The 71,755-nt window shown below is 47.2% G+C and overlaps 1 protein-coding gene across 1 annotated transcript; it reads right to left on the bottom strand.

Annotated features, from left to right (window-relative positions):
* Positions 1 to 15,811: 15,811 nt before the first annotated feature.
* LOC144173686 (putative glutamate receptor) lies at positions 15,812 to 56,448 on the bottom strand. Its single transcript, XM_077702008.1, has 8 exons — positions 56,413 to 56,448; positions 54,446 to 54,549; positions 53,440 to 53,530; positions 42,708 to 42,869; positions 41,321 to 41,474; positions 35,131 to 35,348; positions 18,066 to 18,352; positions 15,812 to 16,391 (listed from the first exon to the last, which is right to left on the bottom strand). Exons 1-8 carry the CDS (start codon positions 56,446 to 56,448, stop codon positions 16,088 to 16,090), a joined length of 1,356 nt encoding a protein of 451 aa, XP_077558134.1. The 3' UTR covers positions 15,812 to 16,087.
* Between the last annotated feature and the right edge of the window lie 15,307 nt (positions 56,449 to 71,755).

The raw sequence follows: 71,755 nt of genomic DNA, 5'->3' as shown, positions 1-71,755 counted from the left end.
TGCTTTTTGCCTCCATCAGAAAAGCGGCCGCCACGGCCAGGAATCGAACCCGCGGCCTCGTGCTCAGCAGCGCAACGCCCTAGCCACTGAGCCACCGCGGAGGGTAAGATGGTGGCTCTCGAGGATGCTGCAAAAATACCCAGCATTGGTCGTCATGGCTGCGTTGTTCATGGCGCTGGTCATGCTGTCTTCACTCTTCACTTTTTCTGGCAGTAGTACAAACTTGGGTTGGAGACCTTGCTGTTGGCGGCTGGAACAAGTCGAGCTTCCTTGGCGACCTGCAGAGGGTTTAGGATGCATGTACCCAGCCCCTCTACCTGCAGATTACGAAATGCATATTCACATGAATGGCCTTACGCGCACAGCACAGAGCTTATTAATAAAGCTTTGTGAACATGAATATCTGCAACCACAAAGGAAACTGTTTTTAAACCAGCAGGTACCCTAGTATCTGTCAAGCTACTAAATACAGCATGATTACCAAGTATATGAAATTACTTACGTGACGCAGTTTTACAGGGCGGGGTATTTGAACCTCACATAAGTTTGCGACGGAAATTCCTTCCGGATTCTTGCCACTGCACAAGCAGGAAGACCTACTCGGTTGTGCCTTCCTCGATGGCCCTATATCCATCTCGCAACCATCCTGTAGGCAACTAGCCGATAAATCCTGCAGGCAAGAAAAGTACGTACTCATTATTCGCACATAAGTCCCACACTCCAGTTTCACAAAACTAGACACCCACTTGTGTTGCTCTGTCCCTTCCTGCTCTACAAAAAAAATCACTGTCCCGCAGCTCGTAAAAAACTGCTCGGAGCAGGGCAGGATTCAGAAAACTTTCAAAGTCCTCATGCTGCGTGATACACGCATCCTCGCTGACTTCCACGGCCTCCGGCACTGCACGGCAGCACTTGTACTCGACAGGCTCCGGTATGGGCTCGCAAAACCCACAGAGGCACCTGCACAAGCAATATTTGGCCGTTGTTACTCGCGATGCATTTTTATCAGCGAAATAGAACGATCTAAAAGGGCGAATCGGTGCACGGCTGAACCAGAAGCAACGAAGAACCGCGAGACAGTGACACGGGCGCCGCTGCTTCGCGTCCGTTCAAAAGGCATCGTGACGACTCTGGAGAATCTCAGATAACGCTGGACGGCACAAAATATTGTCAGGCGGGACATAAAAAGGGAAGCCAGGAATAAAATTACGGGGATCAAGCGCGAAGCAGCAAGCTGTAACTGCACTTTTCTGTGCTGGGACAGTGCACGAAACAAGTAACAAATAAGGGGGTAACTACATGGAGCGATTTTGATGAGCGACACAACAAGCGTAACTCAACGGTTCATAAACTAGTTCGTCGGGACAGCGGGTTCATTGGCCGCCGCCGTCACTTCAGTGCCCTCGGTCGCCTGCCGCTTCGCTCGTAAACTGCGCTTGGCGAGCCCCTCGCCAAAATCGGCCCTGCGGTTACCCTGTTACCCCTCCAGCGTTATTTCACGAACATGTGTAACGGCGCTGCGCGAACTTGAACTTACCTTTCAACTTCGGCGTCGGAGGCTGCTTGCGGGCTGCCTGGATCGGGCGACGAGTCGCCGCTGCTGCCGCTAGGCTCCAGGTCGACGTTCCGAGGCGGGGTGTCGCTGTATGGGTCGAAGCCCATTTCCGCGCTCATTGCAAGGAGACCCTGCTTGAGTGCCGGATCCATCAGTTCAATGATACGGCCGATTGCAAAGACGGGTCCGCAGCGATTGACGCGTGCCTAGGCGCAGGAATGTAGCTAGCGAGAACGGAAGTCGAGCATCGCGATGTCACATGACTATTCCCAGTGTTTCCAGCTTCTTTGAAAGAAGTAGAGAGGGAGGAGGAATCCATTGGCAAGGGGGGAGAGGTGCACTTAATTGCTTCTGGCGCAGCTAATACTGAATGTAGTTCAATAATTCCAACGGCATTGCATCTCTATATTGGTGCTACGCGACAATACAGGCCTTTTGTAACTTTTACAAAAGGCTTTTCTGGGTCCCTTTAATGCCTCGAAGTTTTTTTCAGGTTTTCAATTCATTGCGAAAACGTGTGTTTTTCCCGTTTATTCCTTTGATAGACCAGAATCCATGTACCTTCAGCTCCCGATGATGATTTTATATCTTTATCTTTATCTAATTCTTGAGCATATCGTAGCTAACTACAATCACAAATTTTTACATGACCGTAATTTGCTTTCTTCTGTTCAACATGTTTTTGGAAAAGGTTTCTCTACAGTAACGCAATTAGTATCGGTTGTTCACAGTTTTGTCGCTATTCTTGACAAGTCGGGCAAAGTAGATGGTATTTTTCTAGATTTCTCCAAAGCGTTTGATGTTGTTTCTCATGTTCACCTTATCAATAAATTACAATCAACTGGTCTTCTTGCATTTATAGTTAACTGGATATCTTCGTACCTGAGAAACCGGAAGCAATTCGTTCGCATTGATAATGACTGTTCACAATCCCTCCCCGTGTCATATTGCGTTGCGCAAGGAAGTGTCTTAGGTCCCTTGTTGTTTCTCATATATGTTAACGATATTGTGGATGTAATTACTGGCCCTGTTCAAATAAGGCTGTTTGCAGATGATTGTGTATTATTTAATGAAATAACGTGCCGCGAAGACCAATTAGCATTGCAATCCAATCTTTGTAACATATACGACTGGTGTACTAAGTGGAATATGAATCTAAATGCCGACAAATCAGCTTTCATGAAAATAACCAATAAGAAAAATTCTCTATCCTTCCCTTACAAACTTTCAGGACAACATTTGAACGAAGTTACTGAATATAAGTACCTGGGTCTTACCATACCAAACACCTTACGTTGAAACAAACACATTTCAAACATTGTGCGTCATCTTTTCGTCAACTGAGGCTTTTAAGACATAAGCTCAAACATGCTCCTGCAAGTGTTAGAATGCTAGCCTATACATATTGCCGCGAACCATACATTGGGTTTGTTTATTTGTGTTTTGCTTTTACCGCCCGGCTGCGCCGGTCTGTGTTATCTCTGCGCCAAGGGAAGCGCCTGTTCCATTCTTTCTTTCTGTGCCGCATGTGTTATCTGTTGTGATAGGGAGAGCATTCCGATCTAACGTGAACAGCCCAGAATAATCTTCTTGGATCTACTATGTTCTCGATGCGAATCGACGTTTCGAGAACCACGCGCGCTAAAAGATAAAAAGCCTGCAGTGCGGACGCCGGGGCATTCGATTCGACGACACTCGCCTGTGCAAGTCACATTGTTGACCGCTGCTTCGCCGTCTCTGTATTCTTTTGAGTTGTTAGGGGAGCACAAGTTCGCTCCAATAAACGTGTTTCTCATTCAACACAACTGCATCGTCCTTGTCTTCGTGACAATATATTGTAAGAGCTAAATTGGAGTATGCATGCATAATCTGGGACCCATACACAAAAGCTAACATTCATGCACTTGAGATGGTTCAGCGTAAAGCGGTTCGGTTCGTTTACTCTAAATACCGCTCGAGCGATTCACCAACCCTACTCATGAGAGGCCATAACATCCCAACCTTAGAATTCAGACGTAAAATCCAAAGATAAAAATTTCTTTATCTTCTCAAGAATAATAAATTGTCAATGAGACCAGAACAATATATCCAACCATTCACCGCTCGCAGAACACGACGCCGGCATGCCGACTCCCTAACGCCCTTCAATGCTAGAACTAACATTTTCAAATTCTCCTTTTACCCGCGCCCTCTAACCGAATGGAATCAATTACCAGCATCATTCGTAAATATCACAGACTCAATTGACCATATTGTATCTTGACCTGTGTTGTTAAAGTGTGAAATTTCTTTCTTGTTCATTGTTTGAGTTAGGTCCTTAATCTTCGCGCTTTTCATGTTCTTGATCTTCTGTTGTCCATATTACGAGCTTTGTAATTACGTCCCTCCTGCTTGGGCCCTTCACTGGGCCTGCAGTATTATGTAAATAAAATTTAAAAAATCTAAAATACCATCCACAATAAAAAAACACTGTTCTGCAGGGCACAAGTTGCCGTAATTGGTGGACAATTTAGGCTCAGATGTCAGCTATATTGAACGCATTGTATTCTATGGCTAGCAACACGTAGTGTTGTAGGGCTTCGAACAAATTTTAGTTCACGGTTTTTGTGCCACAGCAGCTTTTTCCAGTGCAAAAAACCACTAATGCCTTGATGGACATTCCATAATAGTTAGACCGAAGACGAAGTACATATAAGCAAAACTCTCCCAACCTACTACCACTGGTAGCGTGGTTCGTGTCAACAGTGCTTAGTATGCTGGCAAGGCGGCCTTGGGCAGACATATAGAAAAATACAAATGCATAAATAAAAGTTAGTTTCCATAAATATGTTCGGTTCGTTTTAATGAAAAAAATAATGCGGGTTAAAAACTACCGAAAAGAGGAGAAACTAAGCGGCACAGGAAAAGACCCTGCCTTGTGCTGTCGTAAAAGGTGCCAAATACAACAAAAATAAAACAGAGATGATGCTGTCCGTGTGGGGAGACGTGAGCCAAAGCAGAGCAAAAATAAGCGATGGGGGTGAACTATTTTCTCATGAGCAGCGCAAACAAACCAAAATGTAAAACTAGTAATGTCGGTCAATGATCAGCTCCACAATGCAAACATACAGCACAAAGGGACAAGAAAACACATGACAGGCTCTGAGGTTACACAACAATAGGCAGCCAATAGACGCACAAAAAAAACAAAATTTAACCCGACGACATCATCGGGCATTATTGGGTTATGTTTCTCGTTTTTTTGTATGCATGCTCGGTATACATTTTGTGTAAATCCAATAAGTTTATTATAGTTGACATTCAGAGCTTCTCCCATGTTTTCTTTTCCCTCTGTCCTGTTGTTTTGTGCTAAAGATATAGACATGCACAACTGCATTTGGTTGGTTTATTCAAGTCAACTCTACGCAGTCTAAAGAAAATAAAAACGCAATGAAGGCGAATAAACTGCGATTGCTACACATTTCGTGAAAGTCCCTAACAAGGAGTTCTGTCCAGAATGTTTTAAATAAGCATTGAACCAAATATTTCAACGCTGGAACTATACAAACAGTTTACTGTGTAACTTTGTACTGTGTAAGTTTGACCAGCAACCGGTACGGATAACGCATGTTGTTATATTTGTAGCATTAATAGCGGCAAAAAAAGACAAATTTTTTTAGCAAATTTTCACGTTTCAAATGTCCCTATCAACGTGCACAGCTATAGATAATAGCCCTCTTCTAGCAATTACAACTAACCAAACTTCGCACGCCTGCAGAATAGTCATCAGCCACAAATATGTCTGTGAAATATTTTCTTTTCTTTACTGTTCATGCTCTTATTGGAGCAGCCAAGCGTACACTGGCATTAAAGATTGAGTACAAAGGGTTCACAATTTACAGTAAAGACAGTCAAATCCCGTCAACCCTAATAAACAGAGCCATAAATCCTTCAATTAAATTTTGCAAAAAGCCATAACTTGCTTGCAAAAGTTTTCTAGCAAAAGAATGTGTTACCAGGCAAATTGCCACTTGCAAAACATGACAAAAGAGCATAAAATGTGGACCTAAGCTAACAATTGCAAAAACACAGGACAAGAACAAGTGCTAATTCTCAGCTGTTCATCAACACAAAGAATGTATATATGCACCAAAATATCGCACCGGTGCCCAAATGCTTCAATATTGCCAGGAATTTCGAGCAGGCAACGCCTCTTTTCCCGACATTCCTATGTGCATCCAAAAGAAAAACAACGTGAGTGTGAGGTTTGAACCAATTTTTATTTTTTCTCCCTGCGTTACACAATGCATTAATGATATAGTCAAGGAAATAGGCATTGACCACTTGGGACCGGCAAAATTGCAATGTGGCCCACTTGCCCCATCTCCTCCTCTTTGTGGGGCGTGCAATCGTGACCAGCAATTCAGTGGGGATATGATTTTAGGGCAAAGCAGACAACAACCAGCCCGGAATGTCAATAAAGCTTTTATGAAGGGATGCTCAGCAGGGCACTATGTTTAGTTGAAACTGTCAGAAGTTTTTTCATGCATGTTTAAGTTTTTTTATCATTACGCACATTGCTTGGGTTGACGACAGGGATGATCTTCCTTTACAAATTCAACTTGTGGGTTCTACGCGTTGACGCTATATCTGGTCTATGAGGGGTGCAGTAGTGAAGTTTTAGATTATTTTAATCCACCCTAGAATTCTCAATAAGCATGAACCGCTGCTCACTGGAGCATTTTGTTTTTTTATTTAATTCCAAAATTGGCTGCCGTGGCTAAAGAACCTCTACGAAATGGTTGGCATCATTCGAGGATCAGCAGCACATTTTCAGTATATACATACATTTACTGTGCAATAAACAAATGAGAGTCAGCTCGTACCTTGTGTTGTTTAGATTGTAAATCTACATCAACCATATGCAGTGCTACGTTGTGTTGGAAAAGATCCAATCGGCACAATTAGTCACCAAAAACGGCACTGGTGTTCGACGGCTTAAACACCTTCTAATGAGTCCCTAGCCATAAAATGCCGAGTTCTGATTACTGAAATTCCGTTGTGCATGTAACAGCAAGACGAGATCCATAAAAACCGTAAAACAAACGTATTCACCCACTTTTGCATAGAATGACAAACAGTCGGTGATGTCCGACAAGGAGACAGCCTCGGTCCTTTAAGTAGGCCGCACAAATAAGTAATTTTGAATGCAAGTTGCACCAGTTAGCAGCCTGAAACATGTAAGTTATTAGCAAACGACAGGCCAGACACCAGAATCATACTCTACCTCAAACCTGCGAAATCCCAAATGGTGCGTTACTCTGATCACCAAGGTGTGTTGCACACTCTAAGCAAGAAAAGTCATTAAGCTAAAAATTCTATAAGTGACAAAAATTTAACAGCCATTTTTCAATATTTTTTACTAGATTCTGAATGGTTAATTTACGTTTGCGACGCTGCCGTAAAAGTACGAAGCGCAGCCAGCGCTGCTCATACGACTGTACCAGTTACGACATGCGTGTAGTTCTGACGTTACAAATAAATTCGGGTTCCATACACGTCGTTCATTCCAACATTTCACGACCAAACTGGGTGTTCCGAAAGATTGAACATTCATCGAAACGCAAAAAAAAGTGTCCGGATGACATTTAAGTCTAATGCTGTGTGCCCGGAAATCACTGGATTTATTATTTTATTCTAATGCTACACGCACGCAATCATTCAATTTATTGTACACGTTTTTTAACCGTATACTATTATGACGAAAAAAAAAACGGCATCGGCATAAGCGAAACAAAAACCAATCGTGCATAATATCACGCTAAAAGGACACGATGTGCGCGTAATGCAAACACGCACTTATATTCGCACTCTCCAGCTTCACTTATTTCATGTCATATCAAATCATTCGGCTAGCAAAACAGGACAGGACACAAACACTTCACCAAATACGGGGATAGAAATTGCGCAGGAATTAATTTTGGTCACAGACGCAGCAGCCAGGTACGTAGGTCTACCGACAAATCTCCGCAACGCACAAAGCGAGTCACTGAAAACGTCAGGGCTAACCGCTTACGCGTACCGAAGTTCGAGAGCAACTCTTCTACGTTAATTACATAAGACAAGAAAACAAGGTTCACTGGCACTCACTTACCTTCACTACTGGGCAGTATTTCTTCGTCCGGTAGGTAAATCCATGGTAGTAAAATCACCGAAACAACGAATGTTGAAGGCGTGCGCACTCCCGTGCCGTCACCGGCCAGTAGCACGCGCATCGATACGGAGTGCAGTTAAAAAAAGTGACGGATGCTCGGACTCGCCGCGCTGACTTTCCCGTCTCATGTTCGTCCGAGGGAAAAACTTGTTTCTGAAATGACACGCACCTTGATGAAAATGCGTTGCGAAATAGATGGTCAAGTTATTGGTAAATATACATATTAGTTGCCAATTATATACGAGAAAAGCTTGAGCGTGGGTTTTTTAACCAGAAGACAGTACTTGTAACGACAATCTAGATTAGGGCATTTGAGACAATTTCAGGGTCTGCGGTAGAAATACAGGTGGCCTGGGGTTGCGGGCGCCGTAATTTTACGGTTTTTTGTGAGGCCGCAACCACATGCAGGGTATTTTCCGCGCTTTCACGCGTGGACATCGCCCCGCCTTGACGGCGTCGGCAAAATGCACGGCGACGTGAGCTGATGCGGGAGCTACGCCGATGTCTATGTTCGCCAAATATCACCGTCGACGCAGCGCCAGAAAGCATCTGAAAGCAGGCGTTATCGTCCGGATTTCATGCCATATCCTGGTTTGGGGTCATTACTTTCGCAGGAAACAATCGATTTCTTTTTAGCCTGCGGTAATCAGGTGCCTTGAGGAAAATTACAAGTTTTTTCTGTTCGAAAGTGCGCATTCCTTCGTGGCTAGCTTGGCCTTCATCGGGGAGATATGGGGTTTGGGATAGCTTTTTGTGAGTTAAATACGGGAGCTCTGGCTACATCGCTTGTAGTGTTAGCATAATGGGCTTGTCTGGAAGATCGGTGCCTAACGAACAGTAGCTTGCACTGGGGGACCGATGATGAACGATAGCTTTTCTTTACTCAAATAAGGTAGTTTTGGTTGCATCACTTAATGTATTAGCATAATTGACCTCGCCTCCGAAATCGCTGCGGAAGAAACAAGCGTTATCACTACCCGAATTTGTCAAATACGCCCCCTGCCCCCCCCCCCCCCCCAAAAAAAAAAAAACCATACAATGCTCGTTGGCAACGTCAACATCGCTTAGTATACCAGGTACTGCAATTGCGTCCTTTCGTGGCCCAGAAGTTCGCTCATCGACTACTGTTTTGAAAATAAATGGTTTGAATCTTGACACAAACTCCCTGTTTTTTTTTTTCGATGATAGTTAGATCACCTTTTTGTTTTACCGGTCCAAACAAAAGTACCAGGACACCTTGCCTTTTAATATACAAGTGAAGTCCGCCTCAAACCTCTGCAGCAAGGCGCAGGGCTGAAAATGTTTTTGCTCACGCTTTGAATTCACGAAGCAGTCCGTACGGTACATCAAGGTCGGATATCAAGTTGTGAGGAAATAAGCTGTTCGAAGTGCGTTTTTTTCATGAAGCTGTGTGGTTTTGTTCACATTTGACTGTGATAGCTTGAAATACATTAAGCAGCATTTCAAAAATGGCCCGCAAGCATTCTTAGCAATGAGTGCAGTAAGGCAAGTGCATTTTGTATGACAAATCTAGAGTGCTAAATACTGAATTTAAACAATCGAAAATAACTGCTCGTGAACGAGCACAAATAAGCAGACGAGTTTATTTGGTAAATGCTGCATTTAAAAAATCGAGAATAACTGCTCGTTAATGATCACAAATAAGCAGACGAGTTTATTGAAACGGGCCCAGCCAACGCTCGTCGACGCAGCAGTTGACGCGTGACCTCGACGGTTCCATGCGTTTGCACGTGGTTGCGGCTTGTCGCCTCTCACTCCTGCGTGATCGTGCGGCGCCGCCGATCAACGCACCCGCTCGCGCGACGCGTGACTCGCGTGTATGTGTGTGTGCGCGCGTGTATAGTATTCCCTGGATGGAAGGACGGCCGCTTGTACACGCATGAGTTGTGATGGCAAACAATACAAGTTCTTGGGAGCTGGCTTATAATTGAGTTAAAGTTCACAGAGTTTCTCTGGAGAAATAACTGTAGAAATTTTATAGTCTTTTTGGAGGCTTTGATGAGTGCAAGCCTAATGAACGTTTATAATGAAGTCACAACAAAAATTCCATCGAGTCTTCATAGAGGCCTTGAGTTGCTGAAGTTCACAGAGCTTCTATGGAGAAGCGACGATAGAAATTCTACAGAATTTTTATAGAGATGTTGAAGAGTTCGCTCTCAATGAACTTTTATGGTGAAGTCACAACAAAAATTTTGCGGAGTCTTTATGGAGGCCTAGAGTTGTTTAAGCTCACAGAACTTCTTTGGAGAAGTGACTGTAGAAATTCTACAGAATATTTATGCAGGTGTTGAAAAGTTAGCTCTTAATGAATTTCTGTGGAGGAGTAGCTATAAATATTTTGTAGAATTTTTATGGGGGCAACTTCATAAGCCTTAGAGTTCCTTATGAGTTTCTGTCTTGTTTCTTGTGACTTCATAAGATCTCCATAAAAACTCCTCAGAAATTCGCAATCCATTTTTGTGAGGGTAAGTTTGTCTATGCACGTGCGAACGTTCAGAGGGAAGGCTCAGATCAATGTAAACGTCCCAACAGTGCCATTCAGTGCACTGCAGCGCCGCCATTCTTGTGGGAGAACATGATGCTCCTCCAACGAAGGGAGCACAAATCGACGGCAACCTTTTTAGCGGCTGCGGCGTTTTCACCATAACATGAAGCGAAGCTTGTAGGATCTACGTCGGGGTGGCTTATAAGCCCAACAAAAGGCAAAGGTGGGGTACGGTAGCCGTCCCCGATCAATGCTTAGAGTGAGAACCACAATTATCGTCGGGGGCATCTTTTTGAGCCCCTGTCATCGCACGGGAGCCATGGCAACCCGGTGAAAACATATTGTCTTTACCGTGCGCCTGCCCGGCTTGCTCACCTGTACGCAACAAGAACCATCGCGTACGATATGCGCACTGAAAGTACGATGCAAAAATGTTCTGGGATCTTTTAGCATATTCTTTCGGGAAAGCGTTTCTTTTGGCTAGTTTTGTCGCCGAGCCACGTGCCCAATTAAGCCGAATATAACCTACCACCTGGGCACCCGTGTCACTTCAAGTGCTTTTTCAAGATTTAGTATTAATGCTGCTGCAACGCGGCCTCCACAGAAGCTGAAGGCGAAGTGATACTGGGCGGGAAATATCAGACGCACGTTCGTTTTTTTTGTAATACTCCTGCTGTGCGTCGTAAGCCAATGGACGTTGACCGCGCGCCAATGATTTCTTCGTTCTTTTTTCTTTCTATTCACTAAATAAAACAGTGCGCACAAAGTGCATCTTTGCGCGCACCGATGCAGCAACTGCAGCGCTAACGTGTCGAGTTGCGCGATTATGCCATCGTCACAGTTGCCATCGTCACAGTGTTTTTCTTTGTGCGTCGTTTTCTTCTCACTGTCACTTACGACTTGGAGGCCTCACGCTCCGCTCTTATAAGCCATGCATATATGCAATCAGCGTAAATGTTCTGTGCTACTCCTGCAATTAGCGAACAGTCGTTTCAGCATGTACAGTCATGGACAAATGAAACGCGATCACGAAAATATCAACCAGAACGAACAAATAACGGGACTTTTTTCTATGCACGTCAGAGTGACGCGTGCCTTAATTGCGATAACAATGTTAGGAAATGTGGCTTTTGAAATGTACCACTAGACCGCAATTATTTTACCTCAACGATGACTATTTTTCAATTTTGCGTGTTGTTTTACATGTACGTGTTCGCATTTAATTTGTGATGACTGCATCATCTGTAGGTATCTCTAACACACATTTCTGAGTTGAAGGCAGGAAGGTGCTTAGTTGGTGCAACTTTAGTCAGCTAGAGGTGTCGAACGAAGGTGCGAATTGAAGGCGAAAGTCAACCAAATATTTTTTTTTATTCTGTTTGCGCAGTCTTTTGTTTGCGCGGCCACCCAAAAAAAAATCAAGAAGGAACATCAGCCCTGCGCACTCGCCGCCAACAATCTCGTCCAAAATAGTTTTTGTGGATGTGAATGCACGCAGCGTACTGAACAATCTCGACTCGATAGAATCAGTACTTCTAGCTGTCGACCCTGACTTCTTGGCTCTGACAAATACGTGACTTTCAAACGAGGTTGGAGACACGGAAATAGTGGATCCAAACTACGGCATTGTGAGAAAGGACTGAGCAACACGCGGCGGTGTTGTAACCATTCTTGTTAACAAATGTATTCGATTCATACAGATGCCTGTTGTTGAAGGTGCTGAAGCTGTGTTCTGGAAATTATTGTTCGGCTCATTTGCAATCGTAGTTGTTTGTGTATACCACAGTCCAGGGTCAAGCCGTATCGCTATGCAATCACTATACGCATACATGCAGCGTGTAAAAGGCAAAAGGTTGATTCTTTAGGAGACTTTATTCTGCCCGACATAAACTGGCAGACCGTACAGCACGAGTGGTTAAGCTCAGAAACCCTTTTTGACACAATCCTATCTTTTACCCTCAACCCGATAATATTAGAACCAACACGGGTGCAGGCAGAGAGCACCAACATAATTGACCTGGTATTCTTCAGCGACTATTTTCCATCGGACCACAAGCTAATCGTGTGCAGCGCATCAATTTATGCGAAAAAATGTCACTCTCACCTGTAAAAAAAGTTAGATTTTTAGAACGCGGATGATGCCAGCGTAACTGATAACCTATCAACAGTATAAGCACCATTTGAAGAAGCTTCACAGCGCGAATTTATAAGTGTCGATGAACTGTGGCTAAAATTTAAACATATCGTAACACGCTGCATGGAAATATATGTGCCAAATAAAACAAACATAACAAGGAAATATAATCCCGGGATCAATCCGATGTCATTCACGCAAAACGAAAATTCAAAAGTTAGAAATCCCTAAAAATAAGTAATAACAAATGTAAGACTGCTCTCACGACTGCAATCACGGACATGAAATTAAAAATAAAAGCTGCAAGAACGAACTATTTCACCAACACCCTTCCTACTTTCAGCAAGAATCCTCCGTAAAAATTTTGGGGCTTCCTTAAAAATTCGAACACCAGCGAAAACGCTAGTCATTCGCAAATTGCCTCATCACTCCTTCGCTCAATGAGCACTTCTAACCACTTTTCACGACCGACGACGGCAACAAAGCACCAATCGACATTTCCAACAATGAACCACTGGAACTGCCCCTGATACCCCAACAAGGTACCTTTAATCTGCTCTTCCAACTTCACGTAAAAAAGGTCCAAGGACCAGACATCATTCCAAATTTGTTTTTTTACAGATATGCGGAGTGGATGGAAAATATCTGGGCACGCTTTTTAAAAAATCCTTAGCAACTTGTACCATACCGGATGAATGGAAAAAAGTGAAAGTTAAACCGATACACAAATCAGGCCCTAAAGATGGCGTAAATAACTTCAGGCCTATATCTCTTATTCGCACTGCCAGAAAACTTCTTGAACACATTATCTTCAAGCGTATCAATATATACCTTGAGCGCGCACGAATCATTTCGCCTTCTTAACATGGTTCCAGCAGGGGACCTTCTACAGTCACGCAATAGAATAGAACTAATCATGCAATAGAACATCTGTTGGGCAAGTTGGTGCATTATGATTGAAAAAAAATAGAGCGCGACTTAGACAATGACAGTAAAGAAGGACGACGGGACAAGCACTTCTTTGTTCAGCTCTTTGTGGAGCGCTTGTCCCGTCGTCCTTCTTCACTGTCGTTGTCTAAGTCGCGCTCTATTTTTTTCAATCATAATGCACCAACTTGCCCAACAGATGTGTTTAATCAACTTTTTCCTATTAGAATTTGCGAAAGCTTTTGAGGTTTCGCATAAGAAACTGATACAATAGTTAGAATGCACCTCAGGCAATGGCTCCGTGACGCAATGAATTAAAAACTACCTTACTGGTCGCACACAATTTGTTAGTTTCAATGGCCAGGTGCAGGTATCCAGAATTCCCGTAACATCCGGTGTTCCCCAGGGTTGTGTTCTTGCTCCCACATTATTCCTAATTTTTATGAATGATTTACCCTCTCAAATTTTCGCAGTGTCAGACTTTTCGCGGATGATTGTATAATTTATCACGAAATAAACTACCCAGAAGATCATGTTGCCCTATACAAAGCCTTAGTATCAAACTGGTATCAAAGTGGTGTTCTGATTGGCAAATGTTATTGAATGTAAAAAAAACAGCAATAATGACAGTAACAAGACAAAGGGAATGGTCAGAGTTCTCATGTACCCTTAATAGCATCCCACGTCCTAGAGCAAGTCACCACAAGTACCTTGGCCTCACCTGTACCCGTGGTCTCAGATGGGATGCCCACGTTTCTAACGTTATATCAACCGCGTTCAAATGACTTTTTATTCTGAGGCGATGCCTCCGGCTATACTCGGTGACAACTTAAGAACGGCACAGGAAGTTGCCGCTGTGCCTTATCCCCGTAGCCGGATGTTTCTCCGCGCGGCGCAAGTAGAGCGTTACGGGGAATATTTTGAACATAACGTGAGCCGTTCCCGTGATTTTGTGGACTTAATATGCTTATAAACGACTCCAGTGACGACAAACAAACTGCGTGAGGCAAGGCAGACGATATCACGCATTCATAGCAAACCCCTTTCAAAACGCGCGCGCACTGACGTCCTGGGTCCGGCGCTTTGGCGGAGTGGTACACTACATGAGGTGGTGCCGTTCTTGAGTTGTAACCGAGTATAGTACCTTCTGAAATTAAATTGCTAGCCTACAACATGTACTTGACACCTATTTGTGAATATGGGAACATTGTCTCGGTCCCGCACACAAAAAATGAAATATTTGCAAAACTAGAAGGCATTCAGAGGAAAGCTATGCGATTCATTTTGAACAAGTTGAGACAAACGGACTCACCAACCGAAATGATAAAAAAAATTACACCACCTTCCCACGTGGGAAACCTGAAGGGATGCAAAGCCGTGCAATCTGGATCAGCTACTCGCCGCTGGCATTTCAAAGCGGCTTCTCGTTCTCGAAGCGAGGAATCCGCTGCTCGACGCCGCCGTTTACGTTCGGCGTCGCGAGCTCTCCTGTGTGCAGCCTTGTCTTCGGAGGTGCTCGCGGTTCTGACAGTGTGCTGGCTGGCGCTAGTTGAAGGTGTGCCAGCTAGTTCGCTGACGGAATCGTTGGCGTCCATTTCCAGTCTCGGACGGCGCAGTACCGAAGAAGCAACTGAGCGGAGCGCGGACTGGGTTCATTTGCAGAGCAGAGGGAGTGGACAGGAGGAGCAGCGCGCATGCGCGTGATTGGACAGTTGGTGTGGAGAGGGGAGAGGAGAAACAGAGCGCGTAGCGCACGGGAGGTGTGGAGAGGTGGAGGGGAGAGAGTGCTCTTATCACAGGTGGTGTGGAGAGGAGGAGAAGTGCGGACGCCGGACGACGGAGGGTCGTCTAAGAGATGCTTTGCATCTAAAAGCAGGCATGCTAACGCTGCATAAACGAGCAAGACTAGCACGCCCACGATTTATGTACCTGCTACACCATAAGCAAACCACCATCGACGCCTCTAAATACATTACAGTCAAACAATTCACGACCCATATGTAAACAGCACCCCAAAATGCTGCAAGAATAGTCTTTCCACATGGAACGTTTCAAACATTCATTCTTCGCAGCAACAATAAGGGAATGCAACAGCCTAGCAGCCATGCTTACAAGCAGCAATTCTTTAAATATATGTTTTTCCCTTGATGAAGAACATCTGCGTTCAGAACACTAACACCTGCTATTGCAGTCATCTTCGGAAAAATCGATTGTTTTAACTGTTTTATTCTTTTGACTCTTTCACACTCGAATCATTTAGATGTAGTACAATGATTGTGTTAGAATTTAGTTGTTAGAACTTGGGTAGAACTTGTCAGAATGTGGTTCTTAGAAATGGTCAGAACCCTGTGAGCAACAATGTAGCGCGTGTCCCAAACGATCTATAACTTACGGATGTTTTTATTGTGTTTTCCCATGGTTGTTACAAATTGTTAGAACTTGATAAGCAGCAATATAACGCGTATCCTAAACGATGTATAACTTACGGATGTTTCTATTGTGCGTTTTCCTGTGTCCTTCCTGCGAACATCCCGACAAGGGGTTGGCAGTATTGTTAAATAACTAAAATAAATCTGTTTTTTTTGTAGAATCCGTAGTCACCCCGACGCCGAATTTTTGTGTTCGGGCAGCTAATTCATTCGCATTAAAAGTGACCTTTTCAGCGTTTGGGTAGCGCTCTACATAAAAGTGCACTCCGTTGTGACACGTGTTCGCTGAACAAATAACAACGCCTTCGACTTTCTGGTCGACTTTGGCTCCGGGAACGGTGACTCAGTACGCATTCCTCAAGCGGCGAATGCCCCTTCTATGCCACCTGGGGCGCCCTCTATCTGCCGCCTTGTGTACGTGTTTATTAGGCGTCTTCTCGGCGCATTGTGTGCACGCCTCGGCGATGAAGGCCAGGCAGGAGATACCGACGCAAGCCAGCCACAGCACGAAGACGCTGAAGACATCCCCCAGGGCGAGTGGCGATGCCTGCTCGGTTTCCGCAGACGAACCTCCGCAGCGGGTCACGTCGCCCTTGGCACGCTCCAGCCAGAAGTTGACCAACCCGGCTTCCACTAGCCGCCGAATACTGTGGACAAAACGAAATCCTTTACACAACACTCACCTAATATATTCAGCTCTGAGTGTTAGATTTATAATATGAATTATAAAGTACAACTAAGGAATGTACAGTAAAAGCTCGTTAATTTGAACTTCCAGTTAATTCTAACTGACGTTGTGCTCCTGACACAGCCCTGTATATTTGAATGGGGGAAAACTTCCGAATTCGAACTCGGCGGTATCCAGAACGGTTAATTCGAACTGGGATCCCTTGGTTTCCATCGTTCCTCTCGCAGAAGACGTCGGCCCAGAGTAATTGCAATCTGTTTCAGATCCAAAACAAACCAAATTTACTAGAGATGCAACACAACAAAGCAGAAAAGCAACACAATGGTGCGCTCGCTACGCTGCTACGGTAGCTTATTTCGCTGCAACGGTGCATGCCGTAGCAGGTTTTCTTGTGCCGAGGTCGCTGGTCTGGGTCGGCGATCACCAACAAACGTGTAGTAGCGCCTACGTGGAGATCACGAGTCCAGAGGTGACTTTATTGTGTTCTTCCCGCTGTGTGTGGCGCGATGTCCATTCATTCTAGCGCCCGCCCGCTGATTTGAACACCGCTTAATTAGGACAATTGTACGCTCCCCATCGAGTTCGAATTAACGAGCTTTTACTGTAACAGATTACGGGAATAACAGAGGCAAGAAGTAGTATGGAGCCAATCAGTGCTTGATATATCAGAAGGTTTGAATTACTGCTGCACATAGGAGAAGACGTCAAAGCTTACGTTTTGAACAGTATATACCAAAATATTTAGCGAAGCCGTTCCGGTTACCACGGAAGATGGCTTCAGAAGCGGTCGATGGGGCAATACGAACAGTGTCTGACGCACTAGCTGTTCACATAGCTACACACGTACGCCAACATACACTATTTTACACTGAAATTACACTCCTGTATCATACAGACTTGTTTGGCCGTTTTCAACAAATCTCACGGTCTATTTCGTGCGCCCGACAGGAAAGGTGCACGTATTTTAGATTTGTCGTTTGAGCTACAGACGTCAACTGCAATTCAAGCAGTACAATACAGACTATACTCAGTTACCTTCTCTGGATTTTATTTGTAAACGTGCTTTCGCTTTGGTTCGTTCGATAAAATTGCTGTCTATAAAATGGCCTGATTACGGCTCGTTTATATATTTTATTCTGTATTGATCATTGACATACACTAAAACCTACTTTTAATGCGGCAGCCTCCTTTCTCTAATAATTCTCCGATTGTTGCAAGATTGTAGCCGCCGTTTCGCACTTACCGGCGTCAGCGTAGGCCATAATTTTATTTTGTAGAACTCTGGGTAACATTTTGGGATTAGATATCAGCTAAATTTTTACCTATCGTCTTGCTTTTCAATTTGTTGATTCACTGATGCCCCTGTAACTCACCCCCCTCTGAAATGGCTCTACCCTTGACTGTGTGAATAAATAGATCAAAAATACACAAAACACGACTGTAAAACAGACGAAATTGGGTATTTTAAGTATCTACATACTAACGCCAACAGGAAACGAACTCGTGGCTAATGTTTGTTGAAATTACCCTCAAAGGCCGGAGGTACAAGTTTAGAAAAGGAGACCATGCGGACGACTGTTAGGGACATCGTTTTTTGTTGTTATTTCTGACGCGTGCGGCTTGGCAAACGTACACTCTGTTGATATCTCCCAAGATGAGCGGGTCAATGTCCTTGCGAGCGAAGCTGTTCAGGGGGTGTGACACGACACCTTCTCGAGCAAAGTAGAACTCTGCCCCGACGAAGCCCCGACACACGGAGGTGACCTGGAAGGTGAGCGACGTGCCGTCGCTGATGATGGCAGCGTCGCCTTGGGTCACCCGCCGAAGAAGGCGTTCACCGTACAGCACGGACACCGGAACAGCCGTGCGTCGTTCGCGAACCACACGGCCGATCTGGCGCAGGTGAGGGTTGGTGGAGTCCTGCGGAAAGGGCAGGGAGTACGAAAAGGAGGACATATCACCCTGTGGCGAGAGGTAGGTATGCCTAGGTCTTTTTGTTGCCAAGTTCTTAACTTTTGAAGGTGGACTTGAGGCGGGGGCAAAGGGTAAAATGTCGGCATCTTTGAAAAGTTGCTGAGCTGAGCAGAATTGGGTTTTTATTAGCATCCCAAGTACAGTTGATTTATGTCCAGAAAAATTGTAACGACTGTGAAAGCTCGTTAATTTGGGTCTGTAGGCAGTAAAAACATGTATGAATTATTCATATGTCGAATTATCGAAGGAAGGACAAGAACAGCACATTTGCTAATCTTTTATATGCGCGCTTCTAGTTTGTGAAGTAATCAGTCATGCTAGTTTGCCTTTCGGCGGATTGCTGGGAGGAAAGAACAAGTTTCGCGTGCAACAATTTGCGGAGAGCACGAGTATTGCATGAAGCATCACATCGGAATTATTTCAAAACAGCACGAGCATACGCAGCTTCGAGGTGGTAAACAGCCGGGCTCCCCCACTGGCCACGATGTACGCTCGCATATTGCCCACGGCTATAGAGGGAGAAACTCGGCGGGCGAAGGACGACGCGTTATGGGTAATGTTTCGAGAAGGTCTTGGTACGAATTAGGCGCCCCGCGGGTGAATTTGCGCCGAAATAACGAATCTGCGGCCTTAAAGCACTGTACATTCTTGAAGGGAAGGAGCAGGCGCGGCGAACCATCCGAAAATACCAATACGGGGGGCGGAATTAACGAGGTTATACTGTATTAATATACCAATCGTAGCTCTTATGGTTGTAAAAGCTTTAATACGGACCTAGGCACGCAATAGGTGGTTAGGGCGCGCAAAGTTTTGAATCGCGCTCGATCACTGTGTTTATGAAAGATCTGTATTCGTGCGACCACAGAAAACCGTGTATTTTTATACTTAAGAAGTGCGTCAGTGGGAAAGTGGTTGTCTCTAAAACGAGGCCGCCTATTGCCTTTTCTAGTTATTATGGCAGTTCTCTTGAAACGCGCGCCGCCGGAACTTTCTTCACAGAATGCTTCTGTTTGGTGGAATGGAAGCAGAATAAATTCGTGATTATAAAATCAATTACTGTGGTGAAATGTCTGATGTTGATTCGAAATTGCTGCTCGATTTTGGCTCTTCAGCACGGAACGAGACAGCCAAAATATTATTTCAGAGAGCAGACCATTTTCGGATCAAAAATACGCTAATGAGCCATAGAGGTAGGGACGAGATCGTGTTTAACCGGAATGCTGTAAAGGTTGTGTCTGGAATGGGGACGGTGTTATTCCTCAGACAATTTTCCCGTAGAGGGGTATCTGTTAAACAAATGTTTACGTGTTGTGTGCGACAACGCGAACCCCGAGCAGCCACGTCTAGGCATGCATGGCAGCTCCGTATTCGGGGAAAAGATGATCCTGGTGGTTGAGCCGATGCCGAGTGCTTCGGCATTTAAGACCCTTTGGCGAAGGCAACACACCACTTTGACCTGGGCTTCCTGTAGACGGCACCTCTGGTCTGACCCGCCCGCGGGGAATCGTCAGTCGCCTTTTCTAAAGACGATAGTATTTCTTGGGTTACTTAAACCCAGAAATTTTGGTCTGTCTTTTTTTCTTTATTGCCTTCTTTGACAGGATGAGAAAACAAAGACACGCGTAACTTATATTCTGTACACTCAATACTCAATACAAACACTAGCACTGCAGCCCTTCTTGGGCAAACGGGGTGATTTCAATATTATTTCATTACCAACAATGCCTCAATTGTGGGTAGCCACTCGGGTTTAGAGGACTGAAGTTTCAGTATCTGCACAAAAGAACCTATTGAATCTTTAAAGTAGTGTCTGATGAGCCTGGCATCTGGGTCGGAGTAGCGTACCGCCATCCTGTTTCTCCAGATGCTATGTAGTCCATACAGCATAATTGTGTCAAGCGGCACACCGTCCTCATTTTCAACGTTCAAAAACCTAATAACGTAAGCATCAACAGGTAAATCTTTTTTGAGTGTTCGCTGTAGGATGTGCCAAAAAAACGCCGCTCCCCAACAGTCCAAGAACACGTGCTCAATTGTTTCTGGCTTTCGACACAGAAAACAGTGCATACCCCATGGAACAAACCATCCCTTTTCCTCCATCCAGGTCTTTACTTCCAGTGTTCCAGTACGGAGGCTAAAAAAGAAAGATTTCGCTCCACCTGGGACCGTCATTCTTTTCACTCGCTTAAGTACATCTCTCTCAGGCCTTAGATTACACTTTCTGCGGCCCCGCAGGGGGCATCTGCGCAAGCAGATGTTTGGTGTATGTGCGACACCACGGACCCCGAGCACCCACGTCTAGCCGTGCGTGGCAGAGCCGTGTCCGGGGAAAAGGGGAACCTGTTGGTTGAGCCAATGCCGAGTGTTTGGACCTTTAAGGCCCCTCGGCAAAGGCAACACACCACTTTGGCCCACGCTTCACGTAGACGGCACCTCCGGCCTGACCCGACCGGAGGGAATCGGCAGTCGCCTCTTCCTGTCCTCCTCTACATCTTTTACTTTCCTATCCTCTTTCTAACAATTTTCCTGTCACCTTCTCTCTTCTTGGTTCTTCTCCTTTCCTTGGCGGCTAGGGTTAACCTGGTGTGGCTAACAACCCTGTGTTACGCCATATCTGGTTATAGCCGTGGTGTAAATCTGGCGCAGGCAGGCCTTGCTTGCAAGTACCTGTCGCGTCCCCTTGTTGGGCCCCGGGGTGGGCGGATGCACCACGGCCGAATAGAATTTATTAATTCATGGCTTCTCCAAAACCCCCCTCCAAACACGATCGGTCCCTGAAAAGGGGCCGCACCGAAGTTTCCTTCCCACCACTCCCTGCAATCGCGGCCCCTAAACCGGACAACTACCCCCGCTTCCTAATAATCGAATCAACAGAAAAAGAAAACCCCATCACTTACAAATCTGTATTTCTGATCTCGAAATTCCTTGAAAACATTGTGGGCAAATCTTATAAGGCTAAAAAACAAAGAACTGGTGAACTCCTAGTAGAACTTAATAATCAGCAACAGGCAACAAGTCTTCTCAACCAAACCTGCATGGCCGATCTAGATGTCAGGATCACACCACACCGCAGCCTCAACAGCTCGCAGGGTGTGATCTCTGAGACGGATCTCCTAAACGAGACAGACATCGACCTTCTCGAGGGCCTCAAAGATCAAGGATCACCATCCGGAGAGACAACAAAGAAATAGCCACGAAGCACATCATCCTAACATTCGACCGATCCACACTTCCAGAACACATAAATGCAGGATTCATCCGTTGCCCAGTCCGTCCATACATTCCGAACCCGCGCCGCTGCTTCAAGTGCCAGCGGTTCGGTCACAGCACTAACGCTTGTAGCGGAAGACTAACCTGCGCCAAATGCGCCCAGAACGATCACCCCACTGATAATTGCAACACACAGGTCTTCACCTGTGCCAACTGCCAGGGACCCCACCCAGCATACTCCCGCACCTGCGAAAAATTCCAAGTAGAAAAGAAAATCGTAAACATAAAAGTAACCGAGAACATTTCCTTCCCGGAGGCGCGAAAGAGGGTCGCCTCTTTCCCCCTGGGGAGGTACGCAGACGCAGCTCGCCGGGGGGCGGAGCGGCGTTCTGCTTCGGCAGGGACACAGTACTGCGACGCAGACTGTGCCCGGCCCGAGCCCCCCGCTGAGTTGCTGTTGGCAGCTCAATCCGTCACCGTGCCGCAGGGGGAACCTTCAGCGGTTGCGGTGGCAACCAACACGGTTGGGAGTGGTGCCGCTCCTTCCGGTTCCACTCCTCTGGCCCCCAGTTCACCTGATGGCACGGAGGAAATGGACGCGGAGGGACCGGCAGGTGCTTCCACTTCCGCCCCACCGCCTGTGCCACCCTTGGCACCCCTGGCGGTCGTGGCCCCAGAAAAGGGCCCCCGAAAGGGTCCACAGTCCAAGGAGCCCGACAAGTCGGCAACTCCGAGGACATCTGAAGAGAAAATGGACGTCAATCCGTTCGTCGCTGCTGCGCAGCGGAAGGGACGGGATCGGACGTCACAATCCCAAGAAAGAAAGAAGCCGCCCAGAGTAATCGCCCCGAACGACACATAACCACACATTCCAGTCGCTCCTAACATAAAATAATGGGAAAAGAAAATTTAATACAATGGAACTGTAGAGGCCTGTTTAAGAACCTGGATGATGTATGCGAGTTACTGCACTCCAATCAGTCATGTGTCTCCAGGAAACACACTTGAATAAAAAACACACAAATTTCTTAAATAGTTACCTGGTGTTCCGAAAGGACAGAGACGGCTGCACATACTCTTCTGGTGGTGTGGCCATCGTTGCCCGCAAATCCTTGGCATGTCACACCATCCAGCTGAACACTGTCCTAGAGGCTGTTGCAATCCGAGTAATAAGTTTTAATAGGCTAATCACGGTGTGCTCCCTCTACATCCCACCAGACCATCACTTGTTGAGCTCCGAGTTCGAGGCTCTTGTGGATCAGTTACCTGAACCCTTCATTTTAATGGGTGACCTCAATGCACATAATCCTCTGTGGGGGTCTTCTAGAACAGATGCCCGAGATCGCCTCATCGAAAAGTTCTTAACATCATCGGGAGCATGCCTGTTTAACAAGCAACAGCCTACATACTATAATATAGCGCACAACACCTACTCACACTTTGACCTTGCTATTGGCTCTGCAGTACTCTTTCCATTTCTTGAATGGGGAGTGGACACAAACCCCTATGGTAGTGACCACTTCCCAACATCCTTAACATATATAGGGAAAGGGCCAAACAGTTCTCTTTCCCATAGTAGGTTCAACGAAGCTAGAGCGAACTGGAACACATTCACAGAAACATCTCAACTGCACTACACAGACATTAGACACCTACACGTAGAGGAGGCAACCGAGCTCGTCACGGCGCACATCCTCGACGCCGCCGAAAAGTCCATTCCCCAGTCCTCCGGAGCCGTGCGGCACCCAAGGAGGCCCTGGTGGAATGACGAATGTCGGCGGGCGCGAGAGGCCCAGAACAAAACTTGGGGTATCCTTCGCCGGTACCCCACATCAGAAAACATGATTTCTTTTAAACGGGCAAAGGCTTTCGGGAAGCGTGCGCGCCGTGAGGCAAAACGAGAGAGTTGGCGCGCTTTTCTTACATCAATAAACTCCTACACAGACACACGTAAAGTATGGACAAGGATACGTAAACTGAAAGGACAAAATACACATAGCCTGCCCCTGGTCAGCACAACCGGGGACACACTGGAAGACCAGGCTAATGCACTTGCACAACACTTCGAACACGTCTCCAGTTCATCACACTACACAGACACTTTCATGAAACACAAAACATCTGCCGAAAAGAACTCTCTACGTGACAAGAACAGATCAACTACGTCTTACAACTCTGAGTTCTCACTTTTTGAGCTGAGGGCCGCTCTCAACACTTGTAAGCCTTCAGCTCCAGGCGCAGACAACATCACATACACTATGATACAACACTTACACCGAGACACTTTAGAAACACTTCTACACCTATACAATAGAATATGGATTTCGGGGCGGTTACCTAGGTCTTGGAGGGAGGCCATAGTAGTGGCCTTCCTCAAGGAGGGGAAGGAGCCCACCTCCCCTGCAAGTTATCGTCCCATAGCCCTGACAAGCTGCCTCTGCAAGCTTCTCGAGAAGATGATAAACAAGAGACTTGTATATTTCCTGGAATACAACGGTCTTCTCGAGAGCTGCCAGGCAGGCGTCCGGGCAGGGCGATCCACAAATGATCAACTCGTTGGCTTAGAATTATATATAAAGGATGCATTCGTTCATAAGCAGTACTGCATTACACTGTTTTTTGATCTTGAAAAATTCTACGACACCGCTTGGCGCTACGGCATCGTCAGCGATCTGAAGTCGTTAGGTTTGTCGGGCAACTTGCTAAACACACTTGGCAGTTACATGTCCAAGCGAACCTTTTGTGTGAGAGTTGGGTCTGCACTCTCTAGGCGTGCCTCAAGGTGGAGTTTTGAGCTGCACATTGTTTATAGTGAAGATGAACTCGCTTGGAAAGGCATTGCCACCAACAATTTCCTGTTTTATGTATGTAGATGATGTTCAAATATCTTTTAAATCATGTAACATGTCTATCTGTGAACCGCAGATTCAGCTTGGTGCCAATAAACTAGCTAGCTGGGCAGACCGAAATGGGTTTAAACTTAATCCAGCTAAAAGCACCTGTGTTGTGTTTTCTAAATTGCGCGCGATCCGGCCTGATCCTGAGATCAAGCTGAACGGCCTATCAATTCCTGTTAAAAAGGAACACAAGTTTTTAGGAGTAGTGTTTGACAAAAAACTAACATTTATATCTCACATTAAACAACTTAAACATAAATGCCTAAAAACAATGAACATTTTAAAGGTCCTCTCACACCAAGCATACGGTGCAGACAAACAACTCCTGCTGCGTGTATTTACCAGTGTGATGCAGGTTGTTTTTACGATAAGGAGGTGTTAATCTGATCAGGCGGAGAAGGACGAGGCTGTTGGCTGCGGACAAGGACAACGTGTATTTACGGGACAAATCACTGAAAAAATAGATAAATGAGCATTAACATAATCAAGTCACGAGGGGTAATGTCCTACGCAACAAAGTTCGCGCCCCAAAATAGTTCGCGCTCACGTGTGGAAGTTGTTGACGTCTGTGAGCTGGGTAGGTGCACTTGGCTCGGTGCGCTGGTCAGTATGCTTGAGCGGTGTGCTGACGCGAGGCCCTAGTCGGTAGCGCTGCTGCTGGTCGATGAAAAGAGCTTCTTGCTTGAAGGATTTCAGAGCCTTTCTGACGCTGCTACTCGGTGGCTCGAAGAGACCTGGTGTAGCTCGGCGCGGAGATCTCCTGGGCGTTCACACCCAGCAGAGAGTCTCCAAGAGAAAGGCGCGGCTCGGGGCGGAGGTTCCCCGAACGTTAGCGTCCGGCAGGTCGCTCCCCGAACCTCGTTCTTCCTGCTTCTCCGGGGCACCACCGTCCTCTTCCTCCTCCTCCTTCCCTCTCCCGCCCTTCTTCCGCCTCCGCACACCTCGTCTTCCTCGATTCGACCTGCCGACCCCTGTCCGGTGAGCAGCGCCTCCTCACAACCAGCTTAATAGGTTCAAGATTGGACTACGGGAGTGTGGTGTATGGGTCAGCAACAAAAACCACATTGAAAATGCTAGACCCATTGCTGCACTTCGGGCTTCGACTCGCGTCAGGTGCGTTTCGCACTAGCCCGGGCCAGAGCATGTACGCTGAGTGTGATAAATGGTGCCTAGAACATCAGCGAATCTACATAGACTTATTATATGCTTTTAAAATTTCATCAATTAGTAACCATCCTTTTAAACCAGTATTTAACGATACTTCCTCATTGCAACTGTTTTTAAATCGTCCGTCTGTTTCTGTACCTTTCTCCCTTAGAGCGAGGGAGGAAGCTTCTGACTTTGACTTCTCGTTTTTAGACTTATACAATTCATCTTTTACGGACCTTTTACCACCGTGGCATCTCCACCCAGTTTCTTGTGATACATCTTTTACACAAATCCAGAAGAACCGGGTTCCACAAAGTGCGATTCTGCAGCACTTTTTGTCCCTACAGCAAAAGTATCAGTGTTTAGAATTTTATAGCGATGCCTCAAAGACTGCTTCCGCTGTGTGCTTAAGCGTCTCTAAGACTATGAATTTACTTAGTAGTATCTTCACGGCAGAGGCGTATGGCGTGCTCCTCATTCTGAATCACATCCTTCAACATAAAATACCCAAATCCATCGTTTACACAGATTCTTTGAGTGTTGTGCGCGCGCTATCACCTGGAAAGTCGTCTAAAAATTATGTGATCAATCTTCTTTTTAAGACCATTATGTCCGCGTACGCCTCAAATCTCGAAGTGATTGTGTGCTGGGTTCCGAGCCACTGTGGGATACGCGGAAATGAGCTGGCGGATGAAAGTGCCGCCGCTGCTGCACTGACGAACACAGTGGACATAACAACACTACCTTACACAGACCTCAAGCCACACATCAGACAACAACTTCGTAAAACATGACAAACACAGTGGAGCGAACTGACAGACAACAAACTACACCTAATAAAACCACACTTGGGACGATACACAACAGACACACACAACAGATTCAACGAAGTTACACTAGCCAGATTACGGATAGGCCACACACATGCTACGCACTCCCACCTGCTCACTGGATCCCCAAGACCTCTGTGTAGCAGGTGTGGAGAACACCTATCCGTAATCCACACCCTAATTCAATGTAACGCACTCACCACAACTCGACGCAAACACTTTCCACAACTATACAGACAACACATCCCACTCCACCCCTCACATTTTTTAGCCGACAATGCTACAATTCCTTTTAAGTATGTTTCGAAGTTTTTAAAAGAGATTAATTTTTTACAGCTCATTTCATACTGCACGTAATCACAACCTGGCCCTCTACACCAGCCATCTCATTTGTTTTTAAACAGCTTCTGCTTCACTTTAGTTTACAATTGTAATTTTAATTCTCATCGCTTTTATTAAATCACAATTGTTTCTGGCGCTCTTTGGCCTCGTCGGCCTTGCGCCATAAAAAGACAATCATCATCATCATACACTTGCTGCGGTATATTGGCACTGGCAATACACTCTCGACGATATCTTTGTACAGTTTCTTCCGACTCACCCCGCTTAAGTACTCTAAAGAAAAACGCACTGAAAGAAAACGGTATGACCACACCACCTCCTTAAAAAATCCACGTACAGTTCCCCTCATGTACTCAGAGCTCACAAAAAATTCAGGCAAAAGTCTTCCAAGTCGCAGCTGACAAACCGTCCTAAGAAACGCGTCTTCAACATCACAAAGCAACAGAAATCTCTGGACCACTTGCCTTAAAAATAAGTGCGATAAACCAAGTCCGCCTTCACGCACTTTCCGAAAGAGGTTCGTTCTGTTCGTTCTTTCCCATGATGAACTCCAGATAAACACGGCGAACACACGATGAAATTTCTGAATATTAGCCCTTGAACAATGCAAAACTTGCATTACATACCACAGCTTGATTATAAAAAACAAATTGCAAACTGTGGCTCTCGCAAACATTGATAAACCGCACCCTTTCCACTTCTCTGGCTTTTCTCGAAGTTCCTTGAGTTGCTTAGCCCAGTAAGGGTCACTGTCTTGATAACTATCTAGTGGCACCCCCAGGTGCTTAACAGGACTCGTGACCCGCTGGATGTTGGCGAAAACGCTTGGCGTGGACTGCCATTCGCCATGCCAAAAGCCTAAGCATTTAGACTAGTTTACTGCACTACCGCTAGCCAAGCAAAAGTGTTTCACGGTCTGTACTACCTCGAGAATGCTTTCTTTAGTAGTGCAGAATACTGCAATGTCATCCGCGTACGCTAGTAGTCGAACTTCCGTCATTTGCAACCGACAACATTGAATGTTTTTGCTTTTAATGACACTTAGGCAAAACGTCTGAATATATATGCAGAAAAGGAATAGGGATATCGGGCATCCTTTCCTCAGCGATCGCTGCACCTGAACTCTTTTTCCAACTGCCTTACTAACTATAAGACGGGTTGTGCATTTACTGTACGCCATACGCACTCCATTGTCTGTATGTCTGTTTGTCTGTCTGTCTGTCTGTGACCCGATTCAGCCACCCGGCCAAAGTAAAACAAGGCCTGCGCACTAATCGTATATAGTCACAGCTAAATCTGCCCTGCCAAGTCCGGTGTAATGTTCATACTTGTCAACATTGTTCAACAAGGACAAGACATTACGAAATATAGGACAACAAAATAATACACAAGTGATATTTGCAGTGTTCTTTTATAAAAAAATCATAGATGCTTGATTTTTACGAAATGAAGTACTACATCCACTTCAGAAAAAAAATCACTCCGGCGTCGCCTTTGTCGCCCGCGCCACTATAGCTTCTGTCGGCATTTTAAGAAATAGAGCGGCAAGTTACGAACGCTTCCAGTAGATAGTTTCCACGTTCTGCTTGGAACGCACGTGGACTAGGGAAACGCGGTACTATAAGCATTGAAGTACGGCGCCTCAATTCACGCGCGTCTCCGCCGTACGGCAGCGTTGGCAACGAGGCACCCGGCCTTGAGGAGTGGAACGCGGTAAATTTAAATTTCTTTGAGCAAAAGTTTAGCGAGTTTACCTTGAGAGGAGCGCGACGGAAGAGGAACAGCATGAGAGATGAGCGGGAAAGCGAAGGCAGGCATTCACTTAGCAAATGCCGACAAAGACTATCATCTTTTGCCGACATTTGCAACGAAAGGAGCAGATACGCGGCCAATTTTTTGTCCTCCCCTTCATCTTCCGCTTTCCTGGCTGCTAGGGTTACCCTTGTGTGGCCAACAACTCTGAGTCCCGCCATATTTAGTTATAGTCGTGGTGTATACGCCTCGAGCGTGGCCTGTGAGGGCGCCACTGAAATCCCCCTAGCGGCCCGTTTCGAAAGCAGCCGCGGGAGTCCGCGTCCCGCTCCCCACTGTCGCCTCTGGTTTTGCAGCACGTTCACGACCGAGATTTACCGTTTGCAGGGGTTGAAAATCCATGTTTATGTGGAGCAGTCACTCTGTTCGCAAATGGGGTGTGTTTACGAGAGTGTAAATGTTTCTGACGCGACCTTAGTGTGGTACATTCGGCCTGCATAGGCGTCAGGTGTGTTTCGCAGGGCAGCGTCGCGAAACCGGCGTATGATGAAACCGATTGTAGTTACACAGCCCTGAATGTACTAGCAGTGTCTCCGTAACCACCGGTTCCTCAGATGTTCACGCTACGGCTATACACTACAGTTTTGTGCGCTTTTTTTAAATGCAGAGCATTTTAGTAACTCACGATGTCACCCGCGTTGGCGTCCGTAGTCCGCGTCCGCATCGCTCCCCCTACACTATATAAATACTTGCCAGCGCCAGGTTTCGATCCCACGACTCTGCGGGCGGAACGCAAGGTGCACGGTGCTCTACCAACTGAGCCACAAAGCCGACACAGAACGGAAGGTTACGAACGTGCCTTATATCCTTGACTCATTCAACCGTCGGCCAGAGGTGCGCCCTCTCCCCCGCGTCCTCCCCGCCTTCTCTCCGCTCGCAACGCCCTCTCTCGCCGCGTTCGGTTCGGGCGCACAACAGGTGGGGACGTGCGCAACACCCTCTCTCGCCGCGTTAGGTTCGCGCGCAAGAACAGGTGGGGCGCTCGCATCGCGCTCTCTCGCCGCGGTCGGTTCGCGCTTAAACCACATATGTCGTTCGCGCGCGCTGCGGTAGCTAACATCTGTGGCGTGATCGTGACGTCAGCATCACGCGTTCGCGTGGTGGCGATTTCGGCGCTATAACACTCTCTCGCGAGGGGCATTGGATTGGATTCGATTGGATTGGCTTGGATTGGCTTGGATTTGGATTGGATTTGATTAAAGTGGATTGTGTTGGATTGTCTTGCGTCATAGCCGCGCCACGTTGCGTCATAGCCGCGGCAGGGGGTTCACGGCACGTTTCACCATCGACTTCATCGACAATGTCTACGCTGGAAGACAACAATTACAACAACAACAACCAATACGTAATCCATACGACTTGCAGGCGCGCCCCCCCCCCCCCGCAGAAATGATCTGCATTTGATCGTGCCCCTCGCGAGGGGGATGTTTCTTTTTTACATAATCAGCGGAGCGCTCATACCCGACAGCACGCCAGGTACGCCTGCCAACATTATACCTAAGATATTGATCACCACCATTTACAAGCCAGTCTGCGTTAATCTTGGGAACATTCAACAAAAGTACGATGGTCAATGCATAATTATACTCGGGGATCAGCACACGACAGGGTCGTCTCGTCGTGATGTGGTCTAGACGTGGCTGCTAGACAAAAGCCCGACAAAGAAACAAAGACTGCCAACATGTGGTGGCACAATGGAATCATACAACAGTTAATTACACTCCAAGAACTAATAGACCTCTGTTGGTGGGTAAGCAGACCGGGCACAGGCCAGATGATCACATTACGAAAAGCTCGCACATCTTTCAGGTTCTTCTGTAGAAGCACTTTGAAGTTTTCTGCACAAAATTTGGTTACTGGGAAAACTGCCGGAAGCTTGGAAAAAGCATTTGCTGTAGCATCCTTAAAACTCGGAATGCCGCCAAGCTCTTCAAGTCGTTATAGACCCACAGCCCATGCCAGCTGTCTAGAAAAGCGTATGAACTTGTCGGGAACACCAAATTAAGCTTTGTTTTCCAATCCATAGAACTACTGGATGTTCACCAGTGCGGTTTCAAAAAAGCGTTCTCAACAATGCACCATTTTGTCCACCTCGAAAATACCGTACGAGAAGCGCTCATACACAAACAGCACTGCCTTGCAGTATTCTTCAACCTAGAGACAGCTTACGACACCACATGAAGGTTTGAAATTATGGGTGATCTAGTGAAATTAGGCATCCGCGGAAGAATGCCGAATTGCCTGAACGACTTCATCGCAAACCGTTCATGTAAAGTGCGTCTAGATTCAGCCCTCTCGAGGATATTTGTACCGGAGAATGGGGTGACTCAGGTCTATATTCTAAGCAGAACACTCTTCGTCGTAAAAACGAACTCCATATCAGAAATAATTCCACAGTCTATTATGTATTCGGTCTATGTTGATCTTTAAATCGCTTGCACGTCTCCAATGTAGCGATATGTGCGAGACAAGTGCCGTTGGCTGTAAACAGACTAACAACATGGGCAGACAGAAATGGTTTCAGGTTTTCGCCACACAAAACAGTGGCTATTTTCTCTCTCAAACAAGGCTTACACACCGACCCCACCCTACACCTAATGGAAATAAATTTACCCATACAGAACGAACACAAATTTCTCAGCGTAACATTTTTCAGGAAACTCACTTTCCTGCCTCACATCAATATCCTGAAAAAGAAAGCATCGCGAGTTCGTAACATAGAGGTTCCCAGAGGGTTTGCCTTTTACAAATTCACCGCTTGGTTGTGCGCTACTGCATGGGCTATGGTTGCATTCAGTGTAGCTCAGCGAGGCAGTGCTCCTTGAAAGGACTGTACCTAGCACACAATTCAGGTTTGCGTCTCGTGTTTGGGGAGTACAGGACATACCCGCAAACAGTATTTACATTGAATGCGATGAACCCCTTCTTGCAGACAGAGGAACCATGCTGCCATTCTCATACATCTTCAATTCGGTCACTGTCAATACATCTGTGTTATCCCATAGTTACAAAATGCCCGTACAGGACATTGTTTATTAGCAAATATCAAGCCTCTCCGTTTTGAAGAAAAACATTTGAAGAAAAACTATGCTTGACATCTGCCTGAATTTGCCCAGACATGACCGGCTACCACCTTCGTATACTATTCCTTCTATATGCTACTTTGCATTAACACTTTCAAAAAATGAAGTGGCCCTAAACGCAAATGTGAAAACGAAAAGGCTTTTTACCCCGACGATTCCACAACATATCACTCTGTTGCGGCTGCAGTAGCGCAATGGAATTGGGAAAAGGTGATCAGGCTACGTCAGTGCGCCTCGGTTTACACAGCGCAATGTTACGCTATTGCGGTGACAGTAGAAAGATTAATTTTAAAAATTTCAAAGACAGCTTTATCTACACAGACTGTCCAGCGCTATCACAGCACTGCGTTCGAACAATGCGGCCCAGCGCATAGTAGGAGACATAATGCCCAATGTAGACAACAGCCAAAAAGCTCAAAGATACAAAATTAAACACTGCTGGGTTGCTAGCCATGTAGCAAAAAATTGAAATAAGAAAGCCGATGCAGTGCCGGACGGGCTAGTACCGCAACCATAAAGCAAGTACGAAGTCCTTACATTGATTGCATGATATTTAGACGCAGTAAACAAAACAGATTGCTAAATGGCAGTCCTCGTGGGATAATTGAAACTAACAGCAAATTTCACATGGCTAAACTCACTAGTATACCATAACGGGAATCGACTGATTGATTATGAGGTTTAACACGCGAACGTTACAGAAGTGATGAGGTAGGCCGTAGTTGAGGGCTCCGGATTAATTTTGACCACACACGGGCGTTTTCACTTTTCGCCTCCGTCAGAAAAGCGGTAGCCGCGGCAGGGAATCGATCTCGCGTCCTTGAGCTCAGCAGTAGAACGCCTTAGCCACTTACACGACGGCTAGAGTGGGGATCAAGCAGACCCGAAGAAAGCCTCACAGAACTAATTTTATGCTGCCCCCGTATAGACCATACACATCTGACCCATAACGTTCTGCCGATAAAACAAGGTAAACCGAGATGTGAAGAACGTGATTAAGAGCTGACAGTAAACCACATCTTACTCTCATGTGCGAAGATCCAGATCGTGAGAACAAACACAATAGGCTGTTCTACAACGAACACATTTGCATTTCACCCCACTCTACTCCTAAGAGAACATTTACTGGTTAATATTTCCACCGTTTTTAGTTTTCTAAAAGACGGAACACTCGTAATCAAGCTATAACGCGTTAAAGCAATGAGTCATTATGCGCAAAAAAAACCCTATGTGGCGCATGATAGCCTTTGTTGCTTATGTACCATGAAGCCCAACACAACACAACACTCCTGGGACAATTTGGTTTTAAGTGAAATCGAAGGATACAAATAATACCTAAAAAAGAGCGAATAACGTGGTTAAAAAATAGTACATGAAACTACTGACGCCCTGCACCTTGAATAAAAAGGACAAAACCTTGATGACTGGTCAAACACTGCTGTTCGAAATGGCAAGTTATTTTTCACATTATAATGCAAGCAGCAGCTTGAGCTTGTTGTGAATGAATAACCGAAGTTCTACAGCCGTTCCAGTGACTCACCCTCTGAGGTTGTGCACAACGAATTCGAGTACGCGGATTAAACTTTTACGATAGCCGCGAAAATAAACAAAAACATCAGTTTACGAAGATTTTGGGGGCATGGTATAGACCCCAGGGTGGTTTTAATTCTCTCGTAGCCGTCTACTACAGTCCGCGACGCAGAAGGCTGCAGCTTTGGGCGCGACTGACTCCCATTTCAACGCCGGTAGTAGTTGCAAGCCCAGGGTACTGCTGTGCGTTTCCGTGGTGCCTCCAGTTTACATGTGTACACCATTTCATTGGCATCATCATTCAGCTGGCGTTACAAGCCAGTTTCTTCTCTGCGCCGCGTCCATTTCTTGTACGACGAAAATATAGTATATAAGCGTCACTGTTTGGAAAATCAATGCTTGACGCGAATATATCTATTCTTTGTAACAAGCTGTCTTTACGAGTTGCTCAAAGTGTTTTCATTTAGTGTGGTTAAATAACTACTGTGGAAATTTCTGGGCTGTGGTAAGGGCGCCGCCACCGATACAATAGGCCGCGTAAAAGCTCGTTCATTCGAACTGCAAGGAGAAGTTATCTCAGTTCTAATTAGGGAAAGTTTGAGCTAATGAAAATGAAGTATAACGACAAGTACACTGCATGTGAACAATTTTATTTTTATAAATTGCCCATGATTGCACTCTGCCTTTTGTTTTTAAAGACGATAGCCAACTCTTTTTGCTATAACGAGCGAATGTAGCGGCAGCCCTCCTCTCCGCCTTGGAAACTACACAAAATACGGCCGGCAGTTTATGCGGCATCACTTCTTTCTTTGTATTTTAATATTTTTTTTAAACGAAAAGTGGAGCAGAGCCCTAAGACTTGATGCCTGACTTTTGTGCGATGGAACAGGTGCTTCGCCCTCTTCGTCCTCGTCGTCGCTGGGCGAAAGGTTCTGCGCTTCTGGCCTGAGAGATAGATAGGATAAGCTATTTATTTTTCTCTGAACACTACAAAAGATGTGTCCTTATCCGTCAATCTGTCACACACCACTGCAATCACGTCCACATTGACGTAGTACGCAACGAATACTACTCCAATAGCGTGCACTGCGGGGGTTTCAGGTTTCAGTTTGTTTTTTCAGGTTTCACCTTCTATCCTTTCTTTCCTCCGTTTCTGGCACGGTGATGTCTGTGTGTAAGGAGCGGGTGCATTTATCTGGCTGTTTGTCAGGCGCCACACTTCCGGTGCGGTGGCGTGCAGTTTGATTTACCCTTAGCGGACCTGACTTACGTCACTCACGTTCTAATAAACGGCTATTGTATAAGAACGCTACTATGGAGGCTTAGCGGTACCAAATCGTCCAGTTATAATTGTCCAGAACATCAAATTATTGGCGTCAGAATTAACGAGCTTTCACTGTGTCGGCGTGCCGTCACTATTCAGTGCCCGCAATAAAGTACACTATATTGGGTGACATCCGGGCAGTGCGTTTACGGGCTACATAAGACGGCCCACCGGTTTTGCTACGACCTTGCTTAGCTTCGTCTTCTCCTCAATTTGTCTTCTCAATTGTCGCGTCCGGTAGTGCGCTGCCCTAATAACAGTAGAAGGTAACGACGGAAGTTGTGAGGACGGGTGTGTTTAAGCGGATGGGCGTGTGACCCGCCAAGATGAACACGGAGATGTTTAGAAACAGTCCGCTGACAGTCGCCTCAAAAGCTGGTGGGAACAATAAAATGGACGTATTTTCGCGCGTGGGATCTCCAAACGTTTGCCATTTACTGCCCGTCGGATGGGCCGACAGCATTACTACCTGTATCGGCGGAGTCATGGGCTCTAGTTTATTTTACTGCAGGGTACCAAACTATAAACGTATCTGTGTAGTACTCACTGCTACCATGGCCACGTACGACGTCCCGAGCCACATGTGGGGCACGGTCTGCGGCCTGCGCACGAGGTGACGAGCGCTCTCGATTTTCTCCACTTCAGACTTGATCATGAGACAGGCCCGCATGTGGCCGCAGAAAGCGTTCATCAGGACCACCACTGCCAGCCACCAAACGGCGCTCAGGAGACGTGGGCCCGCTCGCTTCGGCACACGCGCTGACGCTGTGAAATGCCAAGGGAGAAAAGGAAATGGTTAGGCAGTTAGGTGATAATGTTGTGTCGGACAGACTGCTGGTCTGTACACAGCACTCCGAGGTGAACTACTTCGGGAAGCTGTAGACAGCTCGACTGTCCTGGCCGCTTTTCATATGCCCTTCGCTTCTTCTTTAGGGAAGTATAATTGGTGCGATGGTGGTAGAAGTTAAAAGGCAACTGTAGGCCCCTTGAAGGCATTGGGATGCTGAGCCCAAGGACGCGGGTCAAATGCCCACCGCGGGGGTCGTCTTTCAGATCGAGGGGAAAAAGCCCGTGTGTGGAGGTTTAGGCGCACGTTAAACATCCCCGGGTGGTCAAAATTAATCCGGAGCCTCCCCTCAAGATTTTGCCTTATAATTCAGGTGTAGCTTCGATGCTTTAAATTAAATGCCACAATTTCAGGGTCCTCTTGTTGAAATTTTTGCTCGAGCAATTCTCCCATTTTTTGGCGATCTCTCGCGTTTTGTCTCCATGTTATACTCAATATTAGTCTTATAGGGTTTTTTAACAGGCGATTTGGTCCTTTAAAATCCACACACAGAGCTTTGAAAGTGCTCGAAGAGCATTGACTTTTTATCATATAAACCAGCATGAGTGCTGGGCACTGCCGACTTGAGATAAGAGTGTATGAGCTTTGCGCATTAAATGGTATGGCTAAATCAGTGATACCCGGTCCCTCCATCGTATAATCGGCTTTCTGACTAACCTGCAGGACTTTTCTTTATACAAAATACGAGGCGGGTTTATTCTTAAGACAAAAAACCAGCCACATTTTGAACACCGAAGTCTATAGGCAACCTTGGGTTATCTTGAAAAAATGCTTCGTCGTTATCATCACTTTCTGTGTTCGTGATGCGGCTGCAGATAGCTCTTGTGTGGTACATAACTACTTTTGGTGGGTGCTTGGCGCTGGCTTACCTCGCTGGTTCCAATGCTAACTCCGCTGCCAATTGGATTCCTTACAATTGCCCTTGAGGGGTGCGTATGATAACACGGAGTGTGGCGTCATGTCCTCTTTCAAGCGGCGGCAGAGGTTTGCGACAGAAACTGCAACTCCGCTGTCGACAACGCCATGAACGGCAATAACAATAACGTTTGCCGGAGGAGCAGGTTTCCGGCAGAGCGATGGAGATGCAGTTCTTGCTTCCGACACTGCAGCGCCTAGTTTTTCACTTCCGGAGTAACCGGACGATGACACATGGTGGTCACAGAACGGTGCCGTGGATAGTGTTCTAGAACTTGTGGAATTGCTGTTACTTGTGAAATTGCTGTTGTTGGTTTCAAATCAGCTGTTGTTTGGATTGTAGTTTATGTCGGAATTGCTCAACTTGCTGCCGAAGAGCGATGTCTTATTCACCGGCCATAGCGATGTGATAATTTCGGTTTCCGGGTCACCAGATGGCGTAAACATGGGTTTGTTTCTTTCACTCCAAGCGACGTGTAGCAATTGTTCCTCTCCATCCGCGGAATGCTCGCCTTGCGTGGCTACGCGCTTAAAGGGGCACTGAAGTGATTTCTCAACATTGCGCGATTACTGGCGGAACTTGTAATCTGAAGACTCCAGGCCATCTTTCGACCACTTCGCTGCGTTTACACGACTTTTGACAGTAGGAAAATCAATTAGAAAATTCTGTACTCCTCCCACATCCTCCTTGCCGATTTCCTATGACGTTTCGTATGACGTCCGAACAAGATGGTTTGGCTTGACTGCGCTACTGCACTGTTCGCGGACCCTCCCACGGAGTCAGTCGGCCCAGCGTTCAGCAGTCATCGCAATTCTTTTTCTCAGTTGAAACTAAGCCACGACACGTTTGTGCACGGAAGAATGTGCCTTTTGTTTGCTAGTTTGTAGACTGTATCAAGCTCCAAGTCCAAGTCACTGCACACAAGCTCACATGCGACGCTTCGCTGACTGGTACGCTAGCAGAAAAATCTAAGGCCACTTGAAGGCGGAGAAGAGTCAGCGAAGCTAATACAGGTACTAAGAAATTAATATCAAGCGAAAAGTTTATGCATGCAGCCGCTAGACACGAGGTATAGGGGAAATTCGGGGGACGCTTACTGCACTAGCTCTATTCAAGAAATAGGCATCTAAACTGCTTGAAATACTATAACTAAATAAAAATGTAAAATGGCTGTACGTCATATGCTGCATATTTCCGCCCGTCGCGGCGCTGGCTTACGGCCGAGCTAGCTCGAGCTCTAGGTGCGTTGTTTTGCAATTCGCAAGTTCCAATGCCCGATAGCGCCTGTTTTTTTTTATTTCTTTGTGTTTGGGCAATGTTTTAAACTGAATTCATCATTTTTCTGCTGTAACGTTCACTGCTCCATATGCGAGTATGCAAAACGCGTGCAGACCGACACGGACGCGCTGTGCGAGTTCTTGTTGGCGTAGTGTTGCCATAAACGCCGACTGCTTGTGGGCACAGTCCCGAAACAGCCGACACTTGGTCTGGTGCGAACACGCCTCTTATTATATAGGCACTAGCCAGGCCCACTCCAAAGGTGTGGGAAAAGCGCTTCTGAGCGTCTCCTTTGACGCGGAGGGCGTTCATCCATACCGTTACGCCTCGGCTAGTGATTGCTACGATTCCAAGTCGTGCTGGTAGGCTTATCTCACGCATTTCACAGTCGACAACATGGCAGAAACGCCGTATGCTGATTACTGAGATATCGAGAATGCCCAGCTAACAATAATATCGGATACCAAGCATGTTCAAGTACGTAGTAGCTGTCTTCGTCATTACACATTGATTACATCTGCAAAAAAGCAATAAAAAAGTTAGGTTACCTCCGCCGTACACTAAAAACACTCCTGAGGACACTAAATAACGTTATATAAGACCCTCATGCGAGGAATTCTCGAATATGCCTCTCCAGTTTGGAGCCCTTACAAGAAAAGTGAAATTAACCAAATTGAGGGGATTTAGAAGAAAGCTGTACGATTCATTTGCCACCGCTACGACCGTGATTTCCGCCGTCCTCAACACTGTGTTCTTTGAATTTGACACCACTCTCTGAGCGCAGGCGCATTGAGGCTCTGAAATTTCTTCACTGCATCGTAAATGGCTCCCGTCGCCTTTCACATGATTCCCTTACAACGTTTTCCGAACCACGCACCACTAGAAGCCAGTCCAAGGTAAACCTGACCCCCTACTTCGCCCGCACCGACACTTTCAAATAGTTTTTTTCCACGTGTTGTAGAGCAATGGAACTTACTTGCTGACTCCACCCGCACTCTTTCTTTGTCTGCATTTCTATCCGCTGTTCTTTGTACGCACCACTATATTCATGCCGTCACTATTTGTGTTCATTATAGTGTGTATTTGGAGTGTTCGTCATTTTTCCTTTTGTGTGGCTTTGTTCAACGGTTTCAATGTACGTTGTACGGGTGATGTATGCTTTGTATTCCCCACTCCTGCGATAGCCCCATGGGGCTGCAGTATGTAGAAATAAATAAATAAAATAAAATGCTTCACAAAATCGAAACCGAAACTGGTTTGAATTCTAATATTGTACATCGCCCAATCACGTAGCACATTGTTTTGACGTCACTGCTTTTGGTGAGGCCGCCGCTGACCGCGGATGGTAGTTGTTCATCTTTTGGGCTTTACAAAATAAATACCGGCTTATCGACCGGACAAACGATGAAAAACGTGTTTATTTGGGCCAGTCTACACAGTGCAAGCAAAAACATGAGCTTGACAAATTTAACATTTTAGAGGAGGGGTCAGTACTGGGAATCTGGCGCCCGCTCACCAACTCTGCATGCGTACCATTGAAAGGATATTGCTTTTTGTACGAACTTGCTGCGGAGTGGGGCCTGGGTCGTCGTGATGGTTGCAACTACCCCCGTTACACGAGTAGAAGGGAAAGAAAGCGTCAAGAAGGCTTTGGTGACTGGCGAGCAAAGACAGCCGAGAAATGCGCAAAGCTTCACAAGGGGGCAGATTGCAGAACCGATCGAGGCACGCAGAACTGCGTTCAGCTTAAGAAGTAGGTTCGCCCTCGCGTCGCCCTTTTGGCAGAGCATCGGAACGAAATGCTTTTCGTTCCGGCGTCTGTTTGTTTCGTAAGTCAAAGTTTCGTTGCGATTCGTCTCCCGAACGAAAAGAGTAATGGTTTGTGTCGGTTCATAACCGTTCGTGCGTGCGCGGAAGAAAACTTAAAATTTTAAATTTGTCTGAAAAACATTGACAAATATTTAATTAAGGTAAAACATTAGGCAATGTTATAAACTTTTTTTGAAGATGCCCGTCAAATAGCTCAGCTGCACACAGAAGATTCGGAGGATACCTAAGCCTCCCTTGTCGTATACCACTTGATGGCGCAGCTGCAAATGGTGCCCGGAGGTTTCAACCTGGTCCCCAGAAACTGCATCTTTCTCTATGACCATGCATGCCAGGAGTCCTCAAACTAGTTCCCAGGTTTTATTGAGATGCTGTTGTATACATTAAGAATCCCTGAGCGCTATTTGTATTGGGGCGCCCCATTGGGGTTAAGTATTTAGGTGCGAACACGAGCATCCACAAAACCAGCGTGCGGCACGCCTACATTTAATTCTTGAATAATCCGCCTTGCTGTGGGACCCGAGTGCTAAAACGTCTCAATAAATTTCAGGCAATTCAAAATCCTTCTGTACGCTTTGTTACTAACTCGTGTAGTTATGATAATTATCGTTAAAATATTAAAGCGTTTTGTCTTGTGGGCACTCTAAAACTCCGGCGCACATTTTCTCAGTGTTTAATGTAGAAGACATTGTACGAGAGGTGGTAGCAACGGATAAACATCAGTACCTTCAGCCCCCCACGTATACATCCAGGCGCTGAGTAAAACGGCAAATAATTGGCAAATATTAATGGCGCACTTTCGAATTCCAAGTGTCTTATTCTAAAAATACACGAATGGTTTCCCGGTGCTGTTCTTTCCGCCCGCTACGAAATGTTTTCAAATGGACTTCTCAAGCGTTTGCGTACCGGTAACGTGAGTTGTAGTGGTTTCCATTGAGAGTGTGGCTGTAATCTGCTGTTTTCGCTGCTAATTGCGTACGCTGCTTTCTTCTTTTTTGGTATGTCGTGTTTCAAAATATTCGTGTAAATTTATTAAACACTCACCCACAACAATGCCGTAGTGGGAATGTAAAGATTTGAATGCGTAAATGAACACACAAATAAATAAATAAGGCCACTACGTCTGCACCACGGCAAGATGCGCGCAGTGATCGCGATGTCAGCTAAGCACAGACCATTGAGACAGACAGAGCGAGTATGGAAGCAGGCAGCAAGCCTTTAGAAGAAGGGATGGCGCCAGCAAGATGAAAAGCAATGTTATACCAACGAACCGATGGCAATCTCTCACCTTGCTGCACGGAAGTTGGAATGAACACTCAAACCGAAAAACTTTACGATATTTTTTTCCGGTTTCGCTCCTGAACCAAATAATAAATAACGTGTCGTTATTGTTTTCGCTCCGGCTAAAAATATCATTTTTTGTCGTTTTTCCGTTGCGGTTTCCGTGTCGTTCCAATACCCTGTTTTTCGGTAAAGGATGAGGAGAAGTTCTGCCAGACCGAGTGCACGAGACACGAGTGCACGAGACCGAGTGCGCGAGACACGAAGTAGCTCATTACGATGTCGTTTTTTTCTGCGTTTCTTTATTACTGACTAGCACGTGGCTGAGGTGAGTTTGGCTTCTGGGAATCATTTGCAAAATCCAATTCGTTAGAATTCCGTCATCAAAGCTAGAGCTATATGCCTTTTCCTTCACGAACATCCCCCCAATTTGTCCACGCGCCTAAAATCAGAAACGCTGTCGTGCCATTATTTGACTAGGTGGAAAAATCAAGCTGTTTCTTGTAGATGAACAAAATCCGCATTTAGGTGCTACCCAGCATGGGCTCCTCCCACATAACGCGGACGTGAAAGGGACCGAAACGTTACCTTCCAAGAAGAGGTTCTCCACGTACATCCACAGGGCGTCCCCGATGTTTTGCACGAATGAGGATCGGTACCCCGCCGTCGCAGCATGCAGTGACGTGAACAACGCCGTCACGACGCCTACTGTTACGAGGGCAAAGCTGAGAAACATCCACACCTGCGGTGGGTATAAGCAAAAAAGTATAGGATGGATTTTTTGGGAGTTGCGACTTCGCGGTGACAGACCCGAGTATGGTTCTTCCCAGTAGTTTGAAATTTGTTCTCCTTGAAGCGTGCGAACAGCCATATAAATTAATTGAAATTTTTATACTCAAGAACCTACATCATTTAAAAGAAGTGGTAAAATGTGATTACGTTCAAATTATATTATAGGCGCGAGATAAGTACGTCGTCATCTTTAACTAGCCGCAGAAGCATAATTAGGATTTTGCAACTAATCATAGTGAATGAAAACGTTGTACCTCATTACGGATCGAGGATGACAAAAAGTGGGGAAATCAGGCACGAAGTACTCCCGAAATGCAATTTAAATCACAGGGTAGACATGTGGCGATGTTACAAACAAAAATTTCAAAGAAAACGTTTCTATTAACACTTAGTGATGATTGGGTAGGTAAAACGGTACGTTATCACGGTTATATTATTGCACGACCTTTTATGACTTCAAAAGGTGAATCGTAAATTACTTTAAGGAAGTAAGTCGAACGCTTACTCAAATTTAACCACATTGACTGTCATACAAAGCGCACAGTACTGAACCGGTGTGTGCCGCTATATTTAAGTCAAACAAGTCCAAGGAAAATAAGTAGGGTATAGCAAGATACATTTCCGCCCAGATTGCTGAAAAGGAAAAAAATCGCTGCCACAATTTAGAAGTATTTAGTCTCTTTCGTACAGCAATCTAATTAGATGAAAAAAAACAAGAAGAATCAGGTTAGTGAAGATAAGGTGACACCCTTTCCCTATCAAGCCAGATTGGCAGGCGCGGCATACCACAGAAGGAGTACACGGTAGCTGCGTTTGAAACATCTGAAGTGGGCGCGGAAACCCGCTGCTACTAAATAAAACTAATCTCAAGAAATTGTTCGTGATAGCATGCATAAAATTGGCTTATCTTCTGACGACAATATTTTATCCTCACATGATCAGTGGTATTGTTACAGTGTTTGAATTTTATTTCCACGGGCGACGTTCTTTCTGTGCGTGGAATCCCCGAATTCGGTTTCCGAAATTCTCTACCCAGATATCCAAATTCAACATCGTGTTTTCGAATATGAGCATCTAGCTTTCGACTCTAGCGACTTAGTTTTGCAAATGCCCTATGCACTTTTTCAAAATTTAGTTTCGAAACTTTCCGAAACAAGCTCCCCTATAGGTTCTCGACACTCACCATCCAGTCGAAGGCCAGTATGTACCCGAAGACGCTTGTCTCCTGCGATGCGGTGCGACCAGCCAGAATTCGCAACTCGTCGACGTACAGCACGGTGGACGGTAGAGCGATCTCCAGCCGTTCGCTGGCTGGGAAAAAGGGACCCATGGCCAGGTCGCTTTCCTGCAGTGCACCACGCAAAGCACGCAGTTGAAACCCGAACGTGGAAACAGATACGCTCTGTAACGGTGTACTGTTGTTCCGATTTGGGCGTTTGCATGGTGATATGGTAACTATATCATTAGATACAAGCAACAAAAAAAAACAGCACTAGAATTCATTTTTTTTGCGATCCCGTCCAAATTAAGGGGGCTATGAAGAAAAAATACCACCTTGTTAAATTTGAGAGAGCTAGCCTTTCTTAACTCAGCTCTATTCCAACCACGAAAGACGTTTTTAAAACGCAAATTCAAAAACCCAGTACATATTGAAGAACGTTCAGATGCTGTGCACTACAAGGAGGGAATTTGGGCAGGAGCGGTGCAGCACAGGCCAGGGGCAGAATTCCGAGTTGTGTCCGCTTCACAAATGTTCATACGGGTCCATTTGAATAGTGACGTAGTTGCTCTTGCAAGTCCTCTGGCCAATGACATACACAGAAACAGAAGCTCACCTTGCTTGTGCTGTGCCACATTCGTGTCGTCTGATTTCGGCCTATCAGGACTCGCCGAGTATGGCCACATTTAAACGGATATGAAACGGTGAACGCCAAGGATACGCCCATAATTAAAACAGAGTTATAAGTGTGTTAACCGCCCGTTAGCGGCACAGGGATGCGATCAAACGTACCTACTGACCCCACTACAATCGCAACAAAGAACTTGTTATTGTCTTCGCAGCCTCTTAAACTACATAACGGGCAATATCCATGAGTGTTATTGAGAAATCTCACAAGTGCGGGACGTCTGCTAGTCTGCAAAAGTTTTTTAAGGCAATAGTCTTTGCTGGGCTACTCGGTGGTATGAACGTTTATTGTCCCTAGATGGGTGAGAGAGTAGGAAGATGGTGCTCGATGACCATGACGGGATCATTCCCAGCGATTCGCGACTCTCGTACGGGTTGCCATGGCTTGCCGCAACACGAATGGCCCGAGTCATAAGGCCACACTAATTCTCGAGGCCCGCACTGAAGGGCCTCCCACTGCCTTGGTGGTGATTCCTGGGTTTCTGGGAGAGAGAGAGAGAAATCACTTTATTTCCAAGCAAGTTGGCTAGGAACGCGTGGTGGCTGCCGGCCGAAGGCTGGCGGCGACGGTGGCAGCTCGGTCAACCAGAAGTAGCTGCACCCCCGGTTGCGAGCTGCCCAGCGCGTCCTCCCACTGCTCGACGCTGGAGATGGGGGGGAGTGGGTTAAGAGGGCAGGCCCACATGGCGTGGGTTAGAGTGTCCAGGGAGTCACATAGGGGACAGTTGGGTGAAGGGAACTCAGAGGGATAGATCTTGTGGAGGAGGGACCGACTGGCGAGGGAGTTTGTCTGAAGGAGTCGCCATAGGCGCTCCTGATCGTTGGTGAGGGATGTGTGGGCAGGGGGATAGCGGCGGCGGGAGAGGCGGTAATGCTCCGTGACCTCTTGGTACGAGAGCAGTCGATCGCGGGCCGACCGAGCACCATGGTAGGGAGCAGGAGCGAGCCCAGCACGGCTGGTGAGTTCTCGTGCTGCTTTGTGGGCCGCCTCGTTGCCTCCCACTCCAGTGTGGGCCGGAGTCCAGACGATGTCGACTGGTTGATGAGGGGGATTTTGGAGGATAATTTTGAGTGCCGTAGCCGAAATGCTACCGCGAATGAAGTTTTGAACGGCCGTCTTCGAATCAGTGATTATAATGTGTGGTTGCGGCCTAGTGATAAGGGCCAGGGCTATTGCCGCCTCTTCCGCCGTTGCGGGGTAAGGTGTCCGTACGGTAAGGGAGGTGACTGGGGGAGAGTTGGGGTGAGTGACCACTGCGAGAGCAAATCCTTCCGCGTGTCGGTACTCCGCGGCGTCTACATACATGGTGGTGGGGGAGATGGGGTATTTATCTGAAAGGGCACGGGCGCGCTGGCACCTGCGCTCCGCGTGATGCACTGGGTGCATGTTGCGCGGCAGTGGACGTATGCAGAGGCAGTCTCGGATGTCTCGAGGCAACGAAGCTTCGTTCTCCACCGCTGCCGGGATGCCAATTCGTAAGCGGTGAAGAATGTGCCGCCCTGTGTAAGTGGTAGAGAGGCGGCGTAACTGATTAATACGATGGGCCTCTAGTAGCTCGTGGGCAGTATTGTATACTCCCAACGAGGCGAGTCTGGCAGTGGACGAGTAGAGGGGGATTTGTAATGCTGCCTTGTATGCCTTTCGGATGAGGAAGTCAATTTTGTCTATGTCGGAGGTGGTAAGCTTAAGGTAGGGGAGAGAGTACGTGATCCGACTGATGATGAAAGCCTGAACTAGACGGATTCGTTCTCTCTCCTTGAGCCGGTGGTGACGGCTAGTGATTCGTCGAATAAGGCCAATTGTTTGATTTACTTGAGAGTTAAGTAGGGATAGGAATTTAGCGTTACCTCGATTGCGTTGTATAATTAGGCCTAGCACCTTAAGGGTTTGCACCTCTGGGATTATTCGGTTGCCGAGGGAAACTTGTATGTTCGGCGAATCACGACAAGACCGGGCAGGGAGAATGAGCAGGGCAGATTTTTCTGGAGAACAGGATAACCCAGCGAATTGCGCCTCTGTCTCCACGATATGGGCACCCTGTTGAAGGATGGTTTCTATCTGAGCGTCGCTACCTCCAGGTACCCACATCGTAATGTCGTCGGCATATAAACTGTATCGGAGGCCAGGTACCGAACCTAACTTTTTGGGGATGTTCAAGATTGCCAAATTGAACAAAAGAGGGGACAATACTGAACCCTGGGGTGTACCTATGGAAGGAAGTCGGATGCGATCGGAATGGAGCTCGCCTACCTGGAGTGCGGCGGTGCGTGCGGTGAGAAAATCGCGTACGTAGTTGTAAGTGCTCTCTCCTGGGTGGATAGACTCTAGGCCTCTGAGGATTGCACTATGGGAGACTCTGTCGAATGCTTTTGTCAAATCAAGCGCAAGGATCGCCGCTGCGTCGCGTTTAGGTGGTTGGGAGATTATCTCTTGGTGTAACTGCAGGAGGACATCCTGGGTGGACAGTTTAGGTCTAAACCCTAGGACTGTGGGGGGAAAGGCCTCCGTGCTCGTGATGTGAGCGGTTAGTCTGTTAAGGATTACATGTTCTAGCACCTTGCCCATACACGAAGTGAGAGATATGGGTCGAAGGTGTTCGATAGTAAGTGGTTTGCCTGGCTTAGGAATTAATGTTATGGAAGCATGTTTCCATGCTGGGGGAAGGGTGCCTTGAGTCCAGTAATAATTAAAGTAAGCAGTTAGAGCCGTAATAGAAGGGTCGTCTAGGTTGCGAAGAAGTTTGTTGGTCACGCCATCTGCACCTGGTGCGGATCCTGGCCGAATCAGTAGGAGGGCGCTTCTCACTTCTGCTTCCGTGATGGGTGCGTCCAGTGTTTCGTTAGGCGAGCCGCGGTATGACGCGAGTGGAATCGAGGGACCGGTGGGGATGTAATGCGTGCTCAATGTGCGCAGGAGCTGTTCCCCGAGAATTTATGTAATATGACTGTGAGGCGGTTGCGTTGTTCCGTCTTAGAGCCCGTCGGATCTAGAAGGTGCCTTAAGAGGGACCAGGTACGTTTCATTCCTAAGGTGCCTTTAATGCCGTCACAGATCTCAAACCATTGGTTACGGGTAACCTCAGCCGAGTATCTGAGAATTTCCGCTTCGAGTCGAGTTACCCTAACCCGAAGTTTCCTATTATGTTTTTGCTTCCGCCATCGGCGCTGTATGCCGCAGTACGCTGCCCAAAGATGCTGTAGGTGTGGGTCGACCGTTTGCGCCGGTATGCATGGATCAAGGGGAGTACTGGTTTCTCGGACATCAGCTACCATTTGCTGGACCCAGCGCTCGAGACCTAGCGGTGAGATTTCTGGGTCGTCATGACCACGGCGCACCTCTCGGAATTTGTCCCAGTTCGGTAAGTGGGTCCTGCGGAGACGAGTATGAGAATGTTTGCTTAAGGACAGCGTGGTTTGAATGATGAAATGATCGCTGCCTAGTGTGTGAGTCAGGTTGGCCCAGGCTGTCTGAGGAGCGTTTAACGTGAGCGTGAGGTCCGGGGAGGAGTCCCTCTGAACGCTGTTACCCACACGCGTTGGGGTCTGCGGATCCGATTCAATCACAAAGCGGAGTGTCTGTATGTGATCTCAGAGGCGCTGTCCTTTGCGGGTGCTGTGATGATACCCCCAGGCGGTATGTGGCGCATTGAAATCCCCCGTGACAAGGAGTGCGTGGGGACCGGCCTCGCGTTTTGCTAAGGAAAGTAATTGGTCGAATGAGTGGTTGACTGATCTGGGAGAGCTATAAAGGTTTAGTACGTACAGTTTGATGTCACCACGTTGCGGAGGGTATACCACCACTAAATCATGCGGGATCGCGATGCTGTCAAATTGTATACGTTCTGCCGACACGTTGCGATGCACCAAAACGGCAGTGGTTAGATCGCGCGTTCCTTGATAGGCCTTGTAGCCGGCAAGCGAGACTTTTGTAGCTGCTTCCTGAAGAGTGATTACAATGGGGGGAGTTTCTTGGGCCTGTAAGAAGGTCTGTAAGGCGCATCGCTTGTTACGATACCCCCTACAGTTCCACTGCCAGACCCGGAGAGTATCCGTTTTACATTTCGTGGGTGAGTGCATCGCAATCCGGGAGAGGTGTCCGAGAGGGAGTTAGAGCGTTTACTGCGGCGAATAGTTCGCGGACGGTTGACTGCATTTCCGCGCGCCATGACTCAATGTTGCCTTGAATAGTGCCTATATTGGCGAGGAGGTTCTGGTGGAGGCAGATGTATTCAGCCTGTTGCGCCGCAAGGGCTTGAGTACATTTGCTCTCGACTTGAGCGATCTGGTCTTTCAATGCAGCGTCATGTTGGTGAACGGCCTCGAGGGCGGATGGGGCATCAGAGACTGCCTTCCGTTTAACGGGAGTAGGGGGAGGAGGGGAGGGGTCATCACGCGAGGGGGAAGCATGTGTTTTGAGCATGTGATTCTCCTGGCGGAGAGCTTCATTTTCTTTTTTGAGGGAGACTATTTCGGCTTTGATGGCCGCAAGCTCCTTGAGGACATCCGCGTATGCGACCGAGGGGGAAGAGGAGAATGGCCCGGAGCAGTGGGTAGACGGCGCTGAGCAGCTCACCTGGGGGGTCAAGAGATTGCTGGCTTGGTAGGTCGTCCCTGCTGCGCTCTGCAGGGGTGGCCAGGTTGCAGCCCCGGCTTGGGATCGATGGGACAGGTCCGGTCCACGCCCGGTTTGTCTGGAGGAACCGGGCCCGGGAGAGTGACGTCTGGGGTCCTCTTTTCCATGGCCAGGTGGGGTAGTAGCGAACTGGGAAAGGTGCTGCGATGCGATCTGGGCGTAGCTGGGTGTTCGGCGCTTGGGTTGATATCTCTTGGGGCAGTCCGTTGAGCCGGTGAGATGGGCGCCACCACACACAATGCATTGGGCGTGACATGGGTGTTGCTCCGTGGGGTTAACTTGGCCGCACCGGGGGCAACGGGGGGGCAACTTGGTGCGGGGGCAGACGTCCGGCCTGTGGCCTGAAGACCAGCACAGGGGGCAAGCTTCGGTTTTTCGTCGAAATGGGCGGCAACGGTACGTCGTTGAGCGATATCGTATCCAGAAAGGTACCCTTGTTCCGTGGAAAAGTATCTGGGCCATGTTCGACGTGTTCAGTCTTTTAGCGTCCAAAATTGGAAGGTCAGGGTTGAACTCGCAAATACTCTTGTAGACTTGCTCTTCGGTGTCGTCCTCTGGGATATTAAATATTACTCCCGTGACCGTGTTGGACGGAGCGGCCACATGGGCCGAGACCGGGAAAGCCTGGTTCTTGATTTGAAGGGACGTTATCGCCGCGTATGTTTTTGCGCGTTCTTCGGAGGGTGTGCTCACCAGGATATAATTGGCGATCCTGTGCGGTCGTATTTGGTCGGCGTGGCTGAGGGGGAGATTGGCCTGAGTCAGCACTGCGTCGGCAATCGTAGCGGGTGGTAGCGCGGAGACATCGAGACCACCGCGCGGCCTGAGAACGATCTTGACATCCTCGGAGGGCAGAGGGATTAGTGGAGGCGCCCTCGCTGCAGGGCGTCGATGGCGTAATGGCGAAGGCTGCTCCTTGCCGGCATTAGGCTTGGTGGCCGGAGGAAGGTCAGCCTGGCGATGGCTTGTTTGGAGTGAACGTTGGCGGCGGCGGACGTCCGTCCAGTCAGGGTGATTGAACTCTTCGGGGTCCACATCCACCCCCTCGACGAGATTCTCCATGGCGACGCCTCCGACGGGCGTCCGTGGTGGAGAGACCGCGCCGGTTGAGGCGGCGAGCACGTCGGGGCCGAGCTAGGCCTAGTAGGCCTAGCTTTTGGAACACCGTGGTGAAACCTTCAGGCGCCGATGATTTAAAGGACTGAGGTCGAAATCACCAGAAATTGGTGTCGGGTGAACACTCACGTTGTCGGGGACTCGATGGTATGCCACTCAACGCGGTTGAAGGCAGTAGGTACGGTCTGGGAAGAGGTTTTGCCGGAGCCGACGTGGATTGCGTTACCATTCCTCGGCCCCCTAGCGGACCGAATTTCTGGGTTTCTGGGAGCTTCTTAATGGCCTCAAATACCCGTACCACGTGGTACAGGGCTAGTTACATAAGAACAGTTTGGTCTGCCTGTCTGTCTGCCGGTCTCTTGGTTCAGCGGCACCGTCAATAGCTGAAAGAATTCTTGGAGGAAGATGTGCACACACTAAAAAATTTGTAAACCACTACATTTGACACAATACTGAAGTATTATATAAAAGTGTTGTATGAAATACTGCTATTGTATCAAATAAGCAAAATAAACCATTAGGCGCATTTGAGTCAAAGCATCACTGCATAACCGGTGATGGCAGTTCTGTTTCAAATAAATATGGACGCGGGCGTAATTTTTGCGATAACAAACAAAAAGGCGTGCAAAGTAATGTTTAACCACAAAATAAAAATAAATAACTCGCTTTGAGGCATGAGGCTCATGGCCTCAAGGCCAAGTAAAAGCAACAAAGGTCCCACAAGATGGCGCGTCAGAGTTGGAACGCACGAAGGTTTAACTAAGTTCAGCAAACTTGCATTGCGTTTACCATGGAAGGACCGAGAATGGGGGAGGTGAGGCAGCGTGAGTTGTGGGCGGAAGTGAGAGAAGAGGCGGTTACGTGGCATAGGTGGCAGAATAATATCTGCTCTCGGCGACATTTGCAGCATAGCGAGCAGGTAAGCGGCCACGCTTTTAAGCGAATGTCTCGTGTTTCTGTTTAGCCGAAAGCCTCCAGCGAAGTAATAAAAAAGTATGACTTAGTAACTCAATTTCAGTCTGGTCCAGTGTTTTTCCCTTCGTTTTCAATTAAGTAAATTATCAGCCTGGTTCTTTTTAGGGCAAATCACTGGTTTACGTTGATACATTTCTGCATCCCGCGAATATCATCGTAGTAAATACATTTAGCAGTGTTACATAAACAAATAACTCAAAATGTTTCGAATAAATTTACATGTTTTTTTCTTTATAGTGTTTGTGTGTGTTTTCTCAGATGACTGGTTTGCGTCGAAGTGGAAAGCCTCATGTTTCATATCACACTCAATCTTTACATAGCATGTATTTTACGCGGTAGGTGTCACGCCTTCTTATAGCTGGCATAATTACGCTGGCGCGAGAAAGCTTTCTGCCATGTGTAAAGAAACTAATCACATATTCGTCAGCTCGTCGCTTCAATGCGAGTTATAAACACGGTGTGCAATTACGAGTTGTTATTTTTACTTCAAAACAAAACAGGCTACCACGACTCGTTCTGCGAAGTTAAGACGCTAAAACCAAATTTAGTATTTTACATCACAATTTAACTTATTAAATCAGAAAATCTTAATTTTTGGCCACTACCACTTAACATTACGATTAAGCGTTATTTCATCGAAAGTGGTAGCTTTGTCTTGAATTAGGCCTCCGTTGACACCTATAGTTTCACGGATGTATTTTACTCGTCTACCTTTCGTCTAGTTACACTAGAATCTCGTTAAGGCGAACTCGGTTAAGGCGAATTACATGATTAAGACAAAGAACACTTTTGCTCTCTCGTAACGTACGCAATGCATAAAATCGGCCGCTTAAGGCGAATTTCCTATAATACGAACACATTTTGCACGGTTACTTTGAGTTTGACTTAACGGGAGTTTACTGTACTTTGGACTAGTGTCATTGGGCGTTACCTTAGCCTGTAACCGCGCACAAAATTTTCGTTTAAAGATTGGACGAATGCTCTTTTTTATAGTTTGCTGTGGCACCTTGCTGACGTATATTCGTGTTTTAATGTGTGCATAGTGGGCGTCTTATGGCGAGCTTACGTTTTTAACAGCGAAACTGTTCAGCAAATCGTAATTTTTCTTGTTCGCAGCTCAAAATACCAAGAAATTGCAGAGCTCGCACACGTGGGAACGGGACTCGCGGCGACCGCCCGGGAGTTAAAAAAACAAAGAGGAATCCACCGTTCGTGTGCGCATGCCTCGCGACGACCGTTCGGCGTCCCCTGCTCACATTTGTCAAGCCAAGCATACCCACTTAGGGGGATTGGCCAAGATTGCAGCGACCGCCCGGCAGTTAAAAAAATGGCTGCGTATCTGCTCCCTTCGTTGCAAATGTTGACGGAAGACGATAGTGGACTGGCGCCCCTGCCAAGTAAATGCTTCCCTTCTCTTTCTCGCTCGCCTCTCATGCTGTTCCTCTCCCATCTCGTTCCTTCCAAGATAACACGCTGGAGGCTTCCCTAAGTTAATTTAAATTTACCGCGTTACACTGGTACAAGTCGGGTGCCTGGATGCCAGCGCTGTCTTATGACGGAGACACCCGTGAATGAAGGCACCCTACTACAACGTTTGTAGAACCACGTTGCCCTTCCACGAGTGTTCCAAGCGGAACGTCGAACCTATCTAGTGGAGCCTTTTGTTGCTGTTGCGGTATGATTTTTTTAAATGCCACCAAGAGCGCCGGCAATAGCCGGCGACTGTTTTCTGCAGTTGATGTAGTATTTTATTTGTTATCGCAAAAACCAAGCACCAATACTTTTTTTTATTAACGGAACACTGCAAATATCACTTATGCATTAATCTTCTGCCTCATGTTTTCGTAATGTCTTGTTCTTGTTCAACAATCGGGAGAAGTATGAACCTTGACTACGCACTTAGACGTTTAGATTTGGCGGGGGGGTTTATCAGACTATTGCGCAGCTTCTGTTTCACTTTAGCCGGCTGGCTGAATCGAGTCACAGACAGACAGACAGACAGACAGACAGACAGACAGACAGACAGACAGACAGACAGACAGACAGACAGACCAAAATTTCTGCTTTTAAGTATCTCAAGAAAGACTATCATCTTTAAAAGGACAAGAAAATACCGAGCGCCCATGTGTGAGTGCCTTGCGGCGACCGCAGCCGCCCGGCGCAGTTTGTAAATCCCAAAACTGTCTAATTAGGGAGATTGGTTAATATTGGCCAGAAAAAACTCCACCGTTGACCGTAATCGTGGCAGCACTTGCTCGGAAGGAGAAAGACTTCAGCGTTCCCCGTGCTCGTGGGAACTTTTCCTCGGAACGAGGAAGACACGTCATAGCGTACGCCTGTCCAAGATGATGTGATTATCACTTCAAAAAAAAAAAAAGAAGCTTACACATATAGCCAGAATGATGGTCATTGCGGCAGTGAAGAAGAAGCAAATAGGCTCAAATCTTGGGCTTAAACCTTGTTGGTGGCCGCCAGGTTTCGTACAGCTTTGCTACCATCAATTCTTACTTCTTAGTGTGAGCTTCCTTTACTTTTCAGATTCGGTTGTAGTTTGTTTCCCCTTTGCGCCTCAAAACACGTCCTATCCCGCTTCGCAATTTAAAACAATGAGTACATAAACGAACAAATGCACAAATATTTCAATGTATTTTGACGAACCCACCCGCGATGCCCCAACAATGACTGGTTTTAATCTCCGCCGCTAAAATATTGCCGCGAAATCTCTCATTTTACAAAGCCGCAGTGTTCGGGAACATTTTTCTTTCTTCTGGCGGAACTTTTCGATTCCGGTACTCGTTGCTTAGAATATTTTCATATTTTCGGAGTACACCTTTCAAAGCATTTTGTGTTTAATGCCAGTTTCACCCGCAATCCTCGGAAAAAAATGCGAATCTTGGCACATGGAGTTGGGAACGTTGTTTTAATCTGTATTTTTGTTCATGTTGTAAGATATATTTAAGTGGTCTCCTTGTAGTAAAGATATTGCGCGAACTGTAGTGGCCACCTTCTCTTGTTAAACTAAAGTAGTCTTTTTATAGGATCAACTCTTTAAAATCTGTATTGATCGGTTCAGCAACGTTACTGATACTTTTTTTGGGAGAAATTGCCTCCTTCCTCGGTGTAGTGCCACGGACAGAATCTAATTGTGAAACGCCCCCGGCTAAACTGAAGAAGGTCGTATGTCAGCGCAAGGCGGTTCAGTCTACGGGTGTAGGAAGAGCACTCGCAACACTTTCCTATTAGGGAACATGCACTAGGCGTTGCCCAAAAGTAGGCGACACTCACATTGCGATGCAGCATGCCCATGCAGCCTGTCCAAGAGCCGTCAGGCTGCGGGCTGCCTGTGGTCACCTCTCGGGGTAAGTCAATGCTGTAACTGTTTCAAAAAGATACATTTCGCATCAAACTAAAGCTTCGATCCGGACAAACTACTTCCTAGGCACTTTTTGTTTGCAGCACACGGCTGCTAAAACCTTGTGTAAGAATCCTCAGTAACTGCGACCGAAGCAGCTACTTCTACTTTTATACCATAACTCCGCGTATATACAGTGAATATCTAGAAACCATTAACGTATAGGCTACAAACGCAGATGGCAAAATTCCTCCTTACTTCTTAAATTAAGCAATTATGCTTACGCAGCAGTACGACGGTACTTGACCGCGTCTGGCAGGAAATGCAAGTAATTTAATCACTTTTGCTCATGCGTGAGTTCAGGAACTTTATTCCTCGGTATTACTCAAATGCATGTACCTACAACTCAATAAATCAGTAAGGGTAATCGCTGTGTTTATTTTATGGACAATACGTGGGGAAATACAAGCTCACCCTCCCCGCCAGTAACCATTCCTCTTTGCTTCACCAAATGAGTGGAAATGAAAAACAAAGAGGGCTGCTTGCCACATTACGAAACGAGGCAGATAGAACCAACTTCACGTTTTTTTTAGAACTGTTTTAGAACCAACTTCACGTATTTTGAGCTTCTGTTTAATACACATTCGCATGTTTGTGAAGTGAGATGCGAAAAGCGTTTCAATTACAATAGTTGTAAACAAAGGATGCCTTCATTACCACATAAGGAAGGCGGGAAAGTTAACCTGGCTAGAGCCTAGTTTGGTATTCTTTCCCACGTGCAGGATAGCAAACTAGGCTCTAGCCAGGTTAACTTTCCTGCCTTCCTTATACACCCTTCCTCCTTTATTTCTTGCTTATCTGATGGCTCAGAATCACCCAATAATGGGCGACTTTGTTCGCGATGGCACCAGTCGTGACAAAATACGTCAGTGTACTCACTTAAAGCGCAACGCTTGGACCAGGGCGTTAAAAATGTTTCCGACCGGTCCAGACAGTATGTATTTGCCGTGAGGTCCACGTTCCACCGTTGTAGTCGGCTTGTACTGCACAAACAAATAAAATGCGAAGTCCTCCCGGCTAGTAGTGCATGCTTAACCCTTGAAGAGTAGTATAGGGGTGCAGGACCTAGGACCAGCATAGGTGTGCAAACCGTCCCATTACACTAATTGCTATTGCACTTAAATCCTTGGTTTTTGAAATCCGCGCAACAATAAAATGTTCCAACTTGTTTCGTCGATTGCTCAGGCTGCTCAAAGTGCAGCCTGTAGAACTAGAATCAAGCGAAGCAGCGTGTCAACTCGCTGTCTGGATTGAAACTTGGAATTCGGAAAGTGTTCCCAAATTAGCTCGGCTCAGTGAGGCTGGTAACCAGGCATTGTTAGCACTGAACTTCTTTACTGCTCGGATGGCAGCAGATGTGTTGTTAATATCAAGACCCCTGGTCTGATCCCACAAGCACCATGTACAATTCTTGGAATCGCGTGAATGCCAGAATCGTGGTTATCCACGCTAAATTTCATTCGCCGTAGATATATTTCTACCAGGCAATTCATTCATAATTATCCGTAATATTAGAGCATGTATACACCTTTTAGGGCTGTTGAAATGCGGATCTCCTGAAAAGCGCCTAGCTAACAAGGAGTCAATGTTGCCGGTTATATTCTCGTGAAGAGAATAATTACTGCTTTTCTGTTGCCACCGTTTCAATTGCCAGAAGTCGAAAGACAAGACCTTTCCAGTTGTAGTTTAAAAGACTGAATCTTTTTTAGTTCAGCATTTTCAACGTGCAAAAATGCAGGGAACAACGGATGAAGCATTGTGATGTGACAGCTCTAGTTTTCATCAGCGATTCACTGTGGCGTTTAGTTTACCCGCGGTATTTTTTACGCAATGTCAACTTCTCGACCTGGTCGGGCATGCCTAACCTTTGTGCGTAGTTATGGCGTAAACATGTGGGCTCAAGTTCCCTCTAATCTCTACATAAACACGTCAGCATTAATTCAGACACTTCGCGCACTTCAACCCTCGCTGAGGGATCGTCGTTGGGTAATAGGAGTACGATGATGACATCTATAGTCACAGAGGTAAGCTTTCCTCATGGGCATACTTGTATGCCTCTGGTTCTATTTTTTCTATTCTCTCTGTTCTTGTTGAGGTCTGCCATCAGCGTCGCGTCCTATTTACGGTCACTGGGGATACAGTGAACTGACTCCGCTGGTCGTGGAGGCACTCTCATTCACTTAAAATTTGTCGGTGCAGACGTTTGGTCATAATGGTTCGCACTGACAGACGTGGACCGGTTCCCAGAAATAATGTTTGGAACACTTGGACCCGCCTACGCGACACAGCGCCCCCCCCCCCCCCCCCCCCCGCCCCGCCCTGGTCTTTCTTAAATCCCCACGTCCACACACATCACGATTCAAGGGAAGCCGTATACATCCCTGAGCACGAGGTGGAAAGCAAGCGTTTAACTTTTTCGCTATGTCAACGCGGCGCCACACACGCAAAATATACGCTCAGCAAACAGCCTCAGATATCTATAAATGTTTCGGAACCTGGTAAAAAAATTTCGACGCCTCCCGAACAGTGGAAATGATGTGCATATTTTTTGCGGCCTTGTTACCTGTTGTTAATTAAAACGAAGTATGGTACGATGGTTGTTCGTACGCGAACATTGTGCGAAAGCAGCGCTAGAGGACAGTGGAAACGAAAAGAACACGGGTGTTCATGCGTAAGAAAGTGCGTTAGACGTCGTTAAAGAACCGTTCGCAGACAAGCGGAAGCAACATTCGAGAATTTAGGCCAATAATATTTCTGAAAACAAGACAGGCTACGACATTTGTTTTTAGAGGAAATGGATTGTAATCCTGACTTAGTACAGGCACGGTAAACATGTATATACTCACGGGCAAGATAGATACTCTCAAGGATTTCTCATACATGGTTAGAATTGTGTGCTGAAAACCCCGGAAGAGAGGACCGCGCAAAGAAATCTTTTGGTAGGCTATTCTTGAATGCACTTTTCAAATGGCCCCATTTAAGCAACACGTCAAGGGTAGATTGACTGTCTGAAAACTTCCTGGCTATGCGTCACGCAATAACGTAGCTTAAGGCGACGCAAAGGTCCTGCGTTACAGGCATCCTGTTGGCCCTCCCTTTATAGGACCGCCTCTGGCGAACCGGGAGGCGAAGACTAAGCACGTGACTGCTGCGTCTCTCTCCGTCAGTCGTGCGGCGTATCCAAATCGATCACTAGGGGTGGTCGCATGTGGGACAATGTGTTTTCATAGGCAGGAGGAGCACGAGCAAAAGCTGGTGAGACGCTAATTGTGAGCGACGCTGGCGTCTATGTGGCGTTGAAAACGAGGGTAAGTAAAGCCAGTCCTCTAAAAGGGGCATCATCGTAAGCCTTGGTTTTTTGGTTTGACGGGACATGTTCTTCACCGCACTGATACGGACAATTAGATCCCGCTTTTTTCAAGATCGATGGCACTGGTTCCAAGTAACACTCCTTGACGCACAGACATGAAGAAAACAAGAGGCATACTGTAATAAAGAGTTGCCCGTCGAAACCGGTTATATGAGCCGGTGACGCAGTGTTTCGAAAAGGCCCACCAGTGAATACGTATGTTGTCAGAAGAGACAACTAGCTCGAAATGAGCGACCGTCCGTTGGAAGATACTATATCGCGACCATAAGACCTCCGTTACCCATATATTTATGTTGGCCGATGCTGTGACAATTGCGCCTAATGAAACAAGAAAACAAAAAACTAGGCTTTGCGTGGAGCCTGGGCACCTATCTCAATGTCGGGCCTGTCACCACTCGCTTGCCTTAGTTTACTTTCGGCGCCGTTATTACTTATGCCGTACGATTTCAGGCTGCGCCTGATGTCGGTGAATCCAGATACATTCGTATGCATGACAAGGCAGTGGCGTACCAACAACGATTAGGAAGGAAGAAGAAATAACTGAATGGCCGGGAGGTTAACCACGTGTAGAGCCAGGTTTGCTACCCTGCACTGGGGAATGGGGTTGATTAAAAACATGATCTAGTAGCAGGGTAAACCTCGGATAAGCCAAAGGCGCTTTTTAGGAAGGCTCTATAACCGATTTCTCAATGACGGCGTCTTTCTGCGGCGAGCAATGACGACAACAATATGAATCTGGGAAGCAAATTTCTTGCAGGCGCAAGCAAAGCATTCGGTACTGTGCTGGAATTGTTGCTTGAACGTAGCATACGCCATTATTAATCTGCCAGAGACCGCAATTACTCAAGCAGGAAGGCAGATGTTAATAGCCTGGTCAATACGGCTTGTCTCATCGGCTGTCTTATCGCCCGTGAGGGCTGGGAACGAAGCGCAATTTATCGGCTCCTTTGGAGGGGTTGTTATTTAAGCAGTCAAAGTCGATCACCTAGACGGCCACATCAATACGTTCCGTAATCGACGGCAAAGTGGCAGCGCCTTGGTGGCATTATAACAAAATCCTCGCGTTCTTACGTGTGCTATCAGGAACTTCGTTTGAGTTACCTTAGTACGCGTACCAGAGAGCTTGAGACTGGGTGGAAAATAAAAACAATTTATCTTCTCACCCCAGAATAGTTGCTAAGGTTGAGGCTTGCACGTTGATTCATAAATGAAAAAATAAAAGAGATACGCGCGAAACGGACAAAGAAAGTTGAAAGTGCGCCAGCTTTCGCTAGAAGTGCGGTTAATCGAGCGTCAAATCTTCAAAGACCCAAATAGCGAACCGAGAACGAACCCATGGGACATTTTTTTGGGCAATACGTAAACGCACCTACGAACGATCTAAATATATATCGATACGTGTTTTATGACATAAAAGTATACTATTGTGCTCCTTTTTTGTGATCGATGTTTATTGTGTTAATTAGAACCGCTCGTTTTTTGGCAATTTTCAAGTAACCATGTTGACACTATGGAAGCTAGGTTTCACGCATGCGCCGTGTGTACAGAGACACTATCAGAGCTTTTCGGTCGAGCAATCGGTCTGTCCGGAAATGCATTAGTTTTCTGCAAGAGCGCCATCGGTCTCGAATTCACTCTTTGAAGGGACTAACACTGGTGCTGCTTTGGTGACCCCGCAGGCGCAGACAGTAGAAGCGCTAGTGGGAGGGCTAGTGGTTGCCCTATTTCTTAGTGTTGTATGTCCCATTCTGATTCGCTTTTCTGACTCGCCGGTCTTTGACAAAGACCGGCCCCTGGTCGAAACGTTAGAATAAATAGTTTTATATTTTTTTATATTTTTCATTGTGACATCTCTATCGTAAATATATATATATATATATATATATATATATATATATATATATGTGTATATATATATATATATATATATATATATATATATATATATATATATATATATATATATATATATATGTATATATATATAACTGGCATGCTGGCGATGGGGCCGAAGGCGTGGTGAACACAAAGAAACCTCGGTAACAGCAACAGCGGAGGGTTTACTTCGACGTTTCGACTTCGAGACAAGTCTTCTACAGGAAGACTTGTAGAAGATCCTGTAGAAGACTTGTCTCGAAGTCGAAACGTCGAAATAAACCCTCCGCTGTTGCTGTTACCGAGGTTTCTTACTTTATATATATATATGTATATATATATATATATATATATATATATATATATATATATATATATATATATATATATATATATATATATATAGGGGGATGCGGCTCGTCCCCTCTGCGCCGCTCGGTCCAGCTCGGGGCCTGTCTTTGACCCCGATGGGCCGCGCTGGGTAGGACTATTCGACGGCCCACGTGCAGCCTCAGCCGTCTTCAGCATGTTGGCCACGTTGGTACTGTGTTGTTCGTAGCCCTTTCGCGGCGATCAATATGCACAGTACCACCCGGCCAATAAATATTCTGGAACCGCTTGCTCAAATAAAAGTGCTTATTGGCAGTCTTATTGGCAGTGTAGTCTCATTCACGGACTTCAATAAGCCAGCGAACAAGCTTCAGACTACTGCGCTTTCTCGAAAGTGCACAGGTACAGAGTTCTAGAACTATGGACAGTGTGACGCCTTGGGGGAAGCGCGGGCACCCTGACGAATCCGGCCGGCGCGAGAGGGCGGCACCGGCCGGAGGAGTGCCGTCACGCCGATGCGGCCAGCCTTACTACAGTGAACTATGAGACTAGCCTTTCGATCCGTACTTGTATTTGGGAAATTTGTCGGCCATCAAGTACCGGCTAGCCTGCAATGATGCTTAACTAAATTCTGCTTAATCCACCGGTTTTTCGCCGAGTACAAAAACTTCATTTTGATTCAAGTGACGATGGCATCTCGTTCCTCCACTCGCGGTACACGATTTTTGCTACTCCTTTTTTGCTAGTTCTTTTTGTTTTTGCGAGAATTTTGCTGGTCAGTTGCGCCATGGTCTAGCGGGTAACACCGTTCGCGTTTATCGCGCAGGTGTTTCCTGCAATCAGCCTTGTCGAAGCCTGGGGCAATGCGACAAGCGCTTTGCCCAATTCAAACACCGGCAATCCAGGAGCCAACGCGCATGCGCCGTCCACCGGATGCTCACTCTACCTCGGAGCATAAGACCGTAGAGCTGGACCGAAAGATGGCGCCGTCATAATTTCTTCGGAGGGACTCTTCGAACATCAGCTTCATCCGGATCATCAACATCAACCTTTCCATCGCCTCTAAAGGACCACACCCGGCAACCAGTGCTTTGTGGGCTCGTCAGTTGCGCCATGTTCCAGGGGGTAACACCGCTCGTGTTTATCGCGCACGTACGCCATTACGATTCTCTTTTTGCTTAGAAGACTAGCAGTCGTTACCTGGTGCAGCCTTCGAGCCCCCGCTGCCTTATGTTGTTGTGTAGATGTGTGAATATTGCCTATGAGCTGTGGTTGCTATCAGGCGACATAGAGGAAAAACCCTGGTCCAACCACACGTAGCTCCACTAGCCAAACTGACCAGACTGTCCATGCTTTGCTAAAAAAATAAAAGCCGGCCAAGCCACCATCCTGGCTGAGTTAAAGGTCATCAATACATGACTGAATAGCACAGAACAGACCCTTGCCAATTTGGTTGCGCGCATCGCGAAGACGGAAGTCCAGTGCAAATTGCTACCCGATACGCGGTCCGATGTAGACGTTCTTCTCAGCTCATCCACCCAGACATCAGATTGTATCGCCGGCGTTGAGGAAAGGTTGAATGACGCTGAGGAAAGGTCACGTCGCTGCAACCTTGTCTTCTATGGCATGAGTGAAGCCGAGTCCGAATTATGGTGCGATAGCGAAAACCTAGTCACAGATATTTGCAACGAAAACTTGGAGATAGCACTTGAACCTAAGGATATTCAGAGAGCACATCGTATCGGTAAAATTGCTCGTGACAAAAATTGCCCCATTATTGTTAATGCCACTTCTTTCAAGACCATGGACGGTATTTTATCTAAGGCCTTTAAGCTCCAGAGCACAACAGTCAGTATATCTGAGGATTTCTGTGCCGCCACTCGTTCAATCCATCGCGAGCTCGTTCGTTTCGCTCGAGAACAGAAGGCTCCTTTGAAGCTCCGGCACAAAAACTTATATTCGGCAAGAAAACGTACTACTACGACACTGCTGATAAGTTGGTTAAAGAAAGAGCAGCGCGGGCGAGCTAGCAACAAAAAAATATAATCGAACCTTGTCTTTCCAAACCAAACCCCCATAACACACCTAAACGTGCGTCCCTACTTACTGATGACGTCACATATTCGACTCTTAGCACTAACAGTCGCAGCGTAATTCCGAAGCGTGAAGTATCTGCCGTCATCCAACCACGTGATTGTGATATTGTCGTTCTTACCGAAACATGGCTTTCACCGCATATCACTGACGTTGAACTTGATCCGTACATGCCCGGTTTTGCCGTCTACCGCTGCGATCGCTTTCTAAACGAAGGCGGTGGGGTTGTTATTAAAATTAAGAATTCGATTAGTCGTTTTAAACTAGTACACGAGAGCCCCCTAGAGATAATGTACGTGGCATGTCGAACGCAATCAGTCATTACCATAATGGAGCATGCTATCGCCCACCAAAACCAGACGCCGGTTTTTGCAGGCACTTGCAACGACTGCAACGACTCTCTCGACGTTGTATGAAAAAAGTATCCCCTAGCTAATCAAATAATATGCGGCGATTTTAACTACCCTGCTATTGATTGGAGTGATCAATATCGCGTAACTACCAGTGAATGCGGCCAGTTCTTAAGGACCCTACAGGATTATCAATTACCACAAATCATAAGCCAAGCTACGAGACAGACCGCACATACCGCGAACATTCTTGATCTAATTCTAACGTGCGACCCGAGCAGTATCCAATCAGTGCATTACATTCAAAATATAAGTGATCATGAAGTTATCTTAATGTTTTTTCACTGCGCATTTCAGACAGAAAAACCATTAGCAAAACGAATCAGACTTTACGACTAGGGAAATCACGAAAAAATTTCTGCTGAGCTGCAATGCTTCAACCTTTCTTTCGAGCAAGCTTTCCACGACCGCTGAGTAGAGCTAAACTGCAGTCTGTTTTTGAAGAAAGTTCAGGAAATAACTGAAAAATATGTTCCAACAGTAAAAATTAAAAAGCAAAGAATCGGAACCGTGGTTTTTCAGCTCAATTAAAAAAATACGCAGAAAGAAGCGACTGTTTAGAAAAGCATAAGCCAGAAATAATTCGTCCGAATGGCAAGCGTATCAAGGCGCGGTAATGAAGCTAACGAAAACAATTCCTATTGCCAAGCGAAAATTTTTTGAGACAACATTGTCTAATATGCTACAACCGACTCCAAAACAATTTTTGAAAGCTTTAAACCAGTCTCCTGCCAAACCAGTGAGATTGTCTAACCATAACAACGTAGAACATAGTGATAGTGAGTCGGCTGCAGCACTTAACATGGCCTTTTCCTCAGTTTTCACGAAAGAAACCAGCATGATCACCTCTATTTCCTCGGATCTGGTCATTAATAAACAAACGCCCTCGATAATATTCACACCTGAAAGAATAACGAACATCATTATTAAAATAAAACTATCATCTGCTGCGGGACCGGAAGGAATCAACCCAAAAATGCTCAAAAATGCCAAAGAACCTATTAGTGCCATGCTCGCTTTGCTATTTTCGCAATCATGAACGTCAAGCTGCATCCCCAATAAATGGAAGCTAGGGAAGATTGTTTCAACCTTTAAAATCGGCAATAGGTCATCACCGTTGAACTACCGCCCCATTTCAGTTGCATCAGTACCATCAAAAATATTGGAACATATAATTTTTTCGCACATCAATAATCACCTCGAACGCCGTAACTTCCTCTCCACATCGCAACATGGTTTTCGCAAGGGGCTGTCCAGCGAAACGCAGCTTGCCTTATTTACACATGATTTGCACGTAAACCTTGACAGTAACATCCAAACTGACGTAATTTGCCTTGATATTGAAAAGGCATTTGACAAGGCAACCCATCGTCGCCTAATGTATAAACTATCACTGCTCAATCTTGACCCATTTGCACTTAATTAGATCTAAAATTTCCTTATACGAAAGCAATTTGTCGTAATCAATAGCGCACAATCTATCGCAGCACCCGTTTTGTCCGGCGTACCACAGGGAACAGTACTCGGGCGGCTGCTGTTTTTAATTTATGTTAACGATCTGCCGTACGACGTTTCTAATACCATCCGCCTATTTGCGGATTATTGTGTGGTATATTCCCAAAGTACATGTAAGCAAGACCAAATTATCTACAGACTGATCTTTTTCGTATTGAAATTGGTGTAATTAAACTTGCAAATGTCCTTAAACGTATCAAAATGCAAATTAATGTCATTTTTCCGGCGTGCATGCCCATTGCTTCATAATTACACCATTAAAGGGACTTCATTACAATCCACAAAAATGTAAAAATACAGTCAAACCCGGTTATAGCGAACTGCAATATGCGCCACGATTAGTTCCATATGTCCAATAGTTCGAAATAGCCGAACCCGCCAATAACGAGTTTTTTGTTACGAGTTCGCAATACGCAGAACGCCCCACCCCCACGCCCCTCCTCCTGCCATCTTCACATGGAGAAACGAACGCAATAAAGTATGCCATTGCAAAACTATTTATTTCAAGCAATAAAGCTACTTTCCGCTGTAACTACCTACTGTCCGAAAAAGCGGTGATTCTTGTTTTAACTTTTGTTTTGACGGCGTCAACTAGCACAGCATTCTCGACATGAGACATCATTTGCACCAGTTGCAGCCCGTGTCCTTCAATATCGAAGCAATATTGGTGGAGCACATTGACTGCTGAAAGCGCTTCATTAAGCATCGGTCGGCTTCCACTCGCGACATCCTCCACCGCTTCGGTGCTTCGAGCAGCGCCAGCAGCCATGACATCAGTGACGGTGTCGGCGTCCGAGGTGTTCACAGTGAGGGCAACGTCGTCGTCGACAGTCAGGCAGTCCTCGTAGGGCACTCCTTTCAGCCGAACATAGGGAACCTTGGCGGGCTCTTCCCACAGTTCGCCGATGCTTCCATCTTGGTCCGGACTCGCTGACTGGGAGGGTTTAATCGTGAGTCAGGCGCGTCGGAAACAGTAACGGAAAGTGCCGGGAATAAAGTCGCTCCATGGGAGGCTCAACATCTCCATTACAGCCAATCAATATCTCGATCGCCGCTCCGAGACCATGCATTTTGGCGGCAATTCTAGGCGCGCCGAGTTCGATATATCAGGTGTGAAATTCGTTATAAGGATTATGTTTCCCGTGTATTTTCGTAACTGATCTTTCTTTGTTCGATATATGGAATAATTCGCTCTATCTTGGTTCGTTATAATCGGGTTTGACTGTACTTAGGCGTCCATATCACCAACAATCTATCTTGGACTGTATACGTGAACAAAGTAATCGCCAGCGCCAGTAGACCTCTCGGGTATCTGCAGCGCATGATGTAATTTGCTCGATCACACTTAAAACCGCTGCCCTATAAAACACTTATCCGTCCAAAACCAGATCATGCCGCTGCGATGTGGGACCCGCACCAACGCTACTCAGCGACAACCTAGAAGCCACCCATAACCGCGCAGTTAGATTTGCTTTCTCAGATTTATCTTCATTTACTAGCGTAACAAACCTCAAATCACGTGCATCCCTTTCCTTCAAGAACCGTCGGAAACCAGCAAGGCTGATATTGTTCCACAGGTTTCGCTACTCATTATAATCAATCTCGTATGTCACGCCAAAATCGCATGTACCCAATCGCACCAAAAACGAACATCAAGTTTAATACCACCGCCCACGAACCAACACTTTCGCACAATCATTTTTTGTTCGCTCAGCCTAATAACGTGGTAGAGATCAAAGACCTTGACGAGTTTAAATCACTGCTCACCGCGCCCGGAACTGTGTAATGTCTTCATGGGTTTTTCCTTTCCTTTTTGCTTTTTTCCGTTCGTTGTTTCACTTTTTTTTTCGCTTTCTTTGCCGTCTCTTTTATGGTTCCCGTTCTTATCTTCATCGTTCTCGGTGCAAGCGAGGTACTGGAGTGTTGCATTCTCACATTATATTGTATTTTTGTCCTTGTCTGCCGAAATTATAGCTATATAGCTCTTTGCCGTTGTTGCATCTGACTTGTATGGAAGTTTCCACTATTGTACTGCTGTGATGCGTGGTTCATCAAGCAGTTTAAACACTAATTTGGTGCCAATGTAAAACATGTAGCATGTCCGGGCATGTATTGTAGTTTTTTTGCTTTTTCACTCATTTATTGTTGTATCCCTCTTGTATACAGTTATGTAGCTAGAAAAATCCGTCACCCCTACCATCGTTTTTTGTACAAGTGTACCACTTTACCACACCTCATGTAATGCCTCCTTCTTGGAAGCCCTTGAGGTACGAAAATAAATAAATAAATAGATATGCGCTTCTTTTGCCTGCGTTTTTTTAACACGAAATTGTTTTATGCCAGGGTACACCAAGACATCACGACGTCATATTTGTCACGGAAATGACGCCGCCAGAAAAAGTGCCATTGACTGGGCGCCACCAGGATTAGAGCTCATGAACGTTCTTTCCTCGCCGCAAGGGAGGTACGAGGCGCTCTGCCAACTGGCTGTGAACTGAGACGTTAACAGCTCTGCGAACGCGCTTTATATCCTTGTGTATGACTAATTCAGATGGTGCTGCCGTCTAGGAGGGGAGGAGTGAACTAGCGCATCATGACGCTAATGAGCGTCGACAGTTGGCGCCTCGATGACAGAGCCTTCGTGTACGGGGGACGCGCGTGAATTGAGCCTGTTGCGAAACAGAGTAGCGTGGTCGAAGTGGACCGTGGTTGGTGTCGTTCCCTTCACCCCGAGTAGTCCGAGTGGCGGTGGCTACCTACCCCAAATGCAGGAAACAAAAAATACCTTTACATAAATACCCGAGAAAGTGGTGGGGAAACGGTCCCGACGGTAGCGTAGTGGTGATCGCACCAGACCAGTATACTGGAGATCGTGGGTTCGGATCCCACCCGGCGGGCATTTTTTCACCACTTTCTTTCTGACTCAAAAAATTCTTCATCTCTTTCTATGATCCACCGCAACCTCCCCTTTGCTTCCGAGGTTTTCTTGACTGCCAACCCTTATTTTCTGTCCTATATATATATATATATATATATATATATTGTAAGGGGGATTATAGCTGGGGACCGGCAAGACGCTTGGAAAGAAGCAGAGACCAGAGACGGGTAAGGCAGCGCAGACCGATGTCTCGGTGCGTTCTCTTAGAGCGAGCCACGCGATGCTGACCGTGCCTCTTCTTCTCTCGCGCAGCACCTTGCACCTGCCATCATCATACGGCCCATAGTAGTCCTTCCTCCGGTACATACCCCGTCGGTTGTACAGGGGAGATTGGCGCACACTAACCGCAAGGTATGTCGTCGTGTCGGAGACTACTATCTCCAGTACAATCACCCCCCGCCGAAAAGAGGAGCCATCCTGGCGACTTAAGGGGACGAAACCACGAGGGGATCGTAGTAGGGCTTCAAACGTTCAACGTGCACTATTTCACGACCTCGACGACGAAGGTCTGAGGTGGGAGTCACGGGCTCGACGAGGTAGTTCACGGGCGATGTTTGTTCGAGAATCCTATATGGGCCGTGGTACTTAGCAAGGAATTTCCCCGAAAGACCAGGATTGGGGCATTGCACACGAAGCCATGCAAGGGATCCAGGTTCAAACGTTGGTGCAGCGGCGGAGCTGTCATGTCGAGACTTCTGGCGCCCTTGGTCGTCTGATGTGAACTTGCGAGCGAGCTGTCGACATTCCTCCGCGTACCTCGCCATCTCGGAAACAGGGGCACATTCAGAGGCGTCGGGGCGGTAGGGTAAAATAGTGTCGATCAGGCAAGACGGCTCACGTCCATATAGAAGAAAAAACGGTGAAAAGCTTGTGGTCGCTTGCGTGGCGGTGTTATATGCGTACGTGACGAAAGGTAGCACCATGTCCCAATTTGAATGGTCGGACGATATGTACATGGAGAGCATATCTCCAAGGGTGCGGTTGAACCTTTCAGTCAGGCCATTTGTCTGGGGGTGGTATGAAGTCGTGGTTCTGTGGACAATCTGACATTGCTTTAGCAGCGCCTCCACGACGTCAGAGAGAAATACGCGGCCTCGGTCGCTAAGCAGCTCTCGGGGCGCACCGTGGCGTAAGACGAAACGCCGGAGTAGAAAAATGGCGACGTCGCGTGCCGTTGCGGTGGCCAGGGCGGCTGTTTCGGCGTATCGAGTCAGGTGATCCACCGCGACGATGATCCAACGGTTGCCTGATGGAGTGCTTGGAAGGGGTCCGTAGATGTCAATCCCAATCCGATCGAAAGGCCGTTCCGGGCATGGTAGCGGCTGCAGCTCTCCAGTGGGGTGTCGTGAAGGGGTCTTACGACGCTGGCAGTCAGTGCACGAGCGAATGTACTTCGCGACGAACGTGTACATGCCTCGCCAGTAGTAGCGTAGGCGTAGGCGCTGATATGTCTTTAGTGTGCCAGCATGCCCACACTGGGCGTCAGCATGAAACAATGCGCATATCTGGGAGCGCAAGTGACGCGGTATTACTAGCAACCATTTGCGGCCTTCTGCGGAATAGTTACGCCGGTATAGGAGCTCCTCTCGAATGGCAAAATGCGCTGCTTGGCGCCGCAGTGTGCGAGATGCGGAAGGCGTTGTAGGGTTTGCAAGGAAGTCTAGTACCGAAGCTATCCAAGGGTCCTTCCGCTGCTCGGTTGCCATGTCGTCAATTTGTAGCGACGACACGTCGATGTTCGACACCAGCGCTGACGTAGTGGCTTCCGATGGCAATGGCGAACGAGAAAGGGCGTCTGCGTCGGTGTGTCTTCTGCCTGAGCGGTAAACAACACGAACGTCGTACTCCTGGAGCCGAAGTGACCAGCGGGCCAGACGTCCGGACGGGTCCTTCAGCGATGCCAACCAGCATAAAGCATGGTGGTCCGTGACTACTTCGAAAGGGCGGCCATAGAGGTAGGGTCGAAATTTACTAATTGCCCAAACGATTGCAAGGCACTCTTTTTCTGTAACGGAGTAGTTGTACTCGGCTTTTGTCAGAGCGCGACTTGCGTACGCCACGACATACTCGTCAAAACCAGCCTTGCGTTGAGCTAGGACAGCGCCGAGACCGGTACCACTGGCGTCCGTGTGAAGTTCAGTGGGCGCGGTAGGATCAAAATGGCGCAATATCGGCGGTGATGTCAGAAGCCTTCGTAAGGTCTCGAACGCTCTCTCGGAAGCCGTTGACCAGTTTAAAACTTCTTTGGCGTCACCGATAAGCTGCGTCAATGGTGCGATGATAGACGCGAAGTTCCGGACAAATCGCCGAAAGTAGGAGCAAAGCCCAATAAAGCTTCGAAGCTCCTTCATTGTGGTCGGTTTAGGGAACTCGCGGACCGCACGCAGCTTGGCTGGATCTGGTAGGATGCCGTCTTTAGATACCACATGACCTAATATAGTAAGTCTGCGGGCAGCAAAACGGCATTTCTTAAGGTTCATTTGCAGGCCAGCCGAAGTAAGGCACGTAAGGACTTGGTCAAGTCGCTGGAGGTGGGTCGTAAAGTCCGGTGAAAACACGACAATGTCGTCCAAGTAGCATAAACAGATACGCCACTTCAGCCCACGCAGAACATTGTCCATCATTCGTTCGAATGTCGCTGGCGCATTACACAGTCCAAAGGGCATGACGTTGAATTCGTAGAGCCCATCCGGTGTCACAAACGCTGTTTTCGGTCGGTCAGCCTCAGCCATGGGTACTTGCCAGTAACCCGAGCGCAGATCTAATGAAGAAAAGAACTCGGCACCTTGCAAGCAGTCCAGCGCGTCATCTATTCGAGGTAGCGGGTACACGTCCTTCCGTGTAATCTTGTTTAGACGTCTATAGTCCACGCAAAATCGAATGGAACCATCCTTCTTGCTGACAAGCACGACTGGGGAAGCCCAGGGACTCGTGGAGGGTCTAATAACGTCCCGGGACAGCATATCGCCTACATGCTCCTCAATAACGCGGCGTTCCTTGGGTGACACGCGGTATGGTCGCTGGCGCAGTGGTGCGTGGTTCCCGGTGTCAACCTGATGACAGACAGTTGACGTGCGCCCTAGGGTTGTTTGGTGGGAGTCGAAGGACGTGCGGAATCGTTGTAGAAGAACCAGGAGCTGGTCTGTTTGCTCCGCGGTGAGGCCAGTATCTATGGAAGGCAGAAAAACTGCCGGATCGAAAGTGGTGTCGGGGCTTAGCGCGTCGAGATGGCCTGTGGCTGACTCGTTCGGGATGTCGACAACGAGGTGTGGTGCAACAACTTCGACGTACCCAAGACATTCGCCGCGAAGCACTCGAGACGGACAAGGAGACGGGTTAGAAATTGACATGATGCTCGAACCGCATTTGATGTCCAGGACAGCGAACGGCAAGAGTAGGTTTGTGCGCGACGAAAACAGACTGGATGGCGTGAAGAGAACGGTGGCGTCCGGAACATCAGGTGACGAGACAGGTACAAGAACAGAAGAGGATGGGGGAATGGAAGCATCTTCGGCAGCAACCAATTTCACGCTTCTAGTTTCCGCCGCACCATCATTAGGTGAAAACAGTTCAACTTCTGCACGGAAGCAGTCGATGACAGCGCGGTTACGTGACAAAAAATCCCAGCCGAGGATGACGTCGTGAGAGCATGAGCGCAGGACGACCAGTTCAACAATGTGGGGAATGGCTTGAATGGTAACGCGAGCAGTGCACATGGCTAGCGGTTGAACGGGCTGTGCGTTGGCAGTACGAAGAGTAAATCCTGAAAGCGGCGTCATCACTTTGCGAATTTTGCGGCAAAACGTCTCATGAATCACAGATACGGCTGCTCCAGTGTCAATAAGCGCGAGTGCCGGGGTACCATCCACAATCACATCAATGACATTGCAAGGCGAAATATGAGGACTTAGCACGTTCGACAGTTTCGCAGCTCGTGCCTCAGGAACTGCGGCTGCTAGTTTCCCTCGGCTGCAGGGTTCACACGGGGGCGCATCGGGGAAATGGAACGGCGGCGTGGGGAAGCAGAACGGCGGCCAGAAAAGGGAAACCCGTCGGGTGAATACGAAGCAGGCGTTGAGCCAGAAGGAACGGGCGCTGAGTGGGGCGGAGAGCCAAAGGCGGGCGCTCGAGGAACGTCACTCGTCTGAAGCGGTCGGCGTCGGCAGAAACGTGCGACATGTCCGGGAACATTACACGCGAAACATATGGGGCGATTATCGGGCGTGCGCCATGGGTTGGGGGCTTGAGCTGCCGCACGAGGATATGGGAGCACCCGCTGACTTGTGGCATACTGCAGCGGCTGAAATGTTGCGGGCGGTGGCTGCGCACAAATCGTAGCATACGTGTAAGGCCCTGCCACCGGGGTAGCGAAGGGTGCCGCCATGGTGGAAGGAATAGGTGCTGCCACAGCCGAAAAGAGAGGCGCCGCCACAGGTGCGGCTGCGGGCGCAGCCATGGGCGAGTCGAGGTGAGCAGTAACGGCCGGGACCAGGTGCGCACTCGAGGATGTAGGCTGGTGGTCTAACGGGAGCGCTTCGGCGACTCGGTCTTGAATTACGCGGCGTACTGTCGTAGGTAACGGGCATGAGGGCGTGGATGCCAATGGCTGAAGGTTAAGTTGACGCGCAACCTCCTCGCGCACGAATTGTTCAATGTGTGGAAGAAGAGGCGCAAGATCAGATGACACTGCAAGTGCTGAAAGTGAGGCCCGATGCGGTTCGTCATTCGGGAAGCACTGGCGGGTAGAAATGCGCTGCTTCCTGAGCTCGTCGTAGCTGAGACACCATTTGATTATGTCTGCAACCGACTGGGGGTCCTTGCTGAGCAACATCTGGAACGCGCCGTCTTCGATGCCTTTCAAGACGTGCTTGATCTTCTCGGACTCGGGCATAGCAGGATTTACGCGCCTACAGAGGTCGACAACGTCCTCAATATAGCTCGTGTAAGTTTCGTCGGCAAGCTGCACGCGCCCACGTAAGCTCTGTTCAGCCTTAAGCTTGCGGACGGCGGGGCGACCGAACACTTCTAAGAATCTCGTTTTGAAGGCAGACCAGGTTGTCATGTCGGCATCGTTGTTGAGGAACCACCGTTCGGCTATTTGAGTAAGGCTATAGCCGACGTTAGCACGCTTCGTCGGGTCATCCCAGCGGTTGTAGGCACTCACTCTTTCGAAAGATGACAGCCAGTCTTCTGCGTCATGATCGTCGGCGCCGGAGAACTTGGCAGGGTCGCGTCGAGGAAGAGATCCGGAGCACATGATGGGTTCATGCTGCGGAGGCGCCATTTCACGATGGATTTCTTGTAATACTGGTCGAATTATGCGCTTGCTCCGTAGTTCCAGGCTGGTAAGGCAAAGGGGAACTGCACCTCCACCACACTGTAAGGGGGATTATAGCTGGGGACCGGCAAGACGCTTGGAAAGAAGCAGAGACCAGAGACGGGTAAGGCAGCGCAGACCGATGTCTCGGTGCGTTCTCTTAGAGCGAGCCACGCGATGCTGACCGTGCCTCTTCTTCTCTCGCGCAGCACCTTGCACCTGCCATCATCATACGGCCCATAGTAGTCCTTCCTCCGGTACATACCCCGTCGGTTGTACAGGGGAGATTGGCGCACACTAACCGCAAGGTATGTCGTCGTGTCGGAGACTACTATCTCCA

This window comes from Haemaphysalis longicornis, unplaced genomic scaffold, assembly GCF_048455015.1.
Source record: "Haemaphysalis longicornis isolate Haplotype H1 unplaced genomic scaffold, Haemaphysalis longicornis Haplotype H1 scaffold_3, whole genome shotgun sequence".
Taxonomy (NCBI): Eukaryota; Metazoa; Arthropoda; class Arachnida; order Ixodida; family Ixodidae; genus Haemaphysalis; species Haemaphysalis longicornis.
Note: the sequence above shows the minus strand (reverse complement) of the source record. Positions and strands in the feature narration are given on the sequence as shown.

Coding starts and splice junctions, on each gene's coding strand:
- LOC144173686 (XM_077702008.1), bottom strand. CDS start 56,448: ATGTATGAGAAATCCTTGAGAGTATCTATCTTGCCC. Junction 54,550..56,412: donor TGAGAGTATCTATCTTGCCC/GTGAGTATATAC, acceptor TTGTTTGTGCAG/TACAAGCCGACTACAACGGT. Junction 35,349..41,320: donor GGAGAACCTCTTCTTGGAAG/GTAACGTTTCGG, acceptor GGCATTTCACAG/CGTCAGCGCGTGTGCCGAAG.